At 41.7% G+C, this 60,948-nt stretch overlaps 4 protein-coding genes and 1 pseudogene across 9 annotated transcripts; 2 read left to right on the plus strand and 3 right to left on the minus strand.

Annotated features, from left to right (window-relative positions):
- The first annotated feature begins 12,217 nt into the window (after window positions 1–12,217).
- On the plus strand, window positions 12,218–17,028 carry LOC133883322 (uncharacterized). Of its 4 annotated transcripts, XM_062322614.1 has the most exons (7): window positions 12,220–12,743; window positions 14,927–14,963; window positions 15,085–15,321; window positions 15,392–15,439; window positions 16,074–16,507; window positions 16,619–16,721; window positions 16,822–17,028. In XM_062322614.1, exons 1-6 carry the CDS (start codon window positions 12,421–12,423, stop codon window positions 16,686–16,688), a joined length of 1,149 nt encoding a protein of 382 aa, XP_062178598.1. In that variant the 5' UTR covers window positions 12,220–12,420; the 3' UTR covers window positions 16,689–16,721; window positions 16,822–17,028. The 4 variants fall into 4 exon arrangements, with proteins under 4 accessions (XP_062178596.1, XP_062178595.1, XP_062178598.1 ...); XM_062322612.1 differs by having other exon boundaries at window positions 12,218–12,743; window positions 16,074–16,721; XM_062322613.1 differs by having other exon boundaries at window positions 16,619–17,028.
- A 5,490-nt stretch (window positions 17,029–22,518) lies between these two features.
- On the plus strand, window positions 22,519–24,794 carry LOC133883440 (uncharacterized). Its single transcript, XM_062322772.1, has 5 exons — window positions 22,519–22,699; window positions 22,825–22,871; window positions 22,973–23,105; window positions 23,898–23,947; window positions 24,403–24,794. The coding sequence occupies exons 1-5, from the start codon at window positions 22,573–22,575 to the stop codon at window positions 24,709–24,711; spliced, it is 666 nt and encodes a 221-aa protein (XP_062178756.1). The 5' UTR covers window positions 22,519–22,572; the 3' UTR covers window positions 24,712–24,794.
- An 8,214-nt stretch (window positions 24,795–33,008) lies between these two features.
- Window positions 33,009–36,600, minus strand: LOC133931127 (nuclear intron maturase 4, mitochondrial-like; annotated as a pseudogene).
- Window positions 36,601–37,313: 713 nt separating this feature from the next.
- Window positions 37,314–41,495, minus strand: LOC133883323 (nudix hydrolase 2-like). 3 transcript variants are annotated; one of them, XM_062322617.1, is made up of 9 exons: window positions 41,188–41,495; window positions 40,322–40,542; window positions 39,676–39,741; window positions 39,184–39,321; window positions 38,910–38,987; window positions 38,768–38,818; window positions 38,621–38,655; window positions 37,899–38,007; window positions 37,314–37,758 (listed from the first exon to the last, which is right to left on the minus strand). In XM_062322617.1, the coding sequence occupies exons 1-9, from the start codon at window positions 41,375–41,377 to the stop codon at window positions 37,528–37,530; spliced, it is 1,119 nt and encodes a 372-aa protein (XP_062178601.1). In that variant the 5' UTR covers window positions 41,378–41,495; the 3' UTR covers window positions 37,314–37,527. The 3 variants fall into 3 exon arrangements, with proteins under 3 accessions (XP_062178601.1, XP_062178599.1, XP_062178600.1); XM_062322615.1 differs by having other exon boundaries at window positions 40,322–40,551; XM_062322616.1 differs by having other exon boundaries at window positions 40,322–40,548; window positions 41,188–41,494.
- Window positions 41,496–47,276: 5,781 nt separating this feature from the next.
- LOC133883325 (protein STRUBBELIG-RECEPTOR FAMILY 8-like) lies at window positions 47,277–54,266 on the minus strand. The gene is made up of 16 exons (XM_062322618.1): window positions 53,650–54,266; window positions 53,419–53,551; window positions 52,293–52,364; window positions 52,144–52,209; window positions 51,998–52,069; window positions 51,839–51,910; window positions 50,562–50,633; window positions 50,422–50,487; window positions 50,262–50,327; window positions 49,856–50,178; window positions 49,264–49,520; window positions 48,679–48,950; window positions 48,442–48,577; window positions 48,193–48,332; window positions 47,930–48,086; window positions 47,277–47,696 (listed from the first exon to the last, which is right to left on the minus strand). Exons 1-16 carry the CDS (start codon window positions 53,732–53,734, stop codon window positions 47,541–47,543), a joined length of 2,145 nt encoding a protein of 714 aa, XP_062178602.1. The 5' UTR covers window positions 53,735–54,266; the 3' UTR covers window positions 47,277–47,540.
- Between the last annotated feature and the right edge of the window lie 6,682 nt (window positions 54,267–60,948).

The following is a 60,948-nucleotide window of genomic DNA, read 5'->3' on the forward strand; positions in this document are numbered from 1 at the left end:
TTTCTAATCGTACCAAGCCGGGCCAGCATGGCAAAATGGGTCATGTTTGGGCTGACACCGCGTCACGCCGGGCTAGCCTGGCCCGGTCTGTTAAGGACCGGGTCGGCATACCAGCATGAATTTTCTTGAATTTTTTGAGTTTTCTAGAATTTTTTTATTTAAAGAACCACGACATCGACATATTCGACTATTTGCCATTTGGCCTACTATAAATAGAGCAATGCGCTAACACCCCATTCCATTATTTTCTCTTGTTTTTTTTGAATTTTTTCTAATTGTTTTATGTTTTTCTTTTTTTACACGTCTAAACGTGCTTAATCAACCAAAATCAGCCTATTGTGCCTACGGTGCCGACACAGCCTTACGTCAATTGTGCCTAGGTTGAATGCTCGACACGCAGGCCGGCATAGCACAAACCGCATGGCTAACCAGGCCAAACAGTATCATGCCTAATGGGTTGTCCCGTGCCATTTGGCCTGCTCTACTTGGAAGCTGTTTTCTTTCATTGGTATGATTTAATGTACATTCAAAAGAAATATGATTCAAAAGCTTGGTGTTTATTGTTCTAGAACAAAAGCTTGATGTTTGAAGAAAATTGGAAATAACCTATAAACCCAAGAATGAACACGCTGAATGTGGAAATAGGCATGGTGTCGATAAAACTTGGCACGAGACAGATTCAATATTCTGGTATACTTGAGTTTATTTGTGGCATTCACGTATGTTAAATTCAAATGAGGTAACATGATCTTGTGCTACTATATATACGGCATATATAGTAAGCTGCCAAGTGAAGGTGCTAAGTGTTAATTTCAAGTACTTGTGTTTTTATTCACATCTCCAAGTCATCCGTCCTTTGTTCGCATAGAACGTCTAGGGATTGTCAGCCTGATATCATGTGCAATTTGCGTAACGAACTGACTCTGATTGTGCAATTTGCGTGTTATGAAATCTCATTGATGGACACTATAAAATTATGCTCAGTTAATACAACACATTGTGCCATTAAAATGTGCTTTGTGAGACATGAGATGGTGATAAACCAATTCCTTCCATTCGTCAAACCAAACAAACAGATTATGTTCGGATATATAAAATATTGTACAGTTGACACAGCACATTGTGCCATTAAATGTTATTGTTGAGAAGTTCAAGAGAGACGGGCAATGCGTGGCGTCCTGAGCCGACTTTGTCATTTTTATCATCGTTGTTTCGTGATTTTGCAGCAATGGTTCAACAGGCATTGGACGGTGCACAAAGATATGAAGCAATTATCCTCAGGTGCTCATCCCCTGTCTACTGACATTTGAAGTTGAAGCAGCTGCTGTTGAACTTCTCCTTAAAAGATGGATGTTTCACATGCAGTGTTCTCGGTGGCAGATTCAGAGCAAAAAAAAAACTAGAGTTTCTCCTTATTCTTCTTCCTTCTCTTCTCCTTTTCTCTCTTCTTCCTCCTCTTCTCTTTTTCTTTCTCTCCCACCGCTGTGTGTTATCTGCTTCACACATCAAGTTTCACTGATTTTTTTTTTCAAAAGGACACTTGAGATAGCTTCCCATTGACGTTTACAGTCTTTGAGACCACTTCAAGCCCTGCTTGACCTGCAAATTTTCATCTGCAGGGTGCGTGGCTGAGCTGTTTTTTTTTTCTTTTTTGCACGTGATGATGTGAAGCGTCGGCCATTTGAAAGTTCTTGCATTTCCAATGAGAAGTAGCAGTAACATGGTACCCCGTGCCTTATGCTTCGTATCATATAGAGATACGGAGTAGTATAGTATTGGTAGCGTCGAGATATGCGATTAGAAGGATGAATAAGTGCTTTATAAATTTTTTATAAAATAGATGACAAACTTCTTATTCAACCAATACATCTTAACAAAAAATCACCATAAAGAGTAACGTAGTAAAAATTTACTTTAACCCGAAGTTCCAATTTAAAAACTAAATTTGAAAATCCAACAAAAGATAGGTCTTATAGTTGAAATCGAACCCTATGTTCCACAGTAAATCAATTCATAACTCAACACTATAAAAAATTGGATCTTTAGGAGAAACACCAAAACTCAAGAAGATGATCATTGGGTGAAAAAAACCTCTAAATTGATGGATTAGATGCAAAAAAATTCAATCCTCAATTGTATACTTTTGTATGTAAATTTTATATCTCTGGCAGCTCGAAGATTAACTTCAATAAGATGGAAAAACTCAGCTCAAGCACGAAAACGAAAATCGCAACCGAGATCGAAAACTTGGGAAAAAAAAGGAAAACAATAGAGAAAAACTAAAGGAGGGGAATTCAAGTATATGCAAAAATATAAACTTCATTACTCAAATAGCTCAGCTCTATTTTAGGCAAATTATAAAGATTTTCCTCTTAAAACTCACACATATTACATAAGCTAAACACTTATCATTCCTCCTCTCTAAAACCTTAGCTTTAGGCTCTTAAATGGATGGCACAAGAAACTCAAGTGGTTGGTTCCAACTCTTACATAGCCTTACCTCTCTATTTATAGGTCTAGAAAAATTTGACCCCTAAGTTTTCTAACTTGTTACCAAAATACCACTCTCTTGTAATATATTCATACTTACCACCGAGGGTATTTTGGTATATTTTTTGCTCTGGTCATTGAACAGCCGTGGCACCTTCACGACTTAGTTTCGTCTCGACACAAGCTTCGTGATGGTGTCATATACCCTCCACTCCTCCCACGGTTTTGAGGCCTAACCGTGAAACTCTCTGCACGCTTCTCAAAGCATAACTCACCATTTGCTTACACCTTAAGCAAACGTTCTGATGTCGACACGTGTACTCTGGCAAGTCTATCCCGCTCTCGATCCTTCGTGTCACCTTATCACTTGCACCGACATCCGTTTTGCTTGACTTTGTCAACACACGATAAACCAAATCGACAACCTTATCAATCACTCATCATATATAAATCAAGGCACATTTCAACTTGGGTTCTCAATCTCCCTCTTGATGAGTGCATTGACGACACCTCAAAGCATAAAGATTTTGGTTTAAAGAAGATAGACTCATCCAAATGAATAAAAACTTGAGAAAGAGCAAAAACATGTCACTTGGCATAAAAAATATTGCATAAGGTCTAAGAGAGGCAAAGATAATCCAAAATCTTCAAAAGAGCAACAATAACTCAAAAACATAAAATCAAATGCTCCCCTTGATGAATGCACATTTTTCATTTATGCAAGATTTTTCTTTGATTTGGTGCAAATTTTTATTTCTCCCATTTAGCAATGCAAACATAAAGAATAAAACATTATGCAATGCATAAACATGTAATCTAATGAGCTTTTACAAGTATACCACAAAGCATTTGTAAAAGCTAGAAACATCAAAGAGCTATGGAAAGTAGAAGATAGAGCTCACAAATGCACAAAGGCTCAAAAAGAAACAGTGACACAAGAACATGAAGCTATACAAGCTAAGCCCAAAGAATTAGTTGACACATTTAATTGCACATAGCGAATCATGTTCAAAACGACTACCACATAACTATCCACTCATACCGAGACAGTACAAGCATTAAGAACGAGCCAACTTTAGTCTCAAACTAGACAAACAAGAATTCATGATAACATGCTTTGAAAACACTCACATATGAAACCAAAACTTAGTTAGATCAAGTGATTTAAAATAAAATTGAGCAATTAAGCACATTTCTTTCATTTTTATCCTCAAGTCGCCTCTTATCCAAGCAGAGTGTCGCATAACTGGGTATGACAAACACATTGAGGCTTCAAGGAAACCGTATTGGATCATATTTTAGCACAAGATACTTGATTTCACAAGATTATTCATATTTTCACAAAGAATCAAGTTTTCACATGATTAAATCAAGTAATGTCTTTGCAACATAAGGAACACATGTTCCCCCAAGGTTCTATCATAAGCTAAATATTTGACAAAGACATAAAATATAGTACAATATTTCTCAATCCACTGATATGAACCATCAAGCCTAGAGTAAGATATTCATTAAACTAGCCTTAACACAAGTATTAACTAAGCCAAAGTAATTACGAACATGGTGATCAAGCATGTAGCATTTCATAGTCTTCATGATTCATAAAATTGCCAAATTTTATCTTAAGAAAAGCTAGTTTGCTTGAAACGTTTCATGTCAAAACATGAAGAGGAGCCTAAGATTAAAAGTTTTCTCCGTACAACTACTCAACTTAGTCCAAATTCAAGTCTAGCAATCGAAAATGCTAAAGACATACAAGTCAAATCTTAATTACTATGATTATCTCACATGATGCGATGTAATACAAATACAACAAAAGTAAGATAGAGTATATACAAAGGCAACTCTCTCTCTCTCGCACAATGCCATAGGGATGACACACACCAAGCTCTCCCCTCAAATAGGCAAATCTAGTAGCATCTAAAGGCTTGGTTAAGATGTCGGCTAGCTGGTATTAGGTATCAATATATTTCAAGTCTATGACCCCTTTTTCATTATGGTCTCTTAAAAAGTGGAATTTCATATCTATGTATTTGGTTCTAGAGTGCTGGATTGGATTATTGTCTAGGCCTATGGCATTGTTGTTGTCACACAAAAGTGGCACACTCTTGAAATCTAACTGAAAATCTCTCAAGATAGCAACCATTCACAAAATCTGTAAGCAACAGCTAGCGGTAGCTACATATTCAACTTTAACAGTAGACTATGCAATGCTAGACTACTTGCAAAGACCAACACACAAGAGAAGTACCTAAAAAATGACAAGTACCAGAGGTACTCTTCTTATCAATTTTACAACTAGCAAAATCTGCAACGAAAAAACCTCGAAGAGAAAACGAAGAGGTAGCAGAAAACCAGAGTCCATACTCGAGAGTTTTCTTAAGGTACCTCACAATACGTTTCACAGCTTGGCGGTGATACATCCTCAGTGAAGCTTGGAAGAACATGCAGAGGCAGAAGATGAAGTGGATATCTGATCTTGATGCCATCAGGTACAGGAGGGAGCCAATCACGCTTCTGAACTCTCGCTAGTCCACCGCTTCACTATCTTCAGCCGGATCAAGCACAGTCGAGGTAGCCATCGGTATCGCAAAGGGCTTCGCGTCGTTCATGTCGAACTTCTTCAGCAGCTCCTTGGTGTACTTCGTCTGGTGAACGAATGTACCCTGCTTGTATTGCTTGATTTGAAGTCCAACGAAGAAGTTGAGTTTGCCCATCATCGACATCTCAAACTCCCTACTCATAGTTTCTGCAAACTTAGTCATAAGTGCATGAGAACAGCCACAAAAAATGATATCATCCACATAAATCTGAACAAGTAGGAAATCTTTACCATGCCTAATAGTGAATAAAGTTATATCAACCGACCCTATGACATACCCATGCTCTAACAAGAAATATCTAAGCCTATCATACCAAGCCATGGGTGCTTGCTTAAGCTCATACAAAGCTTTTTGAAGCTTGTATAATATGTGAGGATACTTTGGGTGCTCAAAGTCTGGGGGTTGCTTGACATAGAACTCTTCATGTATGAAAACATTTAGGAAAGTACTCTTGACATCCATTTGATACTACCTGAAACTCTAGGATGCCGCAAATGCCAGGAGGATCCTAATGACTTCTAGCCTAGCAACCGGTGCAAAGGTCTCTCCAAAATCTATCCCCTCAATTTGAGTGAACCCTGAGCCACTAGTCTAGCCGTGTTTTTCACTACAGACCCATCCTCCCCCTATTTATTTTTGAAAACCCATTTTGTGTCTATGGTGTGAACATTAGGGGGTGGCTCTACAAGGACCCAAACTTGGTTTCTCTAAAAAAATTTAAGCTCTTAATGCATGGCATTGACCCAATTTGAATCAGATAAAGTATGTCCAACATCATGGGGCTCAAAGAAAGCAACGCGTGCAGAATTAGTAAAATGAGCATGAGAAGTAGATTGGGACCTCATTACCCTCTCATTGATGTCATCGGTCATTGTCTGTGGAGGGTGTCACCACTAAATGTGTTGAGGGGTCTCACGCATTGAGAGAGCCTCCCCCTCAAATACAGCTGGTGCAGGCTCGAGAGCAGCTGAACTGGAAGTAGAGGCTGCATGACTCTCTGTTGGAGTAGAAGAAGCAGAAGCCAGCTCTAGAGCAGGTGTGGTTGAGAGAAGTAGTGGATCATCCTCGTCATCACCAAGAGATGGAAGGTCGTCATCTATAAAGATGTTATCGATCATCTCCTGATCACCTACACACTTAAAGACAGAACTAACACATGGGGTTGATTCATCAAAAGTCACATCATATGATTCCATGATTGTGTTAGTGCCAAGATTGTAAATCCTGTAACCATGACTATGAAGAGAATACCCCAAGAAAATGCTATCAGAAGAGTATGACTCGAACTTGTCAAGATTGTCACACTTTAGGATGAAGCATCAGCAACCAAAAACTTTCAAATGTAAAACTTTCGGTTTCATCCCAAAGCGCAACTCATAAGAAGTCAAATTAAAGATCGAGCACAAAAAAAAAAATCCAATTTTGAAATGTAGCACATTATGCTAATGGCCTCAGCCTAAAACTTCCTAGGAGTCTTCTGCTCATCGAGCATCGTCCTAGCCATCTCCACTAAAGTCATGTTTTTTCTTGCAACCACGTCATTCTGCTGAGGAACATGTGGGGTAGAAAATTAATGCTCAATGCCATGTTCAAGGCAAAAAGCATCAAAGAAATAGTTCTTGAACTCGATGTCATTATCACTGCAAATTGCTTTCAATGCACTTAGGAGTTCTTTGAACAATCTCAAAACTAAGCTCCGAAAGTGTGAGAACACTTCATCCTTGCTTACATGAAAGAAGACCCAAGAGTAGCAAGAGTAATTATCAACAATAACAAGTACATACCACTTTCCACCCGCCGAACGAACCCAGGAATGACCAACAATGTCTATATGAAGAAGTTCTCTCGGTCGTTCAGTCATCACCAGATTGACTAGTGAGTGAGAAGCGGTAACCATCTTGCCATGCTGATAAGGAGCACAAACAAGGTTCTTCTCAAAGTTGAGCTTGGGTAATCATCCGATCAAGCCTATGGTACTCAAACGAGTAAAAAAATCAAAGCTCATGTGCCCTAATCTCCTATGCCACATCCAAAGCTCAGAAGAAGGTTGAGCAAGAAAACACCGATAAAAACCAGAAACCTCAAAAAAATCAGCTCCAAAAACTCTCCCAACTCGAGAAATCTTGCAAATCAAAGCACCAGAAGAATCAAGAACTCAAGAAGTATCGCGCTTGAAGCGCACTTTTAAGTCCTCAAATAGCAACTGATATAAAAAAACCACATCTTTGAGAGTAAAACTCTCATTTACCTTTACCGTTCCTTTGGCCTTCACTCTACCTTTCCGATCATCCCTGAAAGTGATGTACTCATAATGTTTTATCGGGGTGAGGCTGGAGAACCATGATGAATCTCTGGTCATGTGATGCGAACAATCGGAGTCAATGAGCTACTTGTTCTCCAAACCTCCACATGGCACCTACATAGAAGAAGAATAGAAGGCGGATGGCTCAGTACTAAGGTTAGTCAAAAATCTCCTAAGAATCCAGTACTGGGCCATCCGCCATGAAGCTAAAATAGTAGGAGCATGCAACTCAACACCAACACACTGGGATGAGTACCATGATGGGGAACACATGGTATGCCAAAGCATTGGGACTCAAATCCTCTTACACGTGAACCAAAACCTTACGAGTCATGGTAAAATCCACATTGGGCAACATCTCTAGGAAAACACTGAAAAACGATAGAGACTCGTGAGTAGAAGCGGGAAAAAGACTCATGTACACCAACAGAGGGGCGGTATAAGTCCCGGGTACTCCACTCCCACTCACACCACTCATCTCTCCTACGGCTAAAGCAAAACCCAACCAAGTGACCCTTCCTCTGATAGTAGGTGCAATAGTGAAGTCTCTCGAGAGCTCGACTGTCGGTCACTTTGGGCTCTCTCATGGGGGCTCTCACCTTAGGTTGTGAAGCCTTCTTGGGCTATGATGCGAGTTTTTTCTTGATGGATTTGATGTGGGTTTCTTCTTGATGGGTGGCGATGTAGCAGCAATCTTGGACTTTTTGGTGTCTAGGGTAGTAGGTGTGGTGAACACAGTCTTACTCTCCCCATTATAAGCCACCCTCTCAAAATTCAACTCAAGAGCTAAACCCATCTTGTCAGCACACATCTTAGTCTTGACCAAGATTAAATTCATTTTTCTCATGTCCTTTTAGCACTTCTCCACTAGAGAAAGGATGTACTCATTCTCTGTTAAAAGCTTTTGAACTTTCTCTCTAACCCAGCTAAGCTTGTCCTTAAAGACTGTGCAGGTAGAACAATTCGGTTGCACATTCTTTGAACACCCAGCACTCTCCAATCTAGATTCTAACTCCTTAAGGCGCTTTTCTTTCAATGTGATATCCTTTGCAAGCAAGACAATTCTTACAAGCACCTAAGAGAGTAGACCTAGACTCCTTCTCAAAGAGCTTCTTCTCGGCACTCTCAAACCGACTAGTGACTTGAGTATGCACATTCTGAAGCTCGGCAAGTTCGGCCATGACAATCAAACAACTCTCACACTCCTCAACATCAAGTCTAGACCTAAGCAATGCAAGTTCAGTAGACACAGACTCATAGTTAGGTCTAAGATCTTTAACCTCATGTACATCTTTCTTAAGTAATCTATCCTGAATAAAAAGAGCATCATTCAAGGTATCAACTTAAATAGAAAGTTGGTCGTAGGAAGGTAATACCTCAGAAGGATCAAGCTCAGGGTCGTTGTCATCCACCATGAAGCAGAGGCCGGTGACGTCCTTAACCTTCTTGTTGCTCTTTACTTACAGTTCCTCCTTCTCTGAGCTCTCCTCCTCACTTGAAGAGGTGTTGATGTCGCTGAGAGCCGTCACAAACTCCCTAGAAGCCACCTTGGCCACCTTCTTGGCCATCTTATTGCGGTTCTTTTTGAAGAAGGGATTCTTGTTCTTTTTCTTGTGCTTGTTGTAGTCGTGGTCGTTGTCCTCATTCTTCTTGAGCTTAGGACACTCCGCCTTGAAGTGAGTGGTTTCACCACACTCAAAACAAGCGCGTGAACCCCTTCTTCTCCGTTCTCTTCTGTTGTTCTAAAAGCAAATCCACTCTGTGAAATGTTAGCACAAGAAAACCTAGCTTCAACCTGATTGCCACCACTAGGTCTGAAAACCAATGCCATATTCTGAAATAAGGGGTTTCCGAGATCAATCCGAGTCACCTTGGCTATCTCGGTGGATTTGAGCTTGCTGAAGAGTTCATCACAAGTTAACGTGTTGTAACTTAGTGACTCTTCAATACTCGAGATTCTAACTTCCCATATGCTACGGTCAAGAGCATAGAGAAGCTTGACCGCTCTCTCATGATCAGAATAGAGCAAAACACCAATGGATCTAAGGTTGCTAACAATTCTATCAAAACAAGCAAACATAGTATCTATAGACTCTTCAGGGTTTTGCACAAACATCTAGTATTCCTGGTTCTACATGCTCTAGCGTCTAGCCTTGATTTGGTTAGTGCCCTCATGAAAGATACTAAGAGTCAACTAGATCTTGCGAGCAGTATAGATGTGTTAAACTCTGTCAAACTCATTACGACTCAGGCTAGTGAATAATATATTAGGAGTCTTGTTGTTGGCCTCATATTGTTCAATCTGGGCTAGAGAAGAATGAGCAACACGAATCACATAGTTGGACTCCACAATCTCTCATATTGCACTTACTTGGCATAGGAGATAAGTCTCCATGCACACCTTCCAATACAAAAAATCTCGACCATCGAAGAACGAAATTTTTTCACTTCTCTCATTGTTGCCTAAGGATTACAAAGCCGGTTAAGGTCAACAAGTGATCAAATCGGTTTTGATACCAATTGTAGGATTGAGATATATGACTAGAGGAGGGGTGAATAGGAATCTTACAAATTTCTTGCGAAATAGATGACATACTCTTTGTTCACCCAATGCACCTTAAGAAAAATCACCACAAAAAGCAATGCAACAGAAATTCAGGCTCAACCCGGAAGTTCTGATTCAAAAACTAAATTTGAAAATCTAACAAAATGTGGGTCTCATGGTTGAAATCGAACCCTAAGTTCAACAGCAAACTAATTTATGACTCAATCCCACACAAAAATTAGATCTATAGGAGAAACACCAAAAACTCAAGAAGATGATCACCAGATGAATAAAACATCCAAGTTAATAGATTAGAGACAAAGGAATTCAAATACCCAATTATGTAATTTTGTACGCAAGTTCTATACCTCTAGCAACTAGAAGATTAACTCCAACAATGTAGAAAAATTCAGCTCAAGGACAAAAACAAAAATCACAACCGAAATCAAAAACTTAAAAAAAAAATAAGGGAACCAATAGAAGGAAACTAGAATGAGGGGAATTTAAGCATATTCAAAAACATAAACTTCATTACTCAAAGAGGTTAGCCCTATTTTAGATAAATTACAAAAAATTTCCTCTCAAAACTTACACATATTATATAGGCTAAGCACTCATCCTTCCTCTCCTCTAAAACCCTAGCACTAGAGTTTTAAATAGGTGACATAAGGGGCTCAAGTGGCTGGTTTCAACTCTCTTATAGCCCTATCACTCTATTTATATGCCTAGTAAACTTGACCTATAAATTTTGTAGCTTGTTACCAAAATACCACTATCTTGTAGTACACTTCTACCTACCACCGAGGATATTTTGGTTCATTTCTTGCTCCGTCCATCGAATGGTCGCGGTGCCTTCATGACTCAACTTCGTCTTGACGCAAGCTTCGTGATGGTGCCACATACTCCAATCCTTCCACAGTTTTGAGGTACAACCGTAAAACCCTCTGTACGCTTCTCAAAGCATGACTCACCACTTGCTTACACCTTAAGCAAGCGCTCTGATATCGACACGTGTACTTCGTCTTGCGATTCTGACCGTCAGCAAGTCTCTCCCACTCCCGAACTCTCGGACCGCCTTGTCACTTGCACCAGCATCTCTTTCGCTTGACTTTGTCAATACACCATCTTCATCCTCTATGTTATGCTTTCCTTGACCTCCACGTGTACAGATAGGATCACTCTTGACTCGCTCGGCCTCCTGGATCGTTTAGCACCAAACACCCACTTAGCCTCGATCACCCGCTATCGATCACCAAGTTGCATCCATCACATCTACGTCATAAGACAAGCAAACACACTTCTCTAACTTCCACTCCAGTTAGTCCATAATCAAAATATTTAAACTAAACTTAAGCAATTCAAAACTCGACAAACTAAATCGATAACCTTCTTAATCACTCATTACATATAAATTAAGGTATATTTCATCTTGGTTTCTTCGTATTAACCGAAGTACACTACTGCAATATCTTTTCGAAATCAAAGTTTTTTTGATGAGATGAGCAACAAAATTTCGTGAATGAGGTGAGATGAGCGTACAAAATCAACTGTCAGGTGAGGCCTAGCACAAACCGTGCCTACTTGTCAGGGACAGGTGCTACCTAAAACTTTTGAGTCAGCGAAGCAAGGACGACGAGCCTTTTCAAAAACAATAGTGTCCCAGCCTCCGCCGCCAACCTTCAAACAAAGATGCTCCATCACATGTTAACTTTCCATATCTTTATAAAGGTTCTGCCAAAACTTTACTTTCCTTCCCCTGAGAATGCCACCAAATTTGCGCTGAATTTGCGCAATTTCAGTTTCAAAACTCAACTCCTCTCTAAATTACTATCGCTAGCCAACTAAAGGTCCGTTTAGTTCATGATTAATTTTACCATATATTACTGCATAAGGTTAGTCTTGCCATATTTTTATGATAAAAATTGACTACCTAGCAAATTTTAATAAAATATTATATCTTTGGTAAATAAATTAGGAGGTTTAAAAAAGTAGGCAGACTAAAATGATGACAAAAACCAAATATTGCCTAATAAAACTAAAATTGCCTAAGCTTAAATGTAGCAAATATAGTTGCAATTCAAATCCTGCACCCGATTCCATTATGGTTGCATTAATAGATTTTATGCGGCAGTGTTGTCCACTTGGACAACTGCAACGTGTCCTCGATTTCAAAGTGTGAACCAAATTCACTCAGCACTAATTATATGGATTAAATAATAAATATGCAGTATATTTTTTCTATTTAAACGATATCTGCAGCCATGCTGCGCCATATAATTTTTTTCCTCCGATTCCCTTTCCCCCTCATATCGCGGCAGCTTCCGCGAAAGCCTCCATTAAAAAATCCGAGTTCGATCGCCGACGCCACCCACGCCTCCCCTCCCTCCCTCCCTCCCTCCTCTCCTCGAGTCCCGCCACCTCCCCGAGCCCTGCTCCAGTAACCCTACGCCCGTCTTGCTCGGCTCGCGCCGCGGAGGGCCATGGGCGCCGTCACGTCGACGATGGCGGCGCGCTTCGCGTTCTTCCCGCCGTCCCCGCCGTCGTACGGGGTCGAGCCGCCCCCCTCGCCCGCCGCCGCGGCGGCGGACTCGGCGGTGGTGGAGCTCACCGGGGTGCCGCGCCGCGGGGGCGTGGAGGCGCGGCGGCTGCCGACGAAGCGCGGCACGGAGGTGGTGACCATGTACGTGCGCCAGCCCGGGGCGCGGCTCACGCTACTCTACTCACACGGCAACGCCGCGGACCTCGGCCAGATGTACGAGCTCTTCGTCGAGCTCAGCTCGCACCTCAACGTCAACCTCATGGGGTACGCACGCTGCCCTTGCTGCTTCCTGCTTGGACAGGATTTGGAACGATATCCTGTCTGCTGTTAGTGGTAACTTATTATTGTGCTGTGATGCTATCAGGTTGCTTGATTTGGTAAAAAGGAATAGATCTTTGAGCTCATTTTTTTTTTTGGGAATTGGAGGTCTCGTTTGTTTGTTTATAACTTGCCTGCTTGCTTGTGATTGTTCGGGTACGTTTGGGATCTTGCAATCGATCGTGCAATTTTCGACTCTGTCGCTGCTTTGTAGCTTAATTAGATGCTTTCTTTAACTAGTAGAAAGCCGTTATGTCAATTTATCTGTGCAAAGTAGCGTTAGATACTATTGCTATATTCACTTGTTTGGAAATTTTGCGTCACGGAGTAAAGGGTGAGATATTCATGTGCTGTTGTATATCAGTGAGAATGTCCGAGGCTCCAGCTTATCTGGATGTGTGGTTCAAAAAGTTAGGCGCTTCTGGTGAATAGTGGGTGGATTTGATTGAATTTGATAATCATTACCTAGTGAATACTAAAGCTGATTGGGAAGTTTGGATGTTGATGTGCTGTACTATTGATTGAGGGGCACGTCTGCTTCATTGTCAGTACTCAGTACTAGAGTTGTTTGGAAGTTCTTGGATCTGGGGAAGGAAGATCCATCGTCTATATTGGAGCCTTTGGTTATTAATCTTGTGATTGGGTGTTAAACAATTCAATTGATTCTATAGAACCGGTACATTAGTTGTAGCGGGACCCATGGTGGTAACCATCTTTGGTTAAAATTTGATTGACATCACTAATCTATTGGTACCCATTGCGCTTGAATGACTGTCCATTCGCTTATCAGAGCTACTGGAAGCTGTGTACATGGGTGTAGAGGGCCCGTTTGGATAGGCTGTTTTAGAGTTTCTGGCTAGTTGAGAAAGTGGTTGTGGCTGTTAAATTTTAGTTGTTGGCTTTTATAATAAACTTTTAGCTTCTCAGCACACCCAAAAGCCAGAAAAGCCAGCAATAACCTGTTTTTTAGCTTTTAGTTTATTTTAGTCACAGCCGCTTTCTTAGCCAACCAAAAGCCACCATAAGCCGGGACCAGAAGCCAGCCGTTTGGATAGCTTATGGCTTTTTTCACGGAAAAGCTGAAAAAAAAGCCTATCCAAACGGGGGTGAGACACACTCGGCGCTCATAGGCTATTCCTCATTCACACGCTCTGAACCACACACATTCACCATTATTTCCACATGATGTGCCTAAGCTATGCTACCTAAGCTACGTGCTGCCTGGCATGCCCGTGCGGTGCTACCCTGCCATCGACAGTTGATGGCGTGTCCTCCAACTTCCACTGTCTCCCTGTTCACTTTTCCTGTTTCTCAGATATCAACTGCCCACGACCGAATGACATGATTCCTTGTTGACGGGGTTTCTCCTTCTGGCATCCCCCCTAACAGTGCCGTCATCGACTGCCTTTGAAAGTTGTCAAAAGTACCTCCATTTTGATGTTTCGTGTTCTAATTTGAGCATACTTTGATTACAGTTGTTGTCCACATGGATTTCTCCAGATCCGACTTTCAATATTGTTTTTAATTTTGGTGCAGTAGTGAATAAACGCTTTTGTTTATAGCTTCTATTCCATAGACCCATTTGAGTGGGAAGGTTTTTGCTGAGGGAATTGGGCATTTCTGATTTGCTGGATAGGTTTAATGGATGGGCTGGGATGAGCTGTCGGTTGGTTTGAATCATTGAGTTGTACAGTAGATCCAACACTTATAACCAGTCTTCCAAATCTTGTGGTATGGAGTATTTGGCCTGTTCTTTGCTTCCACTTAACTTTTCTAATTAGCTACTTTGTTTCTCATTGAGTAATATGAATGCAGTCCATCCCCATAGTATAGCTTTTATCCTAGTTTATCATTTCTGGGGTAAGGACCTAGCCATGATTTGATTCATAGTTTGACTTTTCAGCTGGTCATTCTATTGGAAGTTTGCCTTGACAAAATGAAAACCATGCAGTTCTTGATTATTTTGCAATATCCCCATAGCTTGTTTTAAGCTTTCTGTTGGGCTTATGATATATGCGCTTTTCGCTTTGGTGTCTCACCAGTCATTGTCCTTTCAATACCGTATTATTCTGTATCCCAATGCTCATTTTGACTTCATGTATCGTAACTTGTTCATTTTTTTTTTACAGTTACGATTACTCTGGTTATGGGCAATCATCTGGGAAGGTATAGACTCATCTTTTCTACTAAGTAGTTTCCCTTTCGCCCCTTGTCTCATGCCTTTTAATGAGTTCCACCTCTCCTCTTATTGCATGACTTATCGTTTCAATTCTGTTTGATTCTGCAGCCAACTGAAGAGAACACTTATGCTGATATAGAGGCTGCTTATAGGTGTCTTATAGAAACTTATGGAGCCTCTGAGGAAAACATCATTCTGTATGGTCAATCAGTTGGCAGTGGCCCTACTTTGGATTTAGCATCCCGTTTGCCTCATTTGAGAGCAGTTGTTCTACATAGCCCAATTTTGTCTGGTTTAAGAGTTATGTACCCTGTAAAACATACATACTGGTTCGACATATATAAGGTAATTACTTTACTTTATTTCTGTCAGTTTGACCATATACCTGATCTAATCGCTGCTAATATATTTGCAGAACATTGACAAAATTCCTCTGGTCAAAAGTCCAGTGTTAGTGATCCATGTGAGTATACTGCTGACAGCAAATTTTTCTAATGATTTTTAACTCCATGTGCGCACATGCAAGTGTGTTTATATTATTCTTAACTTCTGTCTTGCGAGTAGGGAACTAAGGATATTTGGTGATTATATATCACTCTCTTTTTCCTACTGTCTTCTCTTTAAAATATGTTCCAAGTTGAAAGTTCGATGTTTTCACTTTTGACTGATGTTGTTAAACTTGTGTTACCCACTACACTTTGTGTGCATCTCAGTGGAGAATGTTTGAGCAAGTTTGTCTTTGCAAAGTTACTACACGGTTACATGCTAACCTTTACTTTTGGTCAGTACTGTGGTTTACATATTAGGCATTATGTATCATTGTACTTACACTTCACAGAGTGAGTACATTGTACTTATTCTGGTGTTGTACTAGGATATTGTTTTTAGTCTCCAGTGTCTAGACCATAGGGTGCGTTTTGCCTGTTACCTGTGCCGAGATGGGCACAAATTACAGCATATAAAATGTGGGTTATGCTGTCCTAGTGTTCGTGTCATTCTTGCTTCCATTTAAAAGCACGCAACTAGAAGATGACTCTTGATTAGCTACATAAAGATTTCCTTCGCTCTTCAAGGCACTAACATTATCTTATCTGCAGGGTACAGCTGATGAGGTTGTTGACTGTTCCCATGGCAGGGCACTGTGGGAACTCTCTAAACTGAAGTACGAGCCTCTGTGGGTCAAAGGGGGAAACCACTGTAATTTGGAACTCTATCCAGAATACATTAAGCACCTAAAAAAGTTTGTTGCAGCCATAGAGAAATTACCACCAGTGAAAGATGAATCTCCAGAGAGCTCAGGTCCATCAGATCCTAGTGAAACAGGATCCGAGAGTGCAGAGAGCTCAAGGAGAAGCACGGATATCAGGGACAAACCAAGGTCAAGCATTGATCATAGGCATAGCACGGATCGACGGGATAAATCTAGAGGCAGCATAGATAGGAGAGATAAAAGCAGAAAAAGCGTAGATCAACCTGACAAACCACGGGCCAGTGTGGATCAACCTGACAGGCCACGGAAAAGCATTGACCGGTTTGTATATATGCTTTTACGCATTCTGCTTTACATTTTCATGTGGATTTCTGTTCCGAGAGATATCCTGTTTTATTTCCTCTTGACTCTTGCAACGCGTCAATGTGGCAGCTTTGGAGGGATGATGAGGTCCGTCAAATTGTGCAATATTGACTGTTTCACTGCGGCTTCTGGGAGCTGAAAATAACGGAAGATTAGAGTCTGTTAGTCATCTGTATGTATTCCATTTGTATACTTTATTCGACAGGATGTTTTTAGTGTGGCTGTGGAAAAGGTATTTTGATCTGAATGAGGGTTTGTATTTGTTTCCCCAGAATTGTTTCTTGGAAGGAAACAACCTTCGGTTCGCAACCCCTTCTATTTTTTGAAGTCATTCACTTGTTAACTGAAGTTTGAAGGAAAGCCGCCCCTGCAAATGAATGAGGAGCACCGTTCTTGCATAACTGTACATATGTTGTACCATTACACTGTTTCAGTTTTCTGATCCATAGAAACACTTGATAGCTGTTTATCAAACTAAACTGCGAACTGTGTTTTCGCTCTCTGGCCAATTGCGTTCTCTTGAACAATGGCTTCCTATTTCCTTCTGTTCGTCATGTATTGCCGTGGTAACACATGAACATTGGATCACTTCAACATGTTACTGGAGTCTGACTTCGATATTGACCATGAATGAAAGATTAGCCTGTTCATTTCCACGCTTTCTCTGTTTTTCACTATCCTATTTTTCTGCAACCTGTGTATTTAGAGTTAAGAGAGTTCATCAACCACACTAGATGACCCAACAAATAGTCGGTGCCTTACTATCGGGCGCAGTAGAGAAACGGACGTGGCCACACGTTGCACATGGGGCGGCTGCCTGCCTCGGGGAAACCGGCAACGGGAACGGCGGATCGCGAGGGCGACACCGGCGCAGGCGCAGGCGCAGCCGTCCAGGCCTCCAGGGCGAGAGATGGCCATGGGCACGTGCGCATGTTAGCGAGGCGCGGAGGCATGCACGCCGGTACCCGGCCAAGCTGGGCTGGAGATAACCAAGGCTCGTGGGGTAGCGAATTTTTTATTTTTAAACATTTTAAATCCAAAAAATACATATATATATATGTTTTAAAATGTTATAATTCTCTACTCCTATCATTTATTAAAAGAGCAACAAGCTATTTATCGCCCATTAGAAACACAACAAGCTACCGCCCGTTAGAAACAGCAACAGGCTTGTACTCAAGTGGCCGACAAAAACTGGGCCGGTCAACGCCTGCCTCGTAGTTGCTCAGCTCTTGTTCTTTTTTTTTTTGCCCTTTTTGCCATCGTACTACGGAGTTATACGTGTACGTAGTCTAACGAATTGTAAAAGATATGTAGTATAGTACGCTCTAGTCCCGCCGCGAGGAGGAAAATCTGTCGCTGACGCCATGGCCGGAGCACGCGCGAGAAGGGGGACGGAGCAAGGAAAGGAATCGGAGCGCACGCCCTCGTGCTCCCCATACGGCCACACCTCTCTCTCTCTCTCTCTCTCTCTCTCTCTCTCTCTGTGTCTTCTCCTCCGGCCCCCGTGTAAATTGAATGCAAATGATGCCGTCTCGATTCCCTTCGTTGCCGTCAATGTCGGGCGGGCCCGAGTCGGTCCTGGTGTCCGGCTCCGCCGAGGGAGTCGTACCGCGGTGGCGCCAAGCACTCACGCAGAAACGTTGCCCGCGCTAATAATACAATGACACGGCATTCTGTAGACGCCTTGCCATGCTATCTCTTTTTTTTCTTTGTCCAACGCGCATAAAAATCACGTATCATTCCATTAAGAATAAAGAAAAGATTCGGTTACGGTTGTTTGGTTACCTACGTCAGGAGCATTTTAGCTTTGTTCGTATATATAATTTTACGTAGAAATTGTTTGTTTGTTTGTATTATTCCTCCTGTATTCGCGGATGCAATTATATAATTGGAGTCTGATCCAGTATATACATCCCAATCGAGATTCTCTAGGGAGTCTAGATCGGTGAATGCATTGCAAGTGTTACAGTGTCGCAACGGGTCAACTCGTTAGTCTCAGTTAAATGGTCACTGTAACCGTCCATACATACAATCAAACACCTTTACATAATCATTACATCCACAAGTGCAGGATCATTGCATCATCTCATATAGATAACTAAACACTTTTTTTTTAAGAATCATTACATTCGCTCACCCTGATTGTAGGGCTAACAATTGGACTTGTGGATTTCGGATCCGATAAGTTCGGGTTCGGATCACATTTTTCGTCTATGGGTTTGACAGGTCAGATACCCGAATCGGATTGAATCGGGCTCGGGTTTTGTATTTCATCCACGAGTGCCCACAGGTCACCCGATAGATGCATATGCATGCAACCCAGCCCAACTAAAAAGCTTACTTAGCTTTGGTCTTGCTTTGTTGTCCGATCTTCCCATTGTGGCATCACCCTACACCTCGCTAGTCCCATTACTAGCTGGCGCATCATGTAGCCCCGCCGTTCCCATCGCCCTGTCGACACACGGCGCCCCCTATCACTCTGGTACTCTCATCGCCCTGCCGCCACTCTCATCGCTCGGCTGCCTCACCAACTCATCTCCCCATCGCTCCTGCCGCGTCACCATATCATGCCACCGTGTCGTCGTAGTACCACCGTTCAACAACCGCCTACGTGCTCGACAACCTGAACTCAATAGGCGCCCGAAACCTAACAGGCACCCAACGGGTTTGGGTCGTCCGTTTAGTACTTCGGGTACGAGTCGAGTTGGAGATGTTAGGTTTCGGATCGAATATGGTTTTACTCTACTCGGATTTAACTCGATCCATTGCTAGCTCTATTAATCTACAATATACGCTGTAGCTTTATAAAATTCTATACGAACAACTAAACACACCATTACAACACACACCCTCGTAAAAATAGTACAAATAGCACAACGATCTACGAGAAAGAAATGGCCACATACGCTAACTTAAGCTCGATGCTTCACCCACATCTAGCTACAACAGCCCTTTTGCACCCGCATCGCACCAAAATCTAGCTTCTTCGCACGCCATGCCATATTTTTTACACCAAAGTATGCAGGGTGAGCTAGTGCGAGAATGATTCTGACACGTTTTTTTTTTTCATTCGACCCAGCAGTAGCACATCTGGATGTGCCAAACTGCCATCACTATGCGTTCTCTGTTCAATCAGTAACAAGCTAGCATGTACGTAGAAAACTTCGATAGGATGGTCCTCGTGGTAATATAAGAATTCCTTTTATTTCCGCAGAAGCATCACTTCTAGCACACGAATCCAACACAGACTTCGATGTCAATCTGTCTTCCTCACACTGTCACACATGATTCACAAACTTCTGTTACTGGAAAGTTCAAATCTGATACTATCCATATAGTAATTGGCCTAGTTAGACCTGTTCATTACTTTATGCTTAATACTAGACTAATCACCTCAATGATTCTATCACAAACACTTTTTTTTTTTTCAAAAAGAGAGCAGGAGCTCTGTCATTCGTTAAAAAAGAAAATAGATTTTGCAATGGAACACTCCACTGCTCAAAACGAAGTGCACAAACACACTATGATAAGTGAATCCCCCCGCATTCGAAGGATAGATTTAGCACGACCTCGGTAAATAGAAGAAATAAAAACAATAATGCAGTGCTCTAAATCATTTCACTTCAGATGTGTGAAGCAGACAAACACCCCAAATGCCAAGACATGGACATGCAGCTGGTACGACGTGAGTCCCAGGAGACCGTGTTGACTGTCTGAGAGAGTACATTACATTCTAGTTACAGTATATTACATTCCAGTTACAGTACGAATCTTCACACCAGGGGCAGAGAGGCCTAGGACGTGTTCCCCAGCCAATACACTCAAGCAGCCACAACTACGCCCCTCGCGTCGCGTAACCCCTCCTCCAACCTTAGTTTGCTCTGGCTATCGCCGGCGATGGGCAGACACTGACAGCGACAGCCAGTGATGGCTCCGAAGCCAAACCGTCGTGGCCTCCTTTCTCCATGTGTTTCCCCATCTCTTCTCTCCTCCCCCACCTCCCCTCCCCTCCCCTCCCCTCACCCCCTATTGTGAGCTTGCTCCGACTGGATCCGCCGGCGAGGTGGATTGCTCCGGTCGGATCTGTGCAGTAGTCCATCGGATCAATCACTCCCTGTCAGATCCGTTCGGTGGCTGGCCCGCACATTTTGCTTGCCTTGTCGTCTACCTGTGCCTTCGGCTTCGGCAGGCCTGTGGGCGTGTGGGCTTCCTCCACCACCGTCTTTGCCACCTCTGCCTCGCGCTCCTGGTCAGGACTTCGACTGGCCGTGTCGCTTCGTACTAGTGGCGGCCGTTCGTGACTTTGGCCGGCTGCTGGCCCTCTATGGCCCTAGTGAGCCATATTCTTGCTGATGGGTGCATTACTACAGCCTTCTTGCGTGTTGCTACTTTTCCTTTGCAGGTTCTATGGTCGATCTGGTGAGCATATATGTTCACTGGATTGTGCAGTCGTAAGGGGAATTTACGGGCGAAAGTCTTGCCGGGCACCATTGTCAACGACAGTGGTGCTCGCGGGTGTCATTACTTCCTTGTAGGCGTTGTGTCAAAGTTCCCTCTAGGATCTTTCCGAAGGAAAACCATGTTCGGCTTCCCGGATGAGCAACGATGGTTCTATTGTTGCTTCCTTCCTGAAGGCGTCGTTTCAGAGAATCTCACTGCTCTTTGATCTACAACTAGCATCACTCCTTGCGGAGCTCATCCTGTGCTGTTGTTCTCCTGTTCGGCCGGTCTTTCCACCTCCTCTCGGCGCTTCACGTCTGCGGCCGTGTTCCGACGTCCTAGGACCCTGTCTATTGTGATGGTGGTTTGGCAAGGGAGCCGCTAACCGTGTTGGTAGTCAGGTGTGGGAGTATAGCTCCGCCTGTTAGGGTCCTAGTCGAGGTATTAGATGGGCACAGTTGCCTGCAAGGGTGTCGCTTGGTGTGGGTGCCACTTAACCAAGTTGTATGGCGTACTGTTGTTATGTGTGTGCCGCATTATATGCTGTTTTGGTGGACCTTAGCCGTTCGGTTGCTTAGGGTCTTAGGGGTTTCTTTCTTTGTTTCTATGTCTTACATGCTTGTTAAGGTTTTTGGACTCGATTTTTTTTATAAACTGAGTCGGTTTCCTTCTTAATACAATGACACGCAGCTCTACTGCGTGTTCGAGAAAAAAATACACTCAAGCAGCGGGACCGAGCTCAAGCCAGCATCCTGCCCATGCTTTTCCAAGCCACTTGCCATGCCCAACACCTGAAAAGAGGAAAACCGTCGAGTTAGTCGTCGATGCTCGAATCATGTGCTTGTGTACCCTGCGAGAAAACAGACCAAATTCAACCAACTGAACATGAAAACGGATTCTCCATGCGTTCACTCTCCCAAGCCCCCCAATTCAATGCTACCGACAACAACAGTCGAACACAAGGCATGCTCTTGTGTGCCGAGGGCGTCTGATTCACACCCCCACTCCACCAGCAGTTATTTTTAGGTTACCATCTAGGAGTCTGATGAATCATATGGTTTAAGGTACAAGTGGGGGCACCAAGAGCATTACTTTAGATTAACGGGAGGTGAAACTCTAGGCTCTGGCCTTGGTCACCGGGAAACTTCTAGTTGGCCACTAAGCTTTGCCTCTTCTTCCTCATTGCATATGCATTGGCAGCACCGCGACCGAAGGCCCGAGGCACTCAAAATCTTCTATCCCAAGCAATTGCCGATCCTTGGAGCACTATTACAACTTGTGAGATCCTTGGAAACCACTGCCAGGCAAATGGCAATGGACAGACTTTGAATACTTCCAAGTACATGAATATACTCGAGCCAATAAGAAAACGCAGAGGCCCCAGATTATTATATAGATTAAAAGTACAGGTACAGCATTGTTTTCTCTCTCGAAAGGACAGGTGCAGCATTCTACGTGCAGCATTCTACGAACAGGAGATATTGCAACTCTACTTTGACCAATGGAGTGCCCATGTCTCTGCGTCCCTATAAATCTCCCCTTTCTTTGTACACCTTCCTCCTTCCCTTTCTGCTAGTTACATGACAGACATACCTGAAAGCAGGACTAGACAGTTAGTTATGCAGCCGTTTAACTGTATAAGCTTCTTGCTCGGTCTGGCCATCCTCGCGGCCACCCTTGGGCCCTTCGTCACCATTGCACATAGAGGTAGATATCAGCACTTCCCCTTTTGAATTTGCATACTAGAGCCAAGGTTTCTCACTTGAGTTCATTTCCTTCCTGGTGTCAGTATGCATGTGTGGCAAACTGACATACCTACTGTCTGTTTTCAGAATTGCTGATGGTAGCTGGCAGTAAGAGAGGAGTAGAAATCAAGCTGGTAAGAATTGGAGGCACTGCCAAAACTTGTATCTAATTTTATCAAATTCAGTATCCAGGACCCACCCCTAACTAAAGTTACTCCTGATATGTCAAACGTAGGTGCTTAGTGTTGACAAAACCAGCAAAGATGAGGAAATAAGAAACAATGTATTGACAGGACAAAAGCTGACTTTTGGAGATGCTGTCGCGGAGAAGAAGGGCGCGAAGAATTCTGAAAGCAAAACAAGCTCAGGTGCAAAACATTCTGTTGGAAAATGTGGGCACAGAGGAGGGAAGGATTTGAGTATGAACTGTTATTTTAGAAGTAGAAAACCTCCTCCAAAGGTTCACTTTGATGGCCATATACCCTTCACTGCTGATTACCCTGCACCCCGGAAACACCCTCCCAAGAACAACTAAAAGTAGATAAGGGTGCAACCAAGTAACTATAACTAGCTTGTTTTCCTTTCATTTCGTTTGCAATCCTATTTGTCAAATATGGCTTTACTTCTTGTCAGATACATGTGTTTAGTTATGATACAACACCAATTTGTTGTTTTTTTTTCCCACTTCATGATTCTAATATTATGCTTCTTTTGATAAAAGGTCAGCATTTATTCACCATTTTATTCAATACTCCCTCTGATTGCAAATATAGATCGTTTTAGCCTCCTCAACTATTCTCTAAATATAAGTCATTTTCAAACTTTTATGCATTTTTTTTTCTTTTTTTCCCTTCTTACCCTTATTTAATAAATACTACCACTCTCACAAATGAATGAGTTATCTTTTCCAATATAGAATAAATAAGGGACAACAAGGTCATTTGATCTACTTTCTTAATCCTTGTGCATAAGTCTAAAAAGATCTACATTTGCAATCGGAGGGAGTATATACTCGCAACTTTCAATTTTCTAGCTGTTACAAGCTTGACGAAACAAAAAAAAAATCTAAACAAATAAAAGAAGAAAATCCTAAGGAAATTAATGAATCACTAAATTAAAATTTTCTGTTCAGTTTGAATATTGTTACATTCTTAATGCAGGAGAAATTAAGAATTACTCAATTAATTCACATGCGCCTACAAACCTAAAGGTGATCCCTTCTTCCTGATGTCCTACATCTACATGTTTTCTCTTGGTCAAAAGCTGGCATGAATTTATATGTTATAGTGGTTACATAAAATTAAGAACTGCAACTTCATACTTCTAGATTCGCTGATATTGGAGTGCTCTTACCAGCAAGATATGGACGTGCACGTTAGGTAGGTCAAAAGTCAACACTCTACCCAACATTGTCAAATAATAGTGGGAAATGCATTTTAAGGTACTTCACCATACTATACCTTAGAAATTCAAGAGCACGGTCACACACATGTGCACACTACTCTATACTAGACCAATACTTTCTAGAACTCCCCTTCCCAAATATAGATAATCTGTCCCAGAAAGTCATCATGACCATGAGCATTTATCTATCTTTTATTTTCCCTGTGTTCTATTAATTAGCAGATTATAGGCCACAACTAATTTTCTAGCAAAATCTCTCAGGATAGTAGTAGCTCCAGGATGCAGGCAGGACCATCCATGAACAGAGTAAAACTAGAAGGAAGTGCATCAGAGCTAGCACTGAACATTCCAAATCCTCAACATATCAGAACATTGCCATTCAAGCATTCTTCCAGGAAATTAAATGCAGGCTCTAAAAAGGAACTGAGGGATTCAATCGTTTGCAGCACCTTGTATAAAGTTAATGGCGATTGGAAGGAGAAAATGCTAGAAGCCAGTGATGAAGTTCTGAAATTTCTTAACAAGGATTACAATGCCTCTCCCCATAAGAGGAGACCTGTTCATAACTAAGGAAGGTCAATGCACTTTGCCAAATCCTAGTCTTGTGACCTGAGTTAATGCTCTAGCAGTGAACCAGTATGATCTAATGCTGTTTGGCTTTGTAATGTGTTATAAAGAATAATAACCGCTCCACTCTTGTTAACCTCTGGTGTTTGTTTTCCAAAAAAAACAACTCTCTGTGTGTCGTATACAATATGAAGCTATCAAATTCTTGAAACACGTCCTTCAGGGATAAAATGGCATAGTCAGGCCCACAAAATAATAATCTTATGAAGAGATCACAAGTGACATGTATTTATAAAAAGTAATCAAACCCCGCTCATGGTGTAAATGACAGGCTAAATAGAGAAGTATGCAAGATGAAAACAATGATTCAGATCGAATAAAGCTACCTTTGCCAAAGTCTATCGCTGCTGGGAAATGCAACATGTGTTTGCAGCCGCCTCTTGTAGTCCTGAGTGCATTGTGCTCTTTTCTGCATCAAAAGTTCTTGATGTGTCAGACCAACCCCCTTTTCCCTTCGGTTCTGTTTTCAGCACATCCATCATTACTCACTTCGCTGTCTGATCCAGGTAGGAACTTATCACGCAACAACTGCCGTTATATATGTATGAGTAATGAACTAACATACAACTGATAAGTCAATCCAGCAGGGCTTTTTTTATCGAACATGCAGGAGAACTACGTATCATTATATTAAGAAGAAAAATGAGTCAAAGACGACTCAGAACATACACACACCCAATGCCCAACAGGGCCACCCTAGTTACAAGAGAGACAAAACCAAGAGAAAGAACTACGCCCAAAGGCCAAAATTCACGGCCATAAACTACTAAGCCCTTTTGCTCCCGCCAAACACCATAACTTAGCCTCATCTCGAATATCTTGTAAGATGATGCTAACACTAGGTGAGGCGCCCTCAAACACACATCTGTTTCTATGCTTCCATAACCACCAGGCAACCAGCATGATCATCGAGTTAAACCCCTTGGAAAGCTACCTGGGAACATGCTGCAGAGAATTGCGCCACCAAACCAAGAACACTTGGTCCTTAGGACCAGTTGTTAGCTGCTGCAGGTCAACCATATAAAGCACCGAGAACCAAACCTCCCTTGCAAACACACAAGCCGTGAGCAAGTGCTGCACATTTTCATCCTCTTGGTCACAGAGGGGGCAATGTTCAGGATGATCAAGACCACGATGGGCCAGTCGGTCAGCAGTCCAACATCGGTTCAAAGAGGCCAACCATAAGAAGAATTTGCAGCGAGGAGGAGCCCAAGATTTCGAGATCTCTTTCCAAGGCTCAAACTCGACAACCCCTACGAAGAAACGGTGATATGCTGATTTGGTTGTGAACTCGCCCGAGGGAGAAGGAGTCCAGATGTGTTTATCATCCAATCCGGGAGATAGCTCAACACCCAGTAAAATATCCCAAAGCTGAAGGAATTCCAGCAAGGCTGACCCCTGCAGCCCTCCCCTAAAGTCATGGATTCAAGCATTATCTGTCAGTGCGTCCTGGACCGTTCTTCTTCTAGCAATTCTCCTTGGTACTAGAGCACATAAGGAAGGAGCAAGATCAGCAACTGTTCTGCCCTGTAACCATCGGTCACGCCAGAAGGTGCTGCACCCATCGCCCACAAAGGATGTCACTGAGATAGAGAACAAAGCCAGAGAGTTAGGATGCACCTGAATGTCAAGATTAGCCTAAGCACAATCCGGTTTGATTTTTTTGAACCACAACCACCTCATTCTCAAAGCCTATCCAAGAACTTCCAGATCATGAATTCCCAGCCCTCTGAGATCAATGGGCCTTTTAATACGGCCTCAAGCAACCAAACAGTGGCCTCCATTAACCTCTTTGCGACCTTTCCATAAGAATGCTCTCCGTATCTTGTCGATTGCCTTGATAACCCACTTCGGAAATTCCAGAGCAATAAGCTGGTAGATAGGAATGGCAGTGAGCACTGCCCGGACTAGGGTGGCTCTCTCGGCCAGGTGCATCAAAGCTGCTTTCCACCCCGGTAATTTATTAGCAATCTTATCAATTAAATCATAGAAATCAGCCTTCGAAAGCTTCTTGATAGACAATGGCAAACCAAGATACTTACAAGGGAAAATTTGCACCTTGCAAGGGATGGATGCAAGCACTGTCCCAATATCTTGTTCTTGACATTGGATTGGAGTAACCGAGCACTTACTAATGTTTGTGACCAGGCCCGATGCTTCGCCAAAAACACGGAGAATTTCTTTAATGAGCTGAAGATCCTCTGTGTGAGGTCGCAAAAACATAACTACATCATCCGCATAAAGCGAAACACGCTGCGCAACACCCCGCGCCAGGAGAGGCTGCAGCAGGCCACTCTCACTTGCTTTAGAGATCAAAGCATTGAGAATGTCCATAACAATAATGAAAAGCATCGGGGACAAGGGATCACCTTGTCGCAAACCACGCTGGTGTTGAATCCAATCACCCGGCACTCCATTAACCAACACACGTGTAATGCAATAGTCTTCTTTTGAGGGGGAAAATGGTAAGAGAAGCCCCTACCGTGGTAATGTTATTATAAAAAAAGGAAGGAGAATTGTATAAACAAGGAAAGAAATGGAAAGAGGGGAAAGGAAGGGAAACCTAAATCTTAGCCAAGAGGCCAAGCTAACTCAAGGGAGTGACCCAATCAATGATCTCTATTGTCTTTTCCCTTCAATAATTCTATGAGTTTGAAGAAGGGTTTCCTCCACGAAGTTCCTCCGCCAGAGCTGCAATCTTGACTACTTATTTTCAAAGATAAGACCATTTCTCTACTTCCATATATGTCATGCTCCAATGATGAAGACCTCCATGAAGAAAGGATAAGCAAAGGAGCTTCTGCTTTTTATCATCATATTAAAGGACTCATTGAAATCCCATGAAATTCTGATGGAGTTCCAACTGCTTGAACTGAACTGACAACCAAAGAACAAATGAAAATCAATTTCTTTTGTTTGAATGTTACAGAGAACACAATTATAGTTGTCATTATCAACCCTCAAAAATTTTCTCTTCAAAATGTTCCTAATGTTCAGTCTGTTCATCATGAGAAGCCATATGAAGACTCTCAATTTGTTGCAGCATTTTGATTTCCAGATCCAATTGAAAGGTTAGGAGGGGAAATATGTTTATAAGGTAAATTGTAGCACTTCTTTGTTAAGTATGCACTGGTGCCCCAAATGTAATTCCATGAGTCTTTAGCAACTTCCTGTATCTGAATTCCTTGGATAAGTTCTTGTAATTTGAGATACTCTTCATGTGCTAGAGCTAACAATGGTAGATGGAACTGCCTTTCAATGGAGTTATTTGTTAGGAAATCGACAACTGAGATGTTCTTGTCTTTTTAAAAGAGAAAAGTCTTGGAAATTTCTCTGTATGAGGTGATTATTCCATACGTCTGACCAGAAAAGCATAGTTGTTTCACTTCCAACTGTACATGATGTCATTCCTTTGAACAACTCGCATAATCTTAACACGTCTTTCCACCAGAAGGATCCTTTCTCAGGAGCTGCATGAGGAATCTGGACATTTGCATAATAGGAATTCCAGACTAGCTTCACCCATGGCAGATCTCTTTAGTTATAGAATTTGTCCAGATATTTAATGAAAAGGGTTGAATTTTGGTTTCTGAGGTTGACCACTCCTAGTCCCCCTTTTGATTTTTGCTTGGTTACTTTTTTTCATGCAATCAAAGGTTGACCTTTTGCATTAATACCAAACCCTCTCCATAAGCAGCGCCTTCTTGCCCTATCAATGTACTCAATTATAGCCATAGGTACTTGCAGGGCACACATGGTGTAAGTAGGTAAGGATGAGATGATATAATTCGTTATCTGTAGCTGGCCAGCTAGAGATAGCAGTGAGTATGTTGAACCGAGTATTCTTTCAGTCTGGTTCATGAGAGGAGCATAATCTTCCACCCTTAGTTTTGTGGTTCCAAGGGGTATGCCCAAGTAAGTGAAGGGAAGAGTGCCTAGTTTGCATCCAAAGACTCCAGCCATGTTTTGAGCTTTATCTTCACTAAGATTTAAAGGTATGAGACAGGATTTTGTATAATTGACCTTCAATTCAGTAGAATGAGAACATGTTTCAAGAATCCCTTTGAGGCAAAACAATTCATATTGTGAAGCCCTCAAGAAAATAATAGTATCATCAGCATACTGTATAATTGGGAGGTCATTTGAGCCTCTTGGAAGAATTGAGAGGTTGAGTAGACCCATGTTACATGCTTTATTGATAATGCATTGAAAAAGATCTTCAGCCAACACAAATAGAAGTGGTGAGAGAGGGTCTCCTTGCCTCACACCACGCTTGCAATGGAAGAGTTGTCCAAATACTCCATTTAGCAAAATGGCTATGGAGTCGAGTCAAGAATCATTTTGGTCCAATTTATCCAGCTGCTGTCAAAACCTAGGTGTTGAAACATGCTAATGATTATACTGTGCTTAACTGTATCAAATGCTTTCTCAAAATCCAACTTTCAGACTACAATCTCCCTCTTAGAATGATGACATTAATGAATGTACTCAAATGCCAAGGCCAGACAATCTTGAATTGTTATGTTCTTTATGAAACTGTATTGATTCTGATGAATTAAAGGAATGATCACATAAGTCTATTCACCATGAGCTTTGTGATTATTTTCAACCCATAGTTCATCAGAGATATATGCACATAGTCATTAACTCCAGAAGGATTGTTATTTTTTTGAATCAAAGTGATGAAAGAACTGTTTATGGCTTGAAGGCTCAGTGATCCATTGAAAAAGTCACTATAGAGAGCATAGAAGTCTTCCATAATTATATGTTGATACCTTTTGATAAAGAAACCATCGAACTTGTCAGGTCCTGGAGATTTATCAACTAGCATTTATTGTATAATTATATCAATTTCGTCATAGCTGAAAGGAACCGAGGGATGGTCAAGGTTATCATGCCTTAGGACAACCTCTTCAAGGTTGAAACGCATATCTGGGTTGAGAGTTGATCCCATCTTAGCTTTGTATGTTTCAAAAAGGATTGTAGCATTTTCAAGATGACTAGTGACAATTCTTCCATCCTGTGTTTCTAGACTTGTGATAGTATTGTGTTTGTATCTTTCAGTTGCAACCGCATGAAAGAACTTGGTGTTCTTATCACCAAATTTTGTCCATCTGATAGTGTACCTCTTCTTCCAATGTTCTTTTCTATAATGTAACAAAGTAACAATGTAATTTTTGAGAATAGTTCTGAAATTGCTTTCTTGAATGAAGAGAGTTCCTTGCTCCTCTAGCTTATCTAAGATTTCAAACACTTTATTGCATTATTTTATCAGATTGTTGAGTTGTGAGATACCCTCGCCCATCTTTTCAAGGCTCTTCTTAGCAATTTAAATTTGATCGAGATTCTAGCTGCACTGTTGGTTGTTCTGACCTCTGTCTTCCAGATACTTTCAACTAATTCAAAGAATCCTGGATGATCCACCCAAAAAATTTCAAACCTAAAAATCTGAGCCTTGGGTATTGAAGTACCAATTTGGACCATACAAGGAATGTGGGTAGAGATTGGTTCTGCCAATAGAAGAAGCAAGGTGTTAGGATAATTAGATATCCGGTTGATTGATGTAAAGCACTAAGTCTATCTACTCCAACAAGGGGTCATCTTACATGTTACTCCAGGTGTATTTCCTTCCTTTGAGCGGGATTTCAGGAAGTCCTAGATTACTGATGATCTCATTAAAAATAAAAATATCATTCATATTACCTCCTCCTTTGTTTCTATCTGAAAGAGCTCTGTAAAAATTGAATTCTCCAAAAAACATCCAATTTTGATCTTCTTCAGTTTTCAAACCATTCATCCAAATAACAAACTCTTCTCTCTCTTGGCCTTGGCAAGGCCCATAGACAATTGTGAGGGTCCAAGTAGAACCGATTAATTAATAGTGACCGCATATCTTAAGATATGAATTACTTCACCAGTGAAAATAGCAATGTTCTAGCCCACCAAAATGTCTCCAGAAGCACCATCAAAGGGAGAATAAGCAAACTTGTCAAATTTCTTGGGGGCTAGTTTTTTAACGAAAGTACGATCAAAGTAGTTTTTTTTTCCTAAATGTAGTAAATTGAGCAGGCACTTTCATCAATTTTTGCCCTAACCATATTGCATCTATCTTCAGAGTTGATCTCCCTAATTGTGAGGAACGGTGACGTCCTAAGAGGGAGTGAATTAGGACACTTAAAAACTAATGGCTCCAAAAACTTCACAAGACAAACCTATCTCAATTTCTATCCAAATGTGTTCTAGGTTTATCTAGTGTGTCTACTCTACTGCTTAAGAGGATTGCAACCTACTCCAGCAAGATAAATTGCAAGAATGTAAATATAGAAACGTAAATAAGGTAAAGAGACAAACTCGGCACAAGGATTTTTATCCCGTGGTATCAATGGCATGAATGCCACCTCTAGTCCACGTTAGAGCTCCACTAACGATATGCTCCCGGTCGGCACCCAGTCATGACTCTTAAGCCACCAAGGCAAGGCCTCAAGTTGAATGATTCACCAAGTCACCAAGGCAATGTCTCACCACTAGCCTCTCTTCCGGTCACTAGCTGTCATGATCACTTCGAAGCTTGAGACACTAAGGAAAGGGTTTTCACGTCCTCATACACGTGTCTTGCCACTGCTCCACACTAAGTCAGAAGGTCAATAAACTTGAGCAAATCCAGCTCAAGTTGTCGGCAAGTCACCACGACTCCAAGGCGTCAGCATACCACTTGGTATTATAGAATCACTTCTTGATCCACTATCTAGGCAACAATCATTTAGCAACACTCTTTCTAGGTCTATAAGCACTAATCACTCACTAATCTTGTGCTTAGAATCACCTTGGATGATCACTTTAAGCACTTTAGTGGCTTGAATATCTTCTCAAGTGTGTATGAGCTTCCCCTAGACTCTAACAACATGCCACACATTCAAATGACTGAGTGAAGGGGTATTATAGTCTCAAACCCGCCAACTAGCTATTTTCTCAACAGCTCGAAAAAGCTTTTAATCATCGGATGATCCGATGAGAATAATAGTACTAACATGGATCATCCGGTGATTACATCTTTAAATCTAGTTGTTGGAACTCCACTCAATGCCTCTGTGAATACCGAACACTCCAATGTACCTTCAAATCTATCACCGGACCTTCCGGTGAGTTATCTTGAGCCATTCGAGCCTTTGCAGCCTCTCTGTGTAAAATGCTCCGGTGCATTCATCTTCAGAGCACCGGACCTTCTGGTAGATTGTTCTTCATTCTTCAACACTTGTAGTCGCCTCTACAATAAATGCTCTGGTGCTATAATCCTGTGTTCACAAACCAAGTACGGACCATCTGGTGGGTTGATCTTTAGTCTTCTGCACTTGTATTATTCTCTGCAGGAAATACTCCGGTGTTACCGAGTGCAGATCACCCGACTATCCGGTGAGGTCCTCAGCCTTCTCCCCTTTTATTAGAAACACTCTGGTGGTCTCATGTCCTATTCACCGGACTATCCAGTGAGACTATCAGTCTCTGGACACAATACTCCGGTGAGTGTAAACTCCTCTGCTCAGAACATTCAGTGAGGCAAATGTCCTTGTACTTTTCTAATTCAATCAAACTTTGTCTCGACTGCAATAGAATTTTGATGTATTGCATCTATGAGATCTACTAACATATATTCTTGACAAACATATTAGTCTCAATAACTATGTTATCATTAATCATCAAAATCATAAATATGACATAATAGGACCATTTTTACTACACTAGTATTCTAGTTAAGAATGTTCTAACTTTTTTTAGAGATCTATCCATTGATATTAACCCAAGAGAGATAATCCATAGCTATTTTCTAGCACAGCAGGAAAATGAATGAAGCAGCCGATCTCCAATCATCCCAGCAACCATGATAAGCCATATCAAGGGAATGATCATACCAGGAAAAAATATATAAAAGATTATCAAAGCATAAAGAGATCAAAGCCTGATAGAAAGAGGTCCAAGTGAATCTGTTCACATTCTGACAACATCCAAGCAGTGGCGGATCCAGCCCAGGCTAGGGAGGGGTGCTGGGCCTTTTGCTCTTCAGCATTTTGGGCTGGGTCCGTGCTATGTGAGAGGGATTTTTAAAAAATTTCTGAATTTTCTCCTTTATTTCTCTGTGCTTCGTGGGCTGGGCCCGTGCTGCAGCCCCCCAGCACGGGCCCTGAATCCGCCCCTGCATCCAAGGGCCATCATGCCAACAAAAGTATACAGAACCAAGTGCCAATCAACAGAAACCATCCCAGTTCTAGGACTGAGAATTTTAACAATACAGTAGATAAAATTAGGGCATTCTCTGCTATAATCAAAATGCTGTTGAGATTACCCATCTAATTCTTGTTGAAGTTGTTGCAGGCTGCTCCCTTCCACCATTGTTCTTGTTTGGTTCTCAACTTCAATTAAGTCCTTTCTTGCCTCCCCTTCCCTTCTTGCTACAAGCAGCTCTGTTGTCACCTCCGAAGGAGAGAGACAGCATCTTTCCAAGGCCACCTGCTGAATTTTAGCGGATGTTATCACTCATATGTATATGCAGGAGAAAACCAGAAATTTCTCAAAAAAGAATGACATGGGTTCTGTTGCTTCATCATTATTTATGGCCCATTAGTTTCTTGGTTTCTTGATGACGTGATATCATGAAAGAGATAGTAACCATTTACTGAATCACGTTTTGTTCAACCAAATGGCATAATATATGGTTCCAAGACACGGCTTGTACCAGCATATTTATGAACAATCATTGATTGGCTTGCATCATCACGTGGAATATACTTGAGTACGAGATCAATGCAGTCTCAAGATGCACTTAACACAGACAACAGGAACAATGCGGCCAGCCAGCCACACCATATTGATGATTGAATCTACAAATATGACAGCTGCCTGTGAATAGAGTGGCAAAAGCTTGATATTTGATGTACCAAGATAAAAACCAGAAGGAACGAAAAGTGCACAACGCGAATTTACATTCTACTATTGATAACTGCACTAGAAGTGTTCCTTTTGTTTTTTGAGAGAAAGGTGTGTTAATGCCATCAATTTTTCCTGGTAATGTGCTTCCATGCAACAAATTTAAGAACCACTATGATTAGATCAAGGTTCAGCAGCCACCTAGCCTACGTAGACGATGCCTAGCGCCTAGCACATTTTAGAACTTTGAAGATATGCCAACTAAAATTGATGTAATCTGAAGTCTGAATCGCTCACCGAAAAGGAGCCGCTTCAAAATGCAGGCTCATTTTCAATTTGTAGTCCACAAGCTTATCACTTAGTTGTCCCTCACAAAATCATACTATGTTTAGATGTAACCATGTACGCAAGTATAAGCATGAAACCTACTATCATGTGAGTCAGTAGAAAAGCCTTCATACTCATACTCTTAGATCATCTTCGAGTCATCTAACCAGGGAACCAAAATCAACTGATTGAAGCGAGATGTGTCCCAGATATAGATCTTTAACATGCTGGGTGCACAATCCAATTCGTCTACCATCCAAACTCACATGAATTAATGATGAGAAACCTGTCCTCCATCCAGGAAAACGCTGTTTTTCCTTGACATGAAGAACATACATACTTGGTGACGCCGATTGGCAGCCAATGACAAAGCAGTTGAATTGTCGGGTAGGGACTCTTAACTCTTGACAGTGTTAGAACAAATAAACCACTACTAGAAATGCCATACATCAAAGCTTCATCAGTGGAAGCCAAAGAATAACTAGATTCTAAAGGTTTAATTATTGCCTCAAAATCCTCAACCATTGGAATGCCAAGAAGAAATTCAAACCGCTTTTCTGTCAAATTTTCATACATTCGGTACTTCGCCGATAATGTTCGGATGCAGGATTTCCTGACACATTCAACTAACGTAAGCTGAAGTTCTTTAAAATTGTCAACCTCAGAGAACCATCTTATCCAACGATGAATTATTCCTGCAAACCAACTTACGATTAAGTCCTCATCTTGTAAGACAAGGGCTGAAACATGTCTAGGGAAACCTTTGAGATTAATTAGACCATAGCGATGAAGGCACTTCTGAATATAGCGAAGAGGTGCGTGAATTTTAATGACATCGCCGTCAGTGCAGGCACTAATTGATTCCTTATTCTGTAAATTGGACAACAATGCTTCTGTAGCAGCAGTGTCTGATGAGATGTAATCTTCAGCTTGCTTCTGAAAGTTGTAGAATGCATCTCTGAGATCGTGCGGAAGTGCTAGTTCAGCAGTGTATTTAGACAGGAGAACATCCTCATTAAGCTCATTTTTGGCATTGACATCCTGCATCCATACCTTTAGTAAAGTTTTGAACCAATGATCTGTCTTCATTCCCTCTTTCCTAAATTGTGCAATGTGATCCAGCACAGGGGTGCTAAGGCCAAGTGACTTGATCTCACTCTCTTTTACCCTTCTCAAACCATATGCCAACCACTTCTTTCCTACTCTAAGACTCATAGAGTCCCATATCTCTTACTTCTGAGAAGCGAACAAACCAGTCTTCTCCTTCAGCTTATGCACAGCTTTCAATTTAGCATTTTCCTTCGTTTCTACTCTGACCACGATACCGGCAAACTGTAACCCCAGAAGTTCCTTCTGACTGGCATAAGATACAATCTATCATCAACTTCCAAATAAAGCGATTTTCTCAAGCAAGCAACAATTTCAGATTTTATATTTTCTGCAACATTTCTGGATCCAGCAACTGCAACAAAAATCTCATCCATATATCTACAAGCGTATAGCCTTATCTTTGTCTGACAATCTTTTTTACCTTCACCATTTTCATCCCTGCCCTTCAGTTGACTCCGAAACCAGCGGCGCAAATTTGACCCATGGTCATCTGAAACATTTGTTGCCTCTGAACCAAGGCCTTCATGTTTCATGCAGATCCTAAACACCTCATGGTCAAAACGGTCAAGATATATATTCATTAGGATTGGTGCAACTGTGCAAGTACTCCTTCTCGAGGAAGTCCACGACCCTTGGGAAACCCACCAAATACCAAATTGATCACCTTGGTATCAAACATATCTTGCATGAATGCAATTAACTGGGTGTCTTCGATCTTTTCCTGTATTAGCGAAATAAGCTTAGAGGTCATATTGCTATCAAACTCTTTGTGCAAGGGGACAGTAAAGCACCAATCTGGAACCCCGATTTCATCGGATATAAACCTGAGCATTGAGTGAAACCCTCTGCCACTCCGGCAACCGTGTGATATCTTTGAGAATTGAGGCGTGTACACAGCCTCAAGCACCACCCTTACCGCTTCCTGAACAACTTTCAAGTTCAGCCTTGGAAGAACAAGGCACTCTCTTCCTCGCCTCTTTGCCGCCACCGGGAAAGCATTTGCTCTGACATCAAATGCACCGCTCGTGAGCTGCTCCGCCAGCGTGACAAAGCAGACATCATCCCTCGCAGACGCTAGATCGATCAACGTTCGAGTGGAGCCGGACAATGTCCTAGGCATCCTCCAACGTTTCAGCGTTCGCCACTACCTTGTCCATGAGATCGTAGAACTTTGCCGTTCAGATACTGTGCCTCTTGATCCGGAGCTCGGCCAGCCGCTTCCGCTCCATCCGCGTGAGCGGCTTCCTCTGCCTCTGGGCGGCCGAGGCCGACTCCTCGGCAAGGGAAGCCAGGCTCTTTGCCAGAGACACCGGTGGCGCCGGCGCCAGCGGAGGTTCGACAGCTTGCTCCACCGCGTCGTCAACTCCATCGAGCGAGAGGTGGTGCGCCGTGCGCCACGTACCGCCGGAAGCACGCGGCGTGACCTCCTGGTTTCGGGAACAGCGAGAACACAGCAGCGTTAGCACTCGGCAGCATTTTTTAGCACCGGGGTGGCGTTGGGATGAGGGGGAGAGGTGGCGTTGGCGTACCTTGCCCGTGAGGCCGCGGCGTGCGGCGCCTGAAGAGCCCCCAGGAGGAAACGAGATCCTCTGACGTAGGAGATTTTGACGTCAGAGAGCAGTTGAGCAGTTTTGAGCCGTTCGATCACAAATGGACGGACAAGATCTGACGCTACAGTAGGTATGTGAACAGTAAAATCGTTACACTATAATGATGAACAGTAAATTTCGTTACTGCGCGACGTCAGAGAACTGTAGCTCCTCTCACGAGTTACTGTACACCTCTGACGTTGCTCTACCAGCGTCAGAGGAACCGGTTCCAGAGGCGGCCGTGACCGGACGCTAGGAAGGAGTGTAATTTCTCTAGGAAATGCGTGTTTCAATCATAGCAACAGCGTAGTATATACTCTTATAAAGAAAGAAATATAGATTCCACATCTAACATTTTCAACAATTAATAATAGTACTTATACGTGTGCGCTGTTTACCGTCAATTAACTTAATCAGGAAAAAATTTCTACTCGTATGAAAATTGAATTGTTTCTTGCAAAATTTCTACGAAATTCTATGTTTCGAAAAAATCCCTTAGAAACGTGCATTCCCACTGGCTCGGATTCACAGAAGATCAGCAAAAAGGAGCTCTATATTTAGCAGGCCCAGCAGCAGAAGCAAGGTCAAACAGAAATCGCGTCCAGTTCAAACTATGTATGCATTATTTGTAAGCGTGCCAATACAAATTCATAAGTACAACAGTTTCAGCTGTACTTCTGCATTGCTCTATCTCCTTTGAATCATACAAGTGTGGGAGACAACATACGGTCAAAATCAGGCGCCCAGCTACCAATTGGTGAACGAAATAATCCAGTATGAACGCTTCAACCCTTTTCACATATCAAGTGAAAATTCAACTATCTTGTTGCGTATTACAGACTACTGGATCATGAGGCCCCCTATCCAGGTCCCTCCGGTTCAAGTAAAAGAAGGACTTTCTGTCTGTGAATGCCGATTTTATGAGGATTGGCGAGAATCCTGCATATTCCTTGTCGACCTTAGCCAAACCGACCTCAAGAATGTACTTCACGAGCTCATGTTTCTGGACAAATGGTTGTGCTGCAAATTCCTCTACTGGCATCCACTGCATTTGAGAAGTGGAGTGTATCAACAAAGCATTCCCAGAAATGTAGTTCATTGAAATGAAGCAAACCTTTTAAAAGGTGGCTTTTTATCTTCAAATAAACATTAAAAACTCGATATTGAAAGTTTAGTTCCAAGTACCTGGCATGCCTCTATTTCTGAGTCTTGCTTAGTAATGTCAAATGAAAGAGGTCGTAACAGGCATACAAAAAATAGATCCGATTTATCAAAAAAAGCTTTGTGGCTCTGCCTGCAAATGATAGTGAGATTGCCTCATGAGAGAGATGCTTTATTTCAAACTAAACACTGAGCCATTGAAACATATTGCAATGAAATTACAAGAGAATAAAAAGAAAGGAACAAAAGAATAAGGTAAAATTGCATATTGAATGGAAATGTAAAACAATGCCATTTGACTTAAAACCATACTAGAAACACCATCAAAGGTGAGGGCCAATACAAATACTCGTAACTGGACAGAAGTTGGAGATTATTAATTCACTTTCAATAAGTAATATCCATTTGTCCATTTTCTATTATCATGATGTTTCATACTTCATTTCAATACTTTTCTGTTCACTAGTAAAGTAACAGTAGTTATGGACTTCAACACCAGCAGGTCCCAAAAACTATTGCAGGTTTTACCAAAATAACGTTATGAGACAAACAACTCAGCCATAGAAGATTAAAAATATCCACACACGGTATGTTATACAGGACTCCCCATTTTTTAAGGTACTTGGTACATTGGGCAAATGGGACAATAAAGCTAAGTGTGGCATAATACCTGGCAAGTCGCTATTGTAGTTTGGATCTTTGAGATAAATGTACGAAAGAACTAGGACCAGAAATCCAATCATTACCTGAAGGCCAGCACTTCAACAAATTCTGCATCGATCTGAGATATGATATGGAAAGGAAAAATAAAAGGAGTATGAGCAACCATAACAGCATTCTATCAGATAAGCTTATTGAACACAGCTTGGACTTCAGTCTACACTAATACATACCCCCGTCTCTTCTTTTACTTCTCTTACAGCTCCAATATTTATATCTTCTCCCTGTATGTACCAAGATCTTGGGAATTATAACGAGACAAGTTGCAAACAACTATGAATAGCAACTCTACATGTTTAGAGAAGATTTTTTTACTGGTTCAACTACTCCAGTTGGAAATTTCCATACACCTAGGCCTCGAAGTACACCACTCTTTTCTTGGACAGCCAATACCTGCAAAAGTAAGAATTTAAGGAATAAAACATGTACATTATTCATATGTTACCTAAGAAGGATGCTGCCTAATAGAATGTCACGTGCCATATCCATATATAAGCTCCTAACCATGGTTCTAAGGATGACATAAAGAAGGCAACATGATATTGACTATGTGAATCCTCCAAATAGTGGTTTCACATTCATTTGGTACCTCTCTTTTGTCATTCATTACAAATGCTCCGACCCCCACGCGGTGAGTAGCATTGACAGGTAATGTGTGAGTTGTATTTGGAAGCCAGTATGCAAGCATTAAGTATGTTTCCTCTGCATGATGGTACCAGAATCCTTCCTACATCAAAATGGAGTCAAAGCATTTCAGAGATCAAGTCCAAACAGCTTCTTGTACATAAAAATTGCCGAGTGTCTTAAAGTGTTACACGGTAAGATAATCTACTGTTTCATTTCAAAAGATAAAAGATTGTGTCTAAACAGAATTACAAAATAATGAGCATACCAATTACTATCAAAATTTAGAACTGATGAGTTATTGTGATTTCAAACTAGAAATGCATTATTATACTAAACTACGCAATTTGGAAAACATTGGTTTAGTGATGTTGACAACTGACAAGTTAAATCAAGAATGTGACCTCAAGAAACTAATTCTACTACGAAATAATATGAAATAAGTGAGTTTAGTTACCTCTACTGCTGGTTGAATAAGGTTGGCAAGGCTGATAGGCAATTTTACCCAGACGCCTCTTATTCCCTACAATGAGGACAATACACACTATAATATTACAATTGTAGATAAGCAATGTAAAGCCCTTTTGGAAATGATATTTGAATAAAAAAATGGGTGCAGGCTACGCATTATAACAGCATCTCCCTCTTGAGCTAGCCGTGATAATAGTGTGCATGTACAACAATCTCCACCCATCTATGTCATTTGCCTTGGGTATAGTTGATGTTTCCTCAACCCTCATAGAAAATACACTATACTTCATTTTTTGGGATTTCCATTATGCATAGCGCCAAAAGAACATTTTAACATTACCATACATTCTATAGACATTTACAGACAGATTTCTGCATCAGACATCACATGGAATGCATTGAAGTGATCCATACAAAAATATTAACATATTTAGAACATTATTTTATTTGCTTGCATTTGGCTCCTGTGTGCACTTACATCACAAGAGTATTAACTTATTGATCCTATATTACATAATCTATGCAATGGATTGGCCACAGTTGAAATTTAAACTGTTGAAATATTTTATAGCAGGTCATTTTAGCATAAATTCATATTAACTTAGAGGTATATCCATGGTCGAGGACGTCACCTGTTCCCTCCATTTCGCCAAAAATGCTTTCAAGGAAGCTGAAAACACTTGAGGATCCATTGGAGTCGTCATCTCAACAATGACGCCCCCATGTTTGTCATTCACAAAAGGTAGTGGCTCAACATTCCCACTCCTCTCAGCCACTGACAACTCCGACGCCACTGTTGAACTTGTGGAACTTGACATGGCTCTGCGGCCTAGTCCAACTCTTTGTCTTCTCCCTGCACCTACTAAATTTCAGCAAATAAGCGCATAGACTGCAATCGTGCGAAAGCACACATTTATAGCATTTAGCATAAGCATAGCTGCACGAGATACTTGGTGCGAACATATCTCAACAGGTCCTTAGCCCATACCATGCCCAAATGAATTGTCATTTACTCATTTTGTCAAGATGGAGAGGTCAGTGTGGTACAGATGACTATGTGGAGGATGAGTAGGAAAGGCTACAAGCGCTAATTTGTCCCCACCCCCTCTCTTTCACTGTCCATCATGGTCACCTTTTTCCTCCATCCATCCATGATCCATCCACTTACGTTTGCTTCTCCTAGTGCCACATTCGTGTATCCCAGAATATGGGAATGGCACGGTCAACGTCTATCTACCCGTACCACACACCTATTACCCTTTTCTAATTTCTATGAAAGTTCAGGAAAAATCGCGCGATTTCTGATCACGGTTGACATCGGCGATTCAAAATCGACGCACAAGCGAAACTACCGATCGATCGCGGCGGTACCTTTGGGTCTAAAGAGCAGAACAAACTCCGATGCCTTTGGCTGGTTTCGCTTGTAAACCTACTGACCACAGCAGCAAACGACAACCAGCCGGGGCACGGGCGCGCCATTGCTGAGTCTAGAACGCACCTCCGGCTCCGAGGAGCGCGCCGCGGGGGCGAGCCGGCGTCCGGGAGGCGCAGAGGCCTCGGAACGCAGGGGGGGCCGCGGGGCCGGCCGGGCGGCGATCGGGGAGGAGGAGGCGGCGGAGCGAGAGCGCGAGCGGCCCACGCGAGCGCGTGATGGGGAGCGAGAGCGAGGAGAGCGACTGGGCGGCCATCCGGTTCAGCGCATCCCACTCCCGTTTTATTCGCGGAGGAGGTGGCCGCCGAAGGATGCTTGCCTGAGCGGGCGGGCGGGCGTGGTTTGGTACCTCGGCGTACGGCTTGGCGCGTGCACAGGGTATTGCTGTATATGCAGGCTGAGTAAAGTGAGAAAAACGGTTGGATTAGTTGTATCTATTTTAATAAATTAAATTTTTGTTTGATTAATTAAAGAATATTGTCACTTATCTATTGATAGATTTCTTGCTTTAAATTTTGTCTAATTTTTGGCCCTTTGATCTACTTTAAAAGATGTGCTGAGTCTGATTAAGCTCTTCGGGTATTATCTGGGTCCAAATATGTACCCGTAACCCGTGGATAAGTCTGGATGTCAGTTATGTTTTGTGAACCCCCCTCTCTCTCTCTGATCACTAGCTCATCCCTATCTTATCTCTAGCTTTCTTCAGTGACAGAAGGTTCATTTGAGTCAATTTGCACTGTATTTCACCATTACATGCAACCAAGGTGTTAATTTTTAGTCTTTTTTTTCTCCCTCTCTGTTAGGGTTTGATTGCGATTGGGGATAGAGGCCTGAGAGGAGTCTATGTTGCTTTTCCATAGTTTGATAAGTTCAGACGCTTTGTTCCCGCGGTCTATTGATGATTTTTGTTGTGTTCTTTTTGTTGATTTGTATTTAATTTTTGTTATCTTAGGATTGAGATGTGTTTGGAGGAGGGAGCCCACTGGATAAATCGATTAGCTGTCAGAACATGTTTCAGTGAGTCTGGTGCAATTTCATGTAGTTTGCGATGGATCCTAGTTTTTCCTTTGATTTTTTGTTCTTGATCTGGTCCTTTTTTTTACAAGTGTCTGGTGCTAAACACGAGCTGACACACAGACTGTTAATTTGATCCACCAGTTTTAGTGAGTGCTTATCTGCTCTTTCATGTTTGTTAGTTCTTAGTGAACCCGTCGGTTGATGAGTTTTGTATGATTTATTATTTTCAAACTTGGCCAGTATGTATATTGTGCTCTAAAAGTTCATAGGTTAACTTACATTCAAGTTTATGTATGGTTATTTTTCTAATATGGTCTAAGTTAATTCTAAACGTAGTTAGATTTATTCAGATTTTTTTTAATTTGTGATGATTTTGAATTCCAATTGAAATGTATGTGCTTCTATGTTTTTTTTTTCTCTGGTTTGTTTGCAGCAAAGGATATTCTTACTGTTTATATCATGTTATATTTGAAATACAAGTGACTTGTAGTTAATTTTAAGGTATGTTGTAAGTATTGTCATTTGTTTAGGGGAATTGAAACTAAACTTAACTAATGTAGAGCAAAATTGCTTGAATTCAGTCATGCATCTCGCATTTCGTCTCCTTGCTATGTGGTCTCAACTTTAGGATAGGATTCCTTGGTGGGTGGTCTTGACTCTAGGACATGGTCCATGTCTGTTATGTGATAAAGTTTTTCTACAAGTATTGTCATAGTGATGTCTCGCAATGGGAGTGGAGAGAGCCAGCAGCGAGCGAGTATGTACTTATGTGCAAATGGACAGAGAGACCTTGCCTTGCAAGTCCAGTGTAACTATATACTTATGTACATGGAGAGGTTATGTGCATTTTCTCTTTATCTCTTTCTCTCTATGTAAAACACACACTCTCTCTCTCGTGCTATTACCTATATCTCTGTTCCTCTCTCTTTCTTTCTATCTCTATGTATGTAGCTTACCTATACCTATCTATATTTCTCTCTCTCTCGTTGTCTATCTCTCAATTTTTTATGAAAACATTCTGAATTTTGTTCCGCATGTATGAGTTATGTAGTTTGAGTTCACGAGTTAAGTAGTCTAAATTATGTATTCTGAATTTTCTGTTTCTGTTTCTCTTCTCTCTCTATTTGTCACTTATCTCTTTTTTTATTTCTCTTTGTATTTCTATCTTTGTCTTTCTCTCTCTCTATTTCTCTCTCTATCTTATTTCTATCATTATCTCTCTCTATTTCTCACTTTGCAAATTTGAAGAATCTTATCTCTTATTCTCTGTTTATTTGTTGCTCTCTCTCTCTCTATATATATATATATATAATTTGTCTCTTTCTTTTCTATCCATTTCTCTCTATTTTTGTCTCTATTTATTCTCTCCCTCTCATTATCTACATATTTCTATCTTATTCTCTTTATCTCATTCTTTATATCCCTCTGTCTCTCTATTTCTGTACTTGCGTTTCTCTATTTCTATATTTCTCTCTCAGTGTGTGTGTCTGTGTATGTGTGTCAATCTGTTTTTAATTGTCCCTATGAAGTTATATATCTATTGCATCTCAATTATTTTACCTGATAAAATTACTGATGAAAGTAGCTTGAACTTTCTGCCATTCTGCTTCTAGTCATAAACATGCTATTCTACCAAATTAATGATTTTCACTGTTTCAACATGATTTTCTATTATTTGTATGGAAATATATTTTTAATATGTATCTCAAATCCTTCTGGAACTGTAAGCATATTTGAAAAACTATATCTTGGTGTTTGTAGGATGTTACATGATATTTGATCCTCCAAAATATATACAATGTTATAATTGATAGAAGGACATCTTTTTTTAAAGCACATTTTAGGTTTATGTGTGTAGCTGTTGCTTAGATGTAGATGTACTGACAGCTCTATGGTACCCCATCTGAAGCCCATTGTGAGTTCTGATGTTTAATTATTGGCTCTGTGGCAGCCTCAACCGCTTCATTCCATTTTTGAAGTTTTTGGCGATGAAGGGTATTTGTTGCTTCCACTTACATAGCTCTGTTTTGTGAGTTACGTGGTCTTTGTGACTAATCTTTTTGGTAGATGAGATGAGTCTGCTTTTGTGAGTTACGTGGTTTGTGTGACTAAGCTTTTCATGAGATAAGTTACTTAGCCTAAGCTTTTTCAAGGCCTTTTTAGTAGATGAGATGAGCCATGTAGTATGTAGATGAGTTACGTAGTCTGAATATTCTTCTCATGTTACATAGTGTGCTTCTTTTTGTGAGTTACTTAGTGGATTATGGATTGTGATCCACAATCTCATTGTGCAAACAAATGGCTAGATTGTGGGGCCAGATTGTTGAAGCGGATTGCCATAATTCAAGCCTAGATTATGGCACAATCCACTCGAGAGAGGAGCTTTTATAATCCATAATCTACAATTCAGATTCTTACAATTTGCAGGGAAACAAATAGACCCTAAGTGTGTTGTAAATTATGCCGTGTAGTGTGTGCACTTGTCAATTAAGCCTAGTTGTGCTTCTTCGAAAGAATATTGCTTCTCACTTACTTGGTGTTCACTTTAGTGAGATTATTGCTTCTCACTTGGTGTTTATGTCTGTGAGATGAAGGTTATGATGTTAGGTTTTTTTCCCTCGTACTTTGTGTTGATGTGAGATGATGGATGAGTTGTGATTGCTTTTAGTCAATAAAGCCAACCTGACCATGAATTATGTATAGCTACTTCTTTTCTTTGTATGGTGACATATGTTTCTATATTGCAGTGAGAAGATTTGATGTGATTGTTGATTCTAATGTGGTCTTATTGTTTATCTTTAGAGTTTGGGAATTGTATGTTATTCTTGCTCGCTGTTTTGCACCCTTCTTAGTTTAAACTTTTTTGTGACTTTTGCTTCTCTAAGTTGACCATGGGATCCACCCCCTTTTTTTCGCTGATTTATATCTTTCTCTCGCTATCTTGCTCTATTTATCTCTGTTTATTTATCTTTATCTTTAACTATCATAGATGAAAAAATAGCTATCATAGATGGAGCCTTAGCTATTGAACAAGTTAGCCACTCACTATGGAGAATACTTTTTGCCTATTTACTACTAGTAGATTTTGAAGGGCCAAAAAGGTGATCATGCTTACTTGTGCTATAGTTTGTGGCTCTATTCTTGCTGTGTATTTTCCTTATGTTCTGCTTCTTTTCTATTATCTACTTTTAATATACTTCCATGTGTTTTGCATTATAAATCTACATGTATTATATGTGATTATTACAAGGTTGCTGACGGTACATTTGCTCTTCATACAGCAAGGCACTTTCGAACTTCAATTGGAAAAGAAGTAGCTAAGTGTTGAATTCTAATGCAAGGGGCACTTCTGAACGCTAATTTAAAAGATGTCTTCGTATTTGTTGAGTTTGTAACCTGGAATGCTAATTGTCATGATTTTGCAATAGCAGAATCAATATCTTCAGTCTTTTTTCTCTTGCTTCATTGAATTTCAATTTTGCGAGCAAATTTTTTGTCTGACAATTTTTTCATCAAGTATGATATTTTGTTGGTCAAATTTGACAATTTGGTCTGTTTTAGCCATTTTGTTTCATACCTTTTCTAACAAAATAGTTGTTCAAATTGGTTTCTATTCGCCTACTGTTTTTATCGGGTTTTGGATTTGTCTTTGTGCCGGTTAATCTCACGGTATAGGTTTTTCAAATCTGACAAATTTGCTATTTTGTTATCTATCACTTTTTATTTATGATGTGGTAGCTTATTATTAGTTAAAAATCTGACAGATTTGATGGTATAAAATCTGTCAAAAGATAGCTAGACATTTCCATAATTAATTATGAGGTCGCATGAGCAGATATAAAGATTGAGATTGTGATTGGTTACTCGCATACCGATGATTTTATAATAGTGAACCCGTATGCATGAGCATATACAAGAGTCTATATCCATCGGGTAAGACTATGAAGCGAAAATCAAATGAATTACCTCTCGGTCAAACTCAAAACTATATTTACATCCACTAAACTAAATTAAAATAATAAATACGAGCAAATAAATATTTTTTAAATTATACGTATCCGTCGTAACATAATCGTTACGACCACCAATGAGCCCCTTCTGACCGTGTGGCTTGGGTGGGACGGGTCCAACCGAACGTGAGGTGGGGTGGGACCGTGGGAGGGCGCAAGTGGGCGACGTCGCTTCCGCACGGCCGCACGCGCGGCGGGCTGGCGTGGTGTCTGGTCTGGGTGGGAACGGCCGAACGCGAGCGCGGGCGGACTGTGGGAATGGGGATTTTCAGCGGTAAGGTATTGGGCCAGCGCGCGCTGGGGTCGGTGCTCGTTCTCCCTTCGTTGGATTGCCACGGGCCACGGCGCACCCTACGGGTATAGCCAGCCTAAGCTCCGTGCCTAGGCTTTTGCGTGTGGGTGCAAGCCTACGTCTCCTACTGCTCTTCCCCTCAGTGTCATCGTGCCTAGGCTTTTTTTTCTTTTACTCCGATGTCATCTGATCCTTCCTACTGCTCTTCCCCCATTCAACCCAATCTACTCGCACTTCAAGGGTGAACTGTTCCTCCTTTCAACCAAAGTTCAAGCGTGGCTCCGTAGTTAAAAGAAAAAAAGCAGCAATTTCCAGTTCAAAGGACCTGGAAATCGGACACCAAGTGGCAGAAAACAGGGATTTTAATTTCATTTTACAATTTTTTTTCATTCACCAACGAAAAAGACTAAAATTTGTGAAATTTAACTAAAATTTTAGTTATTTTTCGTCGTTGTCTGCTTTTTAAGTTCCATATATCAGTGAAATACAATTTTAAAATTAGATATGTTGTTTCACTCTGAAATTCGTGAAATTTCACCCAAATTTCAATCCGTGGCAAAAAAAAACACTCCCGCTGGAAAACGCAGTATTAGAACACACGCAACCTGAGGAAACCAAACCCCAGGACGAATATCCCAAAGCCATCAACACCATTCATGCCTCACCTTTGACATTGGTATCAACTGGTCACCATGGCCGGCTGCAGAATCGGCAACCAGCCAGAGGCGTTTCCTTTCCTGCAAATCGGAGAAGCTTGCCTCGCCGCCAAGTAGCGCGCAGGTCACTCTCTGCACCTGAGGTGTCCAGCAGCAGCAGTTCAAAGTACAAGCAATCACAGAGTAAATTTCCACTTCTTTTTCTTCCATATATATCCACCAATTGCAGCAATACAAACTACTGTACATGATAATCATAACTCACAAGTCCCAGTAGGATCCGCATACTATACATGTCATTGAGAGGGCAGTAGAGGACACAATTAAACCGAACGATCCAGCACCCAAAAGTGACCAGATCCAAATCTGATTTGCCATCTTGGGTGGGTGTTGGCACATATTTCAAACTGTGCGTCACTTGTATAGCTGAAAGGAACTTTGGTCTCAGAAGATGTCGCCACCGGTGCCTCCTTCGCGCTCGGGGACCCTGTATGAAAATCCCAGATCATCTGATTGTCGCCTTATGATGCTAGCCCTCTGCATCAGGCGCACAAGTTGCTGGACAACTTCGGACATCGGTGGACGGAACTCCGGTTCCGGCTGCAAATATTGACCAGAAAAAGGCACAGAACATGATGATCCTAATCCACCTCTGAAGAGAGTAATTTTGTTCATATGGCAACCAAAACCTATTTTAAGACAGTCGGCTGAGTGGGTGGTTGCTAACTGTGATGTCCATACTTAGATGGAAAGAATCTTTCAAAAAAAGTACTTGGATGCAAGAACAAGGTTATAACAAATGAGGGATGCCCATATGTAGCAAAAGAATGTACCTGGACACAAATTGCGATTACGTCAGCGAAACGAGAGAGAGATTTTGCAGGGTACATGCCATCCATCGCTGGATCGACCATCTTGGCAAGTAAATCAATATCGTGAAGCTGCGGGGTAGCCCATCTGACAAGAGACTGTTCTGACCTCTTTCTGGAGCTGACAACACATCGATTCAAATCACCAAAATAAAAAAAAGAATTGTCATCTTGATTTAAAAACTACAGCAATACAATTACCAGGTCAGAAATGATGAGTAGAGTACCTATCAAGTGGCTTACGGCCTGTCAATAGCTCTAACATCACTACTCCAAAACTGTACACGTCACTCTTTACAGTATATGTTCCTGACATTGCAAACTCTGGGGCACTATATCCAAAAGAACCAACCACCTCAGCTGAAACCTGGCATAACATTATAATACCTTATTTAACCAAAATAGCAACTAGAAAAAGCTAAAATTGATGCTTCGGAAATAATTAGCATTGATGGGTGCGCCACTACATTACTTACCTCTCTCTCGGGACTTGGTGATAGAGCAGCAAGCCCACAGTCAGACAGATGTGGACTGTACTCTTCATCAAGGAGGATATTCGATGACTTAAAGTTCCTATGTATGATACAGGGCAGGCACACCTCATGCAGGTACCTAGAGAATTAGAAAAGTAGACATTACATGCTGGTAGTATGATACCAGAATAACATAGCCTTCTCATGGTATAAAAATACTGGTTTGCTATAATAACATACTCTAAAGCTCGAGCGGTGCCAAGTGCTATCCTCACACGGCTGTTCCATGTAAGTTTCTTGCTTGCTTCATCAGAAAAGTGCAATATATCATGCAGTGTTCCATTTCCCATGTACTCATAGACAAGAAGCCTTTGCCCATGTTCAACACAATAGCCTGTAAGTGGCACAATGTTCGGGTGTCTGAGCCGTGAAATGTTCGAGACAACCTCAAGAAAATTGTCTTCTTCGTACAAGGAAAGTGCGGCGCTATCTATTTTCTTCACAGCAAGTACCTGTAATCACAGGCACAGTTTAGTTTCAGAGTCATGATGGAACAAAATAAATAAATAAAATAACTTGAAAAAAAGGGGCTGGTTATGCAAGCAATGTCATGTGAACATATTTTGTATTCGACCGTATATAAATGACAATGCACAAAATGGTAATATTACCATTTTGTGCATTGTCATTTATACTGCAGCAAAACGTGGAAACTGAACCTGTCACGGCACATCATGATTGTATCATGAATAACCAAGAAAGGATTGACACAAATGACACAGCTCACAAATTTTAGGTAAGCCAATTTTCTAAATACGCTATTACCTTCCCATTGGGAAAATCAGCCTTGTAAACACGACCAAGTGAACCCTCGCCTAGGAGAGAGTCTTGACAAAAGCTATTCGTAGCAACTTGGAGAGCAGCAACAGTATATGAAGTTGCCATCACAGGAACCTTTGTCATTTTTGCAGTAGAACCATTTGTACCATATACTCTCTCCGGAGTCATTTTTTCAGAAGGTTGGCGAACTGAAGTTGCTACAACAACATTTTCATGGTTGGTCCAGATTTCTCTGTTAGATGCTGCAATAGCAAAACAATAAGGAGTGTAAAAATATGAATTACCGAGCAGCCATGATTAGTAATTTAAGTTGCGCCTTCATAACGTGGTTCATCTTTAACTTTTTAGTTAAATCATAATGACAGCGAAATAACAAGTTGCTGTTACACTTCACTTCACCAAATTGCTAGATTCCCTGGCATTTAGAAGTAGACTTTTTTTTATATATTTCCTATCCATCAACAAATGATAAGAGAATAGTCTCATGGATTTATCTTATAAATTATGAATCACTAAAATGAAAAAAATGCTGGTATGATAACAGAACATTACAATGCAAAAAGAAATAGGAGCATACCTTTCTCTATGTTTACTGCAAGAGAACCTACCATGTCTTTTGGTTCACTGCTCCCATCATCATTTCTTTTCCGGGCATTGTGAAGGCAGAATACCAACACAAAAAGTACACATGAGGCAGCAGCTATTGAGCCAACAGCAATCCCTACAAGTGGACCTGTTAGCAGACCTTGCTTCTTGTTGTCTTGATCAATAGGGGTCTCAGGGCCAGTTGGAGCACTTATAGGTCCTTGAGGATAGTTTGGCTCATCGTGTGGGTTCTCCGGTGGCATGAGAGTTGGTGGTGGGGAGGCAGGCATATTGACAAATGAGTTTCCTCCAATTCTATGGTTGCAAGTGCACTAACCCATCAGAATGTACAAATGATTTCCATAGAAAAAAGAGAAGTAAAGCATGTTGGTGCATACATCAAGTTTGGAATTGAGCTGAATTCTTGTGGTATCATGCCACTAAAATTGTTGTGTGCAATATTTCTGTTTAAAGTACATCACAACAGACAATAATTAATTAGATAAATATCATGAAAGAAAAATTAGCAGCCATATTGATACGTGGGAAGTCACTTACAGTGTAGAAAGGCTTAGGTTGCTGAGGACATTAACTGTGCCCGATAGTTGATTATTTTGCAGATAACTACAGTGTGGGTTTGGAGAGAACTATAAGAATCATGAAAGTGGAATACAAAGCGGGAAGATCTTAGTACTTACAGGCTAGAAAGTTTTGACAGAGAACCCATAGAAATAGGAAGATTCCCTGTCAGGTTGTTGAAAGATACATCTCTGTACGGATTTTAAATAGCATAAGATGAAGTCATGAAACCAAGGGAAAGAGCGTATAATCGTAAATGCTACTAACATAAATAAAATGACTATAATTCACGTTTGGAAGATTTAAGTGATTATTTCATTACGTTTCTTTGAAAGTAAGTCAGATAGTATCTGAAAGCTCTGGATATTGTAAAGGATACTTCCTCCCGTCAAAATCAATGTTACTGGGACACGGGTGTGGGAGTCGGAGTCCGACTCGGGTGCGGGTGTCCGAAACGGCAAACTCGAGAATATAGGATTTGGGGATTCTTCTAATATATATTATTAGTTTTATTTTTTTATGTTTTAAACCTAAGTATATACATAAAAGATATGTATAACATAGAGATCTACCTCTTCTTTAATACTCTAGAAGGGGAAATAAAACTGTAGTTTTGATTTACAAAGAAAAAAGAAAAAAAAGAAAAGGATACGGGTGAAATGGGCAATTTATTGGCCCATCCAGCCACGTCAAGCTGCCCTAACTCCTCCAGGCTCAAGCCTCTCTTCTACGCACATGCCACTGCCTCCTCTCATCTCCCCCACCACCTCCTCCCGAGTCCTCTTCTCTCCCGCGCCGCCGTCATCTCCTCCCTTCCTCCCCTGCCGTTGCCTCCTCTTCTCCCCCTCGGCTCGGATTTGGGCGACGGCCGGTGAAAGGGGATGGGCGCCGGTGCGCAACGACATGCTCAGCGTGCTACATGTCTGTCTACTCCTCCTCTCCCCTGCCTTGGACACGGTCACAACGTGTCAGATGCGTGTCGCGCCGCGTCCGACGCGAGTCTGACACGACAAAAAAAATTTGGACACGCATGTCCCTGTAACACTGGTCAAAGTAAGTGGTGCTCTAGAATCAATGCAGTTAAACTATTTCAATTTTGGTCAAGAATGTCTCTATGATTGTTAGATTGGCCATATGAAAATGGTATTGGTAGATTTATCCCCAAAAAATCTCTTAGTATTATAATTTTGTTAGATTTACAAATAGATTAGAATTTTAATAGGTGTCCAGAGCTATATTTTGAAGATTGCGCTAGTGCCAAAAAAATGACCCCTATTTGTGACTGAAGAAGACATTCAATACTAAAATAGTATGTGCATGACTAATAATGTCAACCACACAAGGTGCGAGTCAAGCTTGCATTAAAAAAAAAAAACAAGGGTTCAGTAGGCCTTACAGTTCTGAAAGTGAATTGAGGTTTCCAAATAGTTCGCCAATTTCCTGAGATAACGAGTTGTGGCTGAGATTGCTGCACGAAAAAGTTATTTGCAATCAGATTGTGTCAACTAAAATCACCGCAGATCGAATTACATCTTCACAATAGGCAACAACTTACAGGTACTCAAGTGAAACCATGTTGGATATAGAGTACGGAAGGTTATCAGAGAAGTTATTTCTCGCCAAATTTCTGTATCATAACTTCAAATGAAATTGCAAGAACCAATTAGCAGGAATCAACATATATGGGTTGGTAGACATTACAGATAGGTTAGGTTTGATGGCAACTGGTAAGGAATTGAATCATGCAAGTTGTTGTCACTTAAGTCCCTGCAAGTTAAGAAATGAAAAATATAAATTATGAACATGACACCAAACAATGAAGAATAGTACTCTCAAATGTTAGCTCATACATTGTTTTCAATGACAGTAGACTGAACAGTTGGTAACCAAGAGTACCACTCAGCCCCATACTAGAAAGCTTGCTGCAAAATGTGGGAAGCAAATAGAATAATTCAGTGTCAAGCATCTCCAATCGAGGTAATTTCGTATAACCACAATGGTATATAGAAAAATGAAAAAGATAAGTTACGGCATTAAAGACCACATACATTCTGAAGGAAATTTCTAATCTCAAAACAGTTGTATTTTACACTACCTTTGCATAGGAAACGGACATATATTGACATATATAAAGATTATTTAAATGCAGTTTTGGTCCAAAAGCTATGCATTTTAGTTACTAAGTTATGCCGAGCAACATTTACTATTTTACCAGAGAAGAATTATATAATCTATATGTTATGATCCTAGGATCATTAAGGGGATAAACACCCACTGAGAGGATAGTCGGGCGGCATCGGCTGCTAGAGGAGGGATTAAATCATAGATTGGGGAGACAAAATATTAGGGAGAGACTTAGATTAATTCTCATTGCTTGATTACAATGATGCGCGGCTGCTCTTTATATAGAGGGGGAATTACAATCCAAATCCAACTCCAAACCTAACTTACCTAATTTATCTCTAGCTGAATTGGAAAGTAATCAAACTCTATCTCCTAATCTAAATCAAATCCAACTTACCAAACTTATCTCCTAATTAAATGGCAAGCCTGGTGCCCATAACACTATAACTATTATCTCTCACCACAGCAAGCAAGAAAAAGCAGATCATTTTATCAATAGTATCCCATGCACCAATTAGTGATTGTTCTTACAAAAATATAATTTGGCGGATAACAGCATAATAATCTTTTTTTTTTGTTTGGAAAAAGCAGAATAACAACAGCAGTTGAAGTAAATGCTAGCATTAGCAACAACTTTTCCACAAGCATGAGAGAATAAGATGAAGTTCGGATTTCAGCAGCCTCTTTCCGTGCCCATTGCAAGGCACCACTATCCTGAAATTTTCACGGAGGCGGGGAAAAAAGACCAAACACCGACATTTCCATAAGCATGCGAAGCAAAGGCAAAATGTGGCAAAATATGCTATCGTTTTCATCGACAAACATTTTTAGACTTTGTGACTATATTTTTACATTGAGGTGACGGCGGAGCCCGAGCAGGAGACGCCCGTCCACGCGGCGCCGCAGGGGTCGCCGCCGCCGGCCGACCAGCCGTTGAGCTGCGCCGGGCTGTTCCAGGAGGTGTACAGATTACCCAAGGCCGCAACTGCAAGAACCAGAGCACCGATCACACACGCGTAGCAAGTGCATTTCAAGAAACCAAAAGCACGGAACTAGGGGATGAGGCCTCCTGAAAGGCATTACCATCGGCGGCGTCGGTGTCGGCTTCCACCACCACCACGAGCGCGAGGAGGAGGAGGCCGGCCGAAGCGGCGGCCAGCGCCGCCATTTTGAGTGCCGCTATTCCTGACCTCTCCCTGCTCCCTTCCCTTAACTTGTCTCGCTACTCCGCCCCTTCTCTCTCTACAGGAAACCCCATTTCCGACCGCAATGCTCTCTCTCTCTCTCTATGGCCCTATCCACCCGGGACAACTCATATACGCGCAGGCTTGGAAGAAGTGCTCGATGCTATGCTTGCTTCTTGCTTCCGGAAGGGGATGATGCAGTGTGGTGTCGGCAAAGATGAATGCTCCCCCCACTCTCTCTCTCTCTCTCTCTCTCCGGGGGTTCTTGGGTAGATAAAAATGCGGGAGGGAATGAACAGTTGGAGGACGGCTTGATTGACACTACTGCATGTGGAGTGGAACCAGAGTCTCGCACTGATACGGCGACAAGCTGCTGTTGCTGATGCAACTGCAGGCTGCAGGGCGATGGTGAGCTCTAAACAACTAAAAATTTGTTACTACTCACGTGACGAGTGAGGATTTGTTAAAGCGTACATCCAGTGGTACATCGAGATCCGTGAGAGAAATTTAGGAGCTGGGAATTCCGATTTTGGTAATGTCAAGTCAAGTAGGCTGGAATGGCTACTTGTGGGTGGGTGGGATGTGGACGGTGGAACAAGGCGGTCCAAGAATTTGGAAATAGGTGTGGTACATAGTGGTCCATAACGAGGATAGAATTATATATATATATATATATATATAATATATATATATATATATATATATATATATATATAATATTTTTAAATACATGTTTGTTTGAAAAAATTGTATGAGTAGGTTATCCTTACTTGTTTAATGAGCGAGAACTTATGAATCTTGATGTTTAATGTATTAAATAATTGAAGAGAGGAATATCTTGTCCGTTTAGTCGATAAGACCTCCGTGGCTATGACACCTGGCAGACTAACCTAAAAGGTTTCGCCTGTTGAATAGACGAGATCTTTTGGGTATTTGATTCAACCACGCTAGCCTTGTCGACGTCAGTCGCTCATTTCATAGCAACACAACCGATAGGATAGGATAGGAGAGGAGAGGAGAGGAGGGAAGGGGAGAGGAGGAGGAGAAATTATGCGGCGAAGCCCTATCAGAGGAAAGAGGTATGCTTTTTTCTCTAATTGTTTTACAAACCCGATAAGATATCCATTATGGCTAGGTTTTGATATAGGTTAGATATTAGATTTATATTTTTTTTTACAAACCTGGTAGGATAACCCCTAGACATAGATTAGAATGTAGATCTAGCTTTAGAATTAGTGTTAGACATAATTTAGCGATTAGATCATATATATATATATATATATATATATATATATATATATATATATATATTAGCAATTAGATGTAGTATTTAGACATATGTTAGGTAATAGATGTATGATTTAGAGGTGTTTGATGTAGCGATTCGAGAATATTTTATTGCAGTATAGATTACATGTTGGATTATGTTTGTAATCAATTTTTTGTTATAGATGTAGTTTTACATAATTATTTCTGTTCTGTCGCAATAATGTTAGTGTTTTTGTCGATGGTTACCAGGTATGTAGGATATGTGACAATTTAGGATTTTTTTTATGGGGACAGTGAAATATTATATAGTTCGAAAGGGGTGGGACTATCCGTATTTCACTTAATGGATAAGAGTATCTCGAGACCTATGTACAAAAGTGTCAGACACTTGTACGCCTGGTTAATGCGGGGTTTTCGATAAACCTCGAGGTTCAAGAGATGACCATTAGCATTGTGCGTAACCAAGTGAGAGATGGTGTGTATTGGAAGGTGTACCCGCTCTAAGAAGATTCAGTGTGGAAGAGGTAACTGCAGGATGTTGTGTATAGAGGTTGGCCTCCTATGTTGCTTGTGCAATGGAAGAATAAAGAGGCAGTGGAGGAGATGCAGGGTGGGGGCACGCGGAGGAGGAGGGTGATGAGAAAGAGTATGAGGATGAGGTTGATCAGGATGGCGCACAATCATCGAAGTATTCGACTGAACCGATCGGTGAGACAGATGAGGAGGAACGGATCTCTTCTCTAATTGAAAAGATGGAGCGGGATGGTCTTCAGGCTGATAAATCCCCCGAGTATGACATCTCGGATGTGAGGACGATGCTTATGTTCCCGCGGATTGGAACAATCCCAACTTCAACAATCTTATAGTGAATGGGGAGAATCAGGTGGCTTGAGAGTATACGTAGAATGAGGTGACATAGGGTGCTAGGTACCTGTGAGGAACGGTGACGTCCTAAGAGGAGGGTGAATCAGGACATTCAGAAACTATTCAGCTCCAAAAACTTTACAAGATAAGCCTATATTAATTTCTGTCTAAATGTGCTCTAGATTTATCTAGTGTGTCTACTCTAGCGCTCAAGAGGATTGTAACCTACTCTAGTAAGATAAATTGCAAGTATATAAATGCAGAAACGTAAATAAGGTAGAGAGACAAACTCGATATAAGGAATTTTTATCCCATGGTATCGATAGCATTAATACCACCTCTAGTCCATGTTGGAGCTCTACAAAGGATATGCTCCTGGTCGGCACCCGGTCATGGCTATTGAGCCACCAAGTCACAAAGACAATATCTCAACCCGGATGAGCCACCAAGACAATGTCTCACCACTAGCCTCTCTTCAGGTCACTTGCTACTATGATCACTTTGGAGCTTGAGCCACGAAGGTAACGTTCTGTGTCCCCGTATACATGTCTTGTCACTAATCCATACTAAGTCGGAAGGTCAACAAGCTTAAGCCACCAAGGTCCAAGATGCCGACGAGTCACCAAGGCGCTGATGTACCACTCGGCTACTTAATCCCTTCTTCAAGCTACAGCACCTAGCTACAACTCACTCTAGGCCTATAAGCACTAAACACTCTCCAATCTTGTACTTAATTGTCTTGGATGGCCACTTTAAGCACTTTGGTGGTTTGGATATCTTCTCAAGTATGTATGAGCTTCCTTTAGACTCCAGCGGTATGCCACACATCAAATAATTGAGTGGAGGAGTATTTATAACCTCAAACCCGCCAACCAGTCATTTTCCCAACAGCTCAGAGAAGTTGTTAACAATGGATAATCTGGTGAGAACAGTATTACTAACACCGGATCATCCGGTGAGTACAAACTCAGAAACTAGCAATTAAAACTCCACTCAAGGTCTCTGTGGACACCGGACATTCAGATGTGCCTTCAAATCTATCATCGGACCTTCCGGCGAGTTATCTGGAGCCAGATCGCGCCACTTCTTCTCTATGTAAAAGGCTCTGATGCATTCATCTCTATTATCACTAGACTATCCAGTGAGTTGATCTTTATTTTTCAGCACTTGCAATTGCCTTAGCAAGAAATACTCTGGTGCCATACTCAGTGTGCACAAACCAAGCACCGGACCTTCCGATGGGTTGATCTTTAGTCTTCACACTTGCATTTTTCTCTGCAAGAAATACTCCAGTGCTATCCAGTGTAGATCACCAGACTATCCGGTGAGGTCCTCAGCCTTCTCCCCTTTGTCAGAAATGCTTCGATGAGTTTAACACACAGAGCACCAGACTTTCCGGTGAGGCTAACAGTCTCTGAACCCAAAGCTCCGATGAATGCAAACTTCTCTGCACCGGACTATTCGGTGAGGTCAATTTTCTTAGGACTTCTCCAATTCAATCAAATTTTGTCCCAACTGATGTGTCTTCTTGATGTATTTTGTCCATGAAATCTACTAACATATATTCTTGACAAACATATTAGTTTCAATGACTATGTTGTCATTAATCATCAAAATCACAATCATGACTTAATAGTGTCATATTCGCTATAGTACCGTACCAGTCAGGCCATGAAGGATGCAGTGACTCAATGGGTGACATCGCTTCAACGATAGTTTATGTTGTGAAGTCAAGAAAGAAGGAATATGATGTCAAGTACGTGAAGACGGGTTGCCCGTAGCAGGTGCACAACTTCAGAGGGAAGTGGATTGACTATTGGAAGGTGTTGATTGTGATCGACCACACTTGCATGATGGATAAACTTGAGCCCAGCCATAGGAATATCATCTCAGCCTTTGTTGCCAATGTGATGTATGCCTAGATTATGAATAACCTAAACTACGAATCATGATCCATAATAAGGCAAATTAATGAGAGGTACAAGTACACTATCAGCTACAACAAGGTATGAAGGATGAAGAGGATGGCAATTGAGATGAGGTTTGGGTTCTCGCACCCCTGGCTGAGGTACGACACTCACTTCATGCATAACAAATTGTTACGTATGCCATGGTTTATCGATGCTAACATGTTTTCTTCGTTGTTCCATGTACAGAGATCGATGATCTGTGGAACATAAAGGCGCAGGGTAGCGACATGGAGCTGCTTAGCAAAGACGTTACTCAGGTCCCTGGGTATGACTTCATCTTTGGACAGAGTGATGAGCTTGCTGTGTCGCAGCTACCTAGTGTGCCACTACCGGGGACACAACCCTCCTAGGATGAGTACTTCACACCACCGCCTGTTGAACGACCTAAGTAGCTGATCATTCCACCGGACCACCTGACGTACTCAGCTAACCATGTGAGAGCGAGGAGGTGTAGGGTCCCGAGGACAGACGTGACCAAGGGCCTCGTCCATAAGAGGGGATGTAACTTATAAGTAGCTATGTCATTGTTAATTTCATACTGTTATGTTATTGTTTTCCTTCATGCTACTATGTTATTGTTACTGTCATAATAGCTTTCATGTACCGTGTTTTTGTTTTTGTTTTTATTCAGACCATTGACTTGTACAACGACCATTCCATAACAATTATAATAAACATGTTGATCTAATGGATGATGGCATATACGATACCCCTAGTGGTGTACCAGCACTTCACCTAACATGCCTTCGGGAATGAAAAATAGTACAAGTCAAATACGAAATCAAATCCTCAGCCAACAGCTAGAACACATCGATATTACTTCTAGTTGTTCCTCTGACTCGCTATGCTAGGCGGGATATAGCATCTTCTGACGTTTCTAGTTCTCTCTTGGTGCAATTGTTCCTATAGTTCCTCGATGATGACGTGAAGTTGACGAATGTATTCTTGAACGTGTGGTTCTATCCGCGGGTCAATCTAGTACTGGAACCCACAATCATCTGTCTGAAAAAAGTGATAGATGAGATACGTAAATGGTGTTGAGATAATAGGAAAGAAAGTGAGAATTATTTGTTTGTACTCTAAAATATGGACAACGGAAGAATCGATGGCCTACATCACCAAAATGCTCATAAACTTGGACTACAACGTCATCTCCATGCCGACATGGCGGCTAAAATGAGCAAGAAAGATCATTGTGATTTCCATAGTAATATCTACCATAAACGTCTAAATAGGGGTGTGAAAGCGGTGGATCAATGGGGCTATTAGGAGGATGAGGATATGTCATTGTCTCGATTCAAGTCAAGGTCAGGATATGTGTGAGTAGAGAATCAATTGGGTTTTGTTTATATACAAGAAGTCTCGGCGGTAGTGGATAGATGTGGTAGCAATGAAAATCCTATTGCCTAGACTACACCGACCTATTAGGGGTAGCACCGAAAAGTTTATTCGCTAGACTGCACCAGCCTATTAGGGGTACCACTTACAACTGTATAGTTTCTGAAACCTACTCTACATTAAGGTGGAAACCAACATTATCACATAGGCGAAAGCATGCCAGAGGCAGGAGCTAGGGTAGGGGTGTCATCTTGTTAGGTAATTAATCATTGGCTTACAACTTTCCATATCAAAACCATTCATATTATGAACCGTACCACTACTACATTCGGGATACATGGCTTCTAGTCATACTGACTTGATAACACCCTCATAAACTGCAACAATGATAGTATGATACACGTAGCATACGACACATGAATGCCTTACATGGAATACATTGGCGGTAACAAACTCGATGGCATGCACTAGTTGAGCCACCATTCCCATAAGAGGCAACAATAACTCATTCCTGAACTTTTGCAGAATGAAATGACCACACCAAACAACAGCTTTCATAGGGAACCTCTGCCAAACATCAATGCCACAATTTTTTCAGCTTTCACAGGGAATCCCATGCTCTAGCTCCCAGCCATGCCCATCCCTCAGTCACCCCAAGCCACCATAAATAACCCCACCCTCAACTATGGATAGACCATTCCTTCCTCAGTTCTCTCAACTGTAATGTCTTCCTCAGCACCACCAAGCCCACCCAAGAAACATAGGGGGATTTTTATCCCCTAGGGGGTCAAACCGCCAATGTGCTTCTATGTTACCTTCGTAGGCTTCATGAGTCTCAGAACATCTCCTACACCTATGGTAGACACTTCTTTATTTGTGCCAACTACCAGTATGACCTGTCTCAATATGGACCGTACGAGTACCCACCGGTAGGGATGGCAATTGGACCCGTGGGTCTGGGTACCCATGGGTTCTGCACCCGATGGGTCCGGGTTTGGGTCTTGATTTTCACCTGCGAGTTTGGCGTGTCAGGTACTCGAAATGGGTCAGGCCGGGTTCGGGTTTTTAATTTCACCCACGAGTGTCCACAGGTCCCCCATCAGCCCAGCCCAACTCACTCGTCAGCCCATCTCGCCCATCAGCCACCCTCGGCCCTCCCGATTTACTTGCTCAGCCTCCTCGTCCCCAAGTCCCCAATGCCCTCAGGCAGTCATGCCTTGCCTCTCTGCTCATCTGCTACCATCGTGCCCGGTCGCCCCGCTCGGCCTCCCAGACTGTTGGCATGCCGTCCGACCTCCCCACCTCCCCTCCCAGCTGTCGCTTGATCCCGCCTCCATGGCCTCCTGGTCCAGCCCCGCCTCCACAGTCTCCTCACCTGGCCTCGCCTCCATGACCTCCCTGCCTAGATCCAGTGGATTTGCCACCAGCGGTGTCAATCTCCCTAGCACCCTCCTCAAAGGCGGCTTGGTGGCGGTCTGCCCAATGGTGGCCAACACTAGCTGGCTCGACGGCGAGAGCCAGCTGGCGTTGCCTAGCGATCGGCCTGAACGACGGCCGGTGCATCCTGGCCTCTGTCCCCTAGGAGTGGACCCTTAGCGCCCACGCCCCTCTGTGGCTCCACGTGCTCCTATGTTAATAAGACCCGATGGGTCCCCACTGGGTTTCGGGTCCCCGTCGGGTTTGGGTGTAGGTGCATGTTTTAACCCGATTAGCATTTCAGGTGCGGGTCGGGTTTCGGGTCGAGTGTGGTTTTGCTC

Source organism: Phragmites australis, chromosome 10 (genome assembly GCF_958298935.1).
Source record: "Phragmites australis chromosome 10, lpPhrAust1.1, whole genome shotgun sequence".
NCBI lineage: Eukaryota > Viridiplantae > Streptophyta > Magnoliopsida > Poales > Poaceae > Phragmites > Phragmites australis.

Bases quoted from the DNA above. Each gene is read 5' to 3' on its own strand.
- LOC133883322 (XM_062322612.1), top strand. From the start codon at position 12,421: ATGGGCGCCGTCACGTCGACGATGGCGGCGCGCTTCGCGTTCTTCCCG. The intron at 12,744-14,926 runs GTACGCACGCTG...TTTTTTTTACAG, and splicing joins CTCAACGTCAACCTCATGGG to TTACGATTACTCTGGTTATG. The intron at 15,322-15,391 runs GTAATTACTTTA...ATATATTTGCAG, and splicing joins ACTGGTTCGACATATATAAG to AACATTGACAAAATTCCTCT.
- LOC133883440 (XM_062322772.1), top strand. From the start codon at position 22,573: ATGACAGACATACCTGAAAGCAGGACTAGACAGTTAGTTATGCAGCCG. The intron at 22,700-22,824 runs GTAGATATCAGC...GTCTGTTTTCAG, and splicing joins CGTCACCATTGCACATAGAG to AATTGCTGATGGTAGCTGGC. The intron at 23,106-23,897 runs GTGCAAAACATT...TTCTTAATGCAG, and splicing joins TGAAAGCAAAACAAGCTCAG to GAGAAATTAAGAATTACTCA.
- LOC133883323 (XM_062322615.1), bottom strand. From the start codon at position 41,377: ATGGCCGCCCAGTCGCTCTCCTCGCTCTCGCTCCCCATCACGCGCTCG. The intron at 39,322-39,675 runs GTAACTAAACTC...ATTTTGATGTAG, and splicing joins TTATTCAACCAGCAGTAGAG to GAAGGATTCTGGTACCATCA. The intron at 38,819-38,909 runs GTAAAAAAATCT...TGGTACATACAG, and splicing joins CAACTGGAGTAGTTGAACCA to GGAGAAGATATAAATATTGG.
- LOC133883325 (XM_062322618.1), bottom strand. From the start codon at position 53,734: ATGGCGGCGCTGGCCGCCGCTTCGGCCGGCCTCCTCCTCCTCGCGCTC. The intron at 52,210-52,292 runs GTATGAGCTAAC...CTTAACTTGCAG, and splicing joins CTACTGTCATTGAAAACAAT to GGACTTAAGTGACAACAACT. The intron at 50,179-50,261 runs GTATGCACCAAC...TTGCAACCATAG, and splicing joins AGCTCAATTCCAAACTTGAT to AATTGGAGGAAACTCATTTG.